This window comes from Notolepis coatsorum (genome assembly GCF_963971535.1).
Source record: "Notolepis coatsorum genome assembly, chromosome: 6".
NCBI lineage: Eukaryota > Metazoa > Chordata > Actinopteri > Aulopiformes > Paralepididae > Notolepis > Notolepis coatsorum.
Genome location: NC_140170.1, coordinates 127,246,605 through 127,318,693, shown reverse-complemented (window position 1 = coordinate 127,318,693; position 72,089 = coordinate 127,246,605). Strand labels below are relative to the sequence as shown.

The window sequence follows — 72,089 nt, the reverse complement described above, 5'->3', positions numbered from 1 at the left end:
CCAAGGGGATCAATAAAGGAATATCTTATCAACCAGAGTCGATAAATTAATTAACGTTACAGAAAAAAAAGAAGTATCTAAGAGATTTGAACCGGGGACCATATGGTCCACAGGCGGGGGACTAACCAGTTGAGCTATACAAGCTGTCATGAATTGTTATTATAAAATACAATATTATAAAATCCTGTCAGGAAGCGTGCCTCAAAGCATGAATGAACCGGCATTTACCAGCATTTCTAAGCACTTTAAACTTACCAGAACTTTAGCGCACATAAAGCCACGCGGAAACAGCTGTTCCTGGAGGCATTACTGTGAAATGCATTTGCATTTCAGCGTCCTGCTACGCTCATAGCGAGGGGGGCGTACTAGCGTAGGTCAGTGGCCAATCAGAGCGCAAAACGGGAACCCGGAAACACATATTTGTTGTGGAAAGTATAGACGCGTCCCTGAAGCCTGTTTTTGGGATTCAAACTTCGTCAGGGTTTTTCGAACGGACGTTCGAACCTTAGTTTTTAACACTTTGGATGCCAACGACGCTATAAGTCGTTAGTTCATGCCACCAGTTGAGTGCCGCCAACGACATATAGCGTTTGTTTGTCGTATTTTTTTTTATTGGCGATTTGAATCAATCGAGCCTCACGCTAGTGTTGCAGAGTCTCTCTGAGCTCAATTGGGAAGATACCGCCCCCTATCGTCTCTCCCTGTGTAACTGCACCCCATTAGTTTAGACTGATGAAGGGGGGGGGGGCCAGTTTCCTCATTTTACTTTTCCGTCAAGCCAACTGAAGAGACCCAAGTTGATCGCCGGCCCGGAAAACGTGTGGAATATATATTTACAGTACCCAACGCTGAATCAATAAACGCGATCGATATTTGGAATGGCGATCAGGAATTGGAATAATCTTTTTGGATAACATCTGATCTGAGGTAAGGAATCTATTTTACCAGTCTTGGGGTAATCAGAGCTTTTTTCACAGATATATCAACGTGTCCCATATGTGTGTGTGTGTGTGTCTGTGTGTGCACGCTGATCAGGAAATGAGAGAATCGATATTTCAGCCCGCTTCTATAGCGTGCATAAGTACACATATACTATCGATAATCTAGCGTTTCTTTGAAAACGATTAATAAATAGGCCGAAAAATTACAATGTTTTTGTGTATGCCAGAATATTCCAGTAAATGCCGTTTATCACGGAATCTATATATTTTCCTGAAAAACAAGGGCTTTTCAAAAAACAATCCGCTTCGACAATGTTGACTGCAAACAAGTCATTGATAAACGACGGGCAGATTAGACACATAATTTAAGACAGAGATTATGTGTTCACAACGCTATCATTGAAGTGGGTGGTGGCATTTAACCACGTTTTACCATGTTCACCAGTGGTAATCAAAGTGTTAATAAAAAAATACAAAAATAAAATTTGATTATTATATATATTTTTTTTATCCTTAAACTAAATCCTCAGTTTGAATAAAGTGATTAATCTGATTAAACGGACGTTAGAACCTTCGTTTTTAATTACAATACTACAAGTATAATTTTTTTTTATTATACTTTTATTTTTAATTTTTGTATATATATATACTCAGTATTGCGGGTGAATGAATGAATTAATGAAAACTTTATTTAACCGATTGCAGAATGGGTACAATACAGTACGGCTCAATACATACAATTGTTAAGGGGATGCAGACCTGAGAAAGACGTTTGTCTTGTTTCCATCAGGGTCCCCCATTTTCAATTCATATAGACATTTATGACATACACAACATACATGACATCTATGGCATAGGGACATATAGGTATTTAGTACTGATACATTTGTGACATAAACGGTATTCAAATATACAGTACTGTTACCCCTAGATCCTGACAGAGTATATACATATGATGGGGAGGGGACTGTACATTAGGAGGGGGTGGGAGAGAAATATACATACGGCGGGGAGGAATATATACATGCGGTGGGGAGGAGAGGAGACTGTCTATTAGGAGGTGGTGGGGGTTTTGGGCATTTACGTTGGCCAGTTTCGAATTGCAGCCTCCCGTAGGTGCTCTTTAAGTGCGGTTTTGAATGTGGGCAGGGATTCACATTTACAGCTTTGGGTAGGGCGTTACACATTGTTGTGGCATAATTGCGAAACGTGTTTAGTCCCTTGTTTGAGCCGAATCTGGGTTTAACATGATTTGTTGAGCTTCCTCTGGTGTAGTGGTTGTGGTATTCACTGACCTTTGGGAAGTATTTTGACATGTACATGGGCACCCCGGTCGTATAGTGTATCTTGTAGACCAGGCCCATTGCAAGTTGCTGTACTCTGTCGTCTACTCTAAGCCATCCTAGGTTGTCAAAGTGGGCAGGGGTGGTGGGTTCTAGGAGTAAGGTCAAGCAGTAGTCTGACCAGTTTGTTTTGAGATGTTTGTAATTTTGTTTTAAGCGCCTTTGAGGTGCTTTGGTACCATGAGGTGCATGCATAGTCATAGTACCCTTGAATGAGTGCTCCTGCCAGAGTCTTCAGGGTATTCTTGTTTACCAGAGAGGAGATCCGGTACAAGAATCTAGTTCGTTGGTTGACTTTTTTTATTACATTGGATGCCATTTTGTCACAGGAAAGATTTGCCTCTAGGATGGAACCCAGGTAGGTAATTTCGTCTTTCCTTGTGACAATATTGTCACCCACTGTAACTGAGAAGCCGTCGGTCTTGCTGAGTTTGTTATTTGAACCGAAGAGAATGGACTCTATTTTGCCCATGTGTAACGATAGTTTGTTATCAGCGAGCCATATGCAGATTTTGCCTAGTTCCGAGCTGAGGGTTTTTTCAACCTGCAACTTGTTCTTGTCAGAGACCAGCAGGGCTGAGTCGTCCGCGAACAGGAACAAGTTGCAGTCACAGGCTGACGACATGCACTATGGACCCAATGTATTTCAATGAGGGCTGAGGCGTCCTTCACTCTCACAATGATTAAAGCAAAACTTAGTAGTCTTAATATGAGCACTTGAAGCACTCTAGTTCTGCCATTCATTCCCTATGGACCGAAATTCTGTCTAAAGACAGAAAGTTTCAAGTTTTCAAGTTTCTTTAATAGTTGTCATACAGAAGTACAGAATACTTTTATACAAAATGCTTCTTACTGTTACGCTCCAGAGACTGTGCTAGAAAAGATAAGTATCAAATAACATATAGCATGTAAATTAGAAGTAGAAAATGAGGTCACAGTGTTCAGTATAGACATATGTACAATGTTCGATGCAGAATAGACGTAACTGAGTTACCATATAATATACAATACTATGCAGTGTACTAATATACAATACTATATAGTGCAAAGCAGAAATGGGATGAGGTACAATTTAGGTACAATTTACAGTAAGGTGTACGAGTTGTAGTGCAATCCTTTATCAATAAATATAAAGTGTGGGGAGTGGGTGCTACAGTGTGTTTGTTTAAAGTGAGTGTGTGCTATAAAGTGTGGGGAGTGGGTGCTACAGTGTGTTTGTTTAAAGTGAGTGTGTGCGTGTGGATGTGTGTGCTATGTGCGTTTGATGGTTGTTGTGTAGTGTTCATTGTTCATTGAGCAGCCTGATGGCCTGGGGATAGAAGCTTCTTCTGAGTCTTTCTGTGCTCGCCTTGAGACTCCGGTATCGCTTGCCTGACCGCAGCAGTTCAAAGAGGCAGTTGTTCGGGTGACTGGAGTCCTTAATGATTCTCTTAGCCTTGCCCCTGCACCGCTTGTTGTAAATGTTCTGGAGGGTGGGGAGCCCACCTCCAATTGTGCGTTCGGCTGAATGTGTCACTCTTTGTAGTCTGCTTCGGTCTTGTGCAGTGCTATTCCCAAACCAGGAGGTGATGTTGCCAGTCAGGATGCTCTCTATTGTACATGAGTAGAAGTTCTTAAGGATCTTCTGACCAGTGATGCCGGTAACGCGTTACTAAGTAACGCGTTATTGTAATCTGATTACTTTTCCCCGAAAATAGTAATCTAACGCGTTAATCTTTAAAAGCCAGTAATCTGATTGCAGTTACTTGCCCAAGTGGCTGTGCGTTACTATTTCGTTACTATCTCATCATAAATTCATAATGCAGGCGGAATGCAGTATTTTATTTCGTTTTCGACAGTCAAAAATACATTTTGAGCTGTTTTTCTTAGGGAGTGACGTGGTGTGGCAGTGAAAGGGTTACACAAGAATGTGTCCCGCGGCGTGACTGGACTCTCTGTCTGTGAGTGACTCTGCTTTGGCCCAATCACATTCCCCATCCACAGTCTGCGAATCAGAGGCAGAGTAGGGCGGGTCTTCACAGCACGTCATGTGACATATGCGCCAATCGTGTGACAGCAGGGCTCCGTTGTCAGCCTCGTCTGCATTCGTCTGAGAATTCCACCCCAAAACGCTTGTCTAAACGAAGTGAAACCGCAAGAAGACTTTTGCGGTTTCTGTTCAGACTTCCACCCCAAAACGCTCGTCTAAACGTAGCCTCAGTCAAAATACTGTCTACCGCTAAAAACAGCACATCCAATTGCATTGAAAGCATCTGGAATCACAACACTAGCCGACGCTTCGACTAGGTACAGGAGGACTCGGAGGCCAGCCAAACAGCAAAAGAGAGAGATTGTTTCTTTCCCTATTGATTAATGTATATTTGATGGTGGCAGAGCAAAAGCTCTTATTTGCCAGATTTACAGTTAATTTACATGTTAAAGAGAGACTGATTGTATGTTTATAGAGAGACATTTATAAAAACAATTTAATAGTTACAGTTGATATAATTGAATAGTTCAGCCTGCATTTGTTAGATGTGAATGGATACACTGGTTTTGTAAAACCACTGGCTGGCTGCTCTAATGCTGTGAGCATCATAGACTGTTGCTTTACCATACTTGATGGTACAGAAGCTGAAGCACTAGTTTAACAATTTACGTTATGTGCAGAGAAACAAGTTAAAAACAATTTATGCACTTTCAATAAAGCGTTTAAAAAAAACTGTTTGGGGAACGACGACGACTTCGTAACCTAGTTACTTTCAAAGTAACTAAGTTACTCTGATAATCAAGTAATCAGTAAAGTAACTTGGATTACTTTTTAAAGGAGTAATCAGTAATCAGTAATCGGATTACTTTTACAAGTAATCTGTGGCATCACTGCTTCTGACTGACTTGGAACTTCCTTAGGCGCCTGAGGAAGTAGAGGCGTTGTCGTGCCTTCTTCACAACACTGTCAATGTGTGTGGTCCATGTCAAGTCCTCGGATATGTAGGCTCCGAGGTACTTAAAGCTGTTCACTCTCTCAACCGGTGCCCCGTCGATGCTGAGGGGGCTGTAGTTCTTGACCCCCGACCTCCTGAAGTCCACAATCATCTCCTTTGTTTTGCTGACGTTCAGGGAGAGGCTGTTTTCCTGGCACCATCCCGCCAGGACCTTGACCTCTTCCAGGTAGGCCCTCTCGTCGTTTGTAGAGATCAGGCCCACCACCACTGTGTCGTCAGCAAATTTGATGATTGTGTTGCTACTCCGCTGAGCCACACAGTCGTGTGTGTACAGGGAGTAGAGGAGAAACAATGAAAGCTTGAACTTGAATGAATCAGACATTTGCAACAGTATAAGCACATAGCTATGGATAAGACAGAAAAACCGAATTAACTTTGAACAGGTTTTTTCAACCTGTAACTTGTTCTTGTCAGAGACCGTGAACAAGAACAAGTTGCAGTTACAAGAGTCTTAAGTATTCAATATTAACATTCAGTATTCAAGTAGTACAGCTAGCTAGCCGTTGTGGACACTCACCTTTCCACAGCTAAACAGTAGGCAAAGCATCTTGTTTGAGAAATGCCGGTTTCAGTCTATGTGTTGTTTAGTTCAGTCCTGTTCCAAGATGCACAATGAGATCTTCTTGAATCTTGAGAATTGTTGAATAAATACACAAATGTTCTAGACTGTTCTATTATGACATCATACTGTGACATCACAAATGTTCTAGAATGATCTATTATGACAATACTGTGTTCTAGAATGGTCTATTATGACATGTGCCATCACAAATGTTCTAGAATGATCTATTATGACATCATACTGTGACATCACAATGGACCATCTTCCATTTTAATAATATAAATAATATGTATGCTAAGGCCCTGTCCACACGAGCGCTGGATTTAATATAACCATGATTGTATGTGCGCAGTTGCACTGTTCGGCCACACACAACCGGGGATTTGCTACACTGCAACCGCGGCCTTGAAAACCGGAGCCCAGGGGGAAGTTTTGCGGTTTTGCAGTTGCGTGTGGGCATAGCAACCGAGGTTATTCCCAGTGTTTACAGCAGAGTTGTCGCAATTATTTCCCATGTTCACGGCAGACTGTCAAACAATAGCAAGTTAGCAACCGAGCGCGGGGTAGAGAGATTAGAGCAGAGCCAGCTACACCAGTGTTTACAGCAGAGCTGTCCCAAGTATATGAAAATGATTGTAACAAACTTTTGTTCGTTTGTTTGTAACAAACGTATCGTCTGTGTTGAAGAGTGTTGTGATCGACTGATGTCTGTTGTCGCATTCCTGACCTGATGCTCAGAGTAAACATGTAGCTGCGGCTAAACTAAACTCATGTGTTGTCAAGTTATTGTTATAAGGAACCCAGTCCAGACTGCATCCCCTTAACAATTGTTTGTATTGAGCCGTATTGTATTGTACCCATTCTGCAATGTGTTAAATAACGTTTGCATCCATTCATAGCGGTAACGTTACCACATTACGTTAGCATTTAAGCTATATACTATACATAGATATAGCCATTCACATTAGCATGTAGCTAACAACACCAGCGGTCTTTTGTGAGACTAAACTATCCGCTCTTGGTGGTAAATTGTGTTGCTGATGGTTTTGTTTCATCAACAAATGAGAGGCAGAACACACAGTGAATGTATCCGTTTGTTTATTGCACTTTTATTGCAGCTTCTTTCTTTGCTGAAAATATATGTTCCGTTGGCAAAATGATGGCTATGGTGTTTCTAAACAGGAAGTTTAGTGAGCGTTCAACCTTTTCTGATTGGTTGAAATGGCCTTCATGTCTGAACATCGCCGCCTACTGTTTTGGCATTGTACTACATGTATCGGTTGCTGGTTTTTCCAGACGCCGTGGGTACGCAATTATATGCGGTTGTTCACCTGTGTGGACAGAGGTTTATTTTTTTCAAACAGACAGGGCCTAAGGCTGTCCCTGAAGCCTGTTTTTGGGATTCAAACTTCGTCAGGGTTTTTCGATTATTCTGATTAAACGGACATTTGAACCTTCGTTTTTAATTGAAAAAAAAATATATTTATATATATATACTCAGTATTGCGGGTGACTATGCACTATGGACCCAATGTATTTCAATGAGGGCTGAGGCGTCCTTCACTCTCACGATGATTAAAGCAAAACGATAAGAGATGAAGCTTAGTGGTTTTAATATGGGCACTTGAAGGGTTATGTGAAGGGTTATGTGCGATATTGTGTAATTCCGTCGACAATTGTGGCCTGGGTGGCGATCGGAAAACAAGGGCAGGAACGGTAAAAAATCAGATTTTAGCTAGAGTGGAGAACTTATTTGTGTCTATGTGGAGCATGACTTTCAAATAAATGGTCATAAGTTGAGATAGAAATGTCCAATTCCATTTATTTTTCATTTGTGAGCGAGGGGACAGTTGTGTCATCATCAGTGTTGGGACTAACGCGTTACAAAGTAACGCGTTACAGAAACGAAGTTACTTTTTGCCGCAACTAGTACTCTAACGCATTACTTTTGAAATTCAGTAACGCTACTTACGTTACTGAATGGTTTGTTAGTTCGTTACTGCGTTCTTTTTATGTAGATTCATAGCGAGCGTCCTTATTTCGCCTGCGTTTGTTTTGTTTACTGTAGACTGAAAGGCGCTATATAAAACGAAGTATTATTATTATTATTATTTCTTTCCGTAGCCTCATTCTGGTTTCGCACTTCTGATTGGCCACTGACGTTCTGAAAGAAATAGGCGCTCTCTACAGTAAACAACAAGAGGACGCTCGCTATGAATCTACATAATAAGAACGCAGTAATAATAACGAACTAACAAACCATTTAGCAACTACTTGGAGAGATAATTAATATACAACATGGAAACGAGATAAAGAACATGTTTGAAGGGCTGCTGGAGTCAACTGGACTAACGTTACATCTCGACCACCGCAGACTGGTGACGGTGAGTGCAATGTGTTCACTGAAACTCAAGATCAACGGATTTTGACTGTACTTAATCTGCCAGGGAATCTCATAATACTAATCAAACAATATAAATATAGTCCTTTCATGCACAATTGATATCCTAACTATTCTAACGTTGCAATGCTTTGATAACAACGCTGCAAAATGGTTATGAATGAATTAATGAATGGATGAATGAATGAATGAATGAAAACTTTATTTAACAGATTGCAGAATGGGTACAATACAGTACGGCTCAATACATACAATTGTTAAGGGGATGCAGACCTGAGAAAGACGTTTGTCTTGTTTCCATCAGGGTCCCCCATTTTCAATTCATATAGACATTTATGACATACACAACATACATGACATTTATGGCATAGGGACATATAGGTATTTAGTACTGATACATTTGTGACATAAGCGGTATTCAAATATACAGTACTGTTACCCCTAGATCCTGACAGAGTATATACATATGATGGGGAGGGGACTGTACATTAGGAGGGGGTGGGTGGGTGGGAGAGAAATATACATACAGCGGGGAGGGAATATATAATGAAACGCTCTAGACCACATTGCTTAGCAGAGTTCGGTGATGTGAATGGAAACTGTCAAGTTGATCAACCGATTTTGAGTATATGGGGCATGGGACTTGAGCAATTTTTTTTTTTTATTTTTTTTTTAAATAACTAAATAGTTACTTTTCACAGTAACTCATTACTTTTGGGTGTAAGTAACTAGTACAGTAACGAAGTTACTTTGAAATGAAGTAACTAGTAAAGTAACTGAGTTACTATTTTTCAGTAACTAGCACAACACTGGTCATCATTTGATGTGTTGTTGTTATAGCTACGTCCAAAATTTAGATCACTGTCGCAATTTACAAAAGGTGATGGTAAAACAAAAAAATGCAGCTTCTACACTCTAGTTCTGCCATTCATTCCCTATGGACCGAAATTCTGTCTAAAGACAGAAACAATGAAAGCTTGAACTTGAATGAATCAGACATTTGCAACAGTATAAGCACATAGCTATGGATAAGACAGAAAAGCCGAATGAACTGTGGACCGCATTGAACTCAATGGACCCCTCCCCCACCACCATCTCCCCTGTCATTCTACCTGGTAAATTGCCATTTTGCTTGCCACAAAATACAATTACAGTAACACCTCCTCTAGTGACCTGACCACGTGGTCATGTTGCTCTTATGTCGTGCTCAGGTTGGGATTCCTTCTGGGGAATACAGGGTGGAAAGGAATCCAACCTGAGCATGACATAAGAATAAAATGGCCGTTGTGTGAATATGGACAATTCTGATGCAATTGAAATTAGGAAGCTGATCTGACTTGCACAATACAAAAAACCTTCCACCCAAATTACATTTATATTCTAGCATTGCTAGGTCTGAGCCAGAATTAAAACCTCATTTGGGCATTAAGAACTGACACAAACAGTAGCTGTTTAGTAGCTGCTGCCATGTGCCATGTTAATAAACAATAAACAAACTTGTATGGCCTCATAAAATCAGAGGCCTGCTCATGGTCTATGGACTAACCTCAGATTACACATCCCAGTTACATCATAGATTCTCTCTTATTTCTAGATTTAGGAGATGGTTGTCTGATGTGTCCTGGGACACAGAAAGAACATAATGTAAATTATTAAAATGGGTGGCATTCCCCTTTAACCACCACTATGCAACACTTGACACTTTGAGTAAGCAGGAGTGCAAAATGGAAAAGGGACACCTCTGTGTGCACCAATGTTTTTGCGGGGGACATGCATGCATGCCATAGCCAGGTTATGCTGCTAGGTGATTCCCGGGGTAACAAAGTGCCTTCACCCTGCCGTTTGCCCCAGGAAATAGACATGACTGGGGTCCAGGTGCATTTTCTCCCGGGAAGAAATTTTTTCAAAACAACATTGAACAATATATGCTTGGGCCTATTTCAGTTAAATGAATGCTTATGGGGGCATATTCAGAAGGAAATGACCAGTGTTGTAGTCGAGACCACCTAAACCGAGATCAGGTCAAGACCAGTGAGCTGGATACAATCCTACCTGGAGGGGAGAGAACAGATGGTGGAGGTAAACGGTACCCTATCCCCCCCCCCCTCACAGTGAACTGTGGTGTTCCACAAGGAAGCATACTAGGACCACTACTGTTCCTAATTTATGCAAATGACATGTCGTCAGCTTGTGACTGCAACTTGTTCCTGTTTGCGGACGACTCAGCCCTGCTGGTCTCTGACAAGAACAAGTTACAGGTTGAAAAAACCCTCAGCTCGGAACTAGGCAAAATCTGCATATGGCTCGCCGACAACAAACTATCATTACACATGGGCAAAACAGAGTCCATTCTCTTCGGTTCAAATAACAAACTTAGCAAGACCGACGGCTTCTCAGTTACAGTGGGTGACAATATTGTCACAAGGAAAGATGAAATTACCTACCTGGGTTCCATCCTAGAGGCTAATCTTTCCTGTGACAAAATGGCATCCAGTGTAATAAAAAAAGTCAATCAACTAACTCGATTCTTGTACCGGATCTCCTCCCTGGTAAACAAGAATACCCTGAAGACTCTGGCAGGAGCACTCATTCAAGGGTACTACGACTATGCTTGCACCTCATGGTACCAAAGCACCTCAAAGGCACTAAAAACCAAATTACAAACATCTCAAAACAAACTAGTCTGACTACTGCTTGACCTGACTCCTAGAACCCACCTCACCCCTGCACACTTTGCCAACCTAGGATGGCTTAGAGTAGACGACAGAGTACAGCAACTTGCAATGGGCCTGGTCTACAAGATACACTACACGACCAAGGTACCCAAAGGTCAGTGAATACCACGATCACAACACCAGAGGGAGCTCCACAAATCATGTAAAACCCAGATTCGGCTCAAACAAGGGACTAAACACGTTTCGCAATTATGCCACAACAATGTGGAACGCCCTACCCAAAGCTGTAAAGGAATGTGAATCACTACCCACCTTCAAAAACAATCTCAAAGAACACCTACGGGAGACTGCAATTCAAAACTGGCCCCTACAAATGTCCTAACCCAGTTGTACAATAAAGACCAAGCATGGCTTTGTCAGTATTCCAATGTACCCAACCCCCCCAATACTTCAGTTGCATAGAAGCAACTGAAGTATTGGTCCACTACAACTACTATGAAAATCCACATTCAAACTATTGCTTACAACTAGCTACGAATGAGTGCAGCTTGCCAGCTGGAACCCGAGTCTCTACCATGCACTGATTGCACACATTTTATTAAATTCATAGTCTAATGGCATTCTGACAGGTAAAGCTTTCTTAACCTTTATTTACCCATGGTAGGTTCTCTGAGCACAAATGCTCTTTCAACAACGCCCTGCTTCACCTTCACACAGTTTGATTCACAACTGCTGCCCAGTACAACCACAGTCTGACCACTGAGCAGCTCCACTGGAGAAGTTGGGCGTTGGGGGGGGGGGGGGGGGGGGTTTAAGTGCCTTGCTCAAGGTCACTTCATCGGTTGGTATTGAGGGACGGGAGAGAGTTATTCATTCACTTCCCCTCCCTGACGTTCGAACCTTCGTTTTTTAATTATAAAAAAAAAAATATATATATATATTTTTTTATATATATATACTCAGTATTGCGGGTGTCTATGCACTATGGACCCAATGTATTTCAATGAGGGCTGAGGCATCCTTCACTCTCACGATGATTAAAGCAAAACGATAAGAGATGAAGCTTAGTCGTCTTAATATGAGCACTTGAAGGGTTATGTGAAGGGTTATGTGCGATATTGTGTAATTCCGTCGACAATTGTGGCCTGGGTGGCGATCGGAAAACAAGGGCAGGAACGGTAAAAAATCTGATTTTAGCTAGAGTGGAGAACCAATTCGTGTCTATGTGGAGCATGACTTTCAAAGAAATTGTCATAAGTTGAGATAGAAATGTCCAATTCCATTTTTTTTCTGAGATCACTGTCGCAATTTACAAAAGGTAAGGTAAAGGTAAAAGGTCAAACAAAAAAAATGCAGCTTCTACACTAGTTCTGCCATTCATTCCCTATGGACCGAAATTCTGTCTAAAGACAGAAACAATGAAAGCTTGAACTTGAATGAATCAGACATTTGCAACAGAATAAGCACATAGCTATGGATAAGACAGAAAAGCCGAATGAACTGTGGACCGCATTGAACTCAATGGACCCCTCCCCCACCACCATCTCCCATCTCCCCTGTCATTCTACCTGGTAAATTGCCATTTTGCTTGCCACAAAATACAATTACAGTAACACCTCCTCTAGTGACCTGACCACGTGGTCATGTTGCTCTTATGTCGTGCTCGGGTTGGGATTCCTTCTGGGGAATACAGGGTGGAAAGGAATCCAACCTGAGCATGACATAAGAATAAAATGGCCGTTGTGTGAATATGGACAATTCTGATGCAATTGAAATTGGGAAGCTGATCTGACTTGCACAATACAAAAAACCTTACACCCAAATTACATTTATATTCTAGCATTGCTAGGTCTGAGCCAGAATTAAAACCTCATTTGGGCATTAAGAACTGACACAAACAGTAGCTGTTTAGTAGCTGCTGCCATGTTAATAAACAATAAACAAACTTGTATGGCCTCATAAAATCAGAGGCCTGCTCATGGTCTATGGACTAACCTCAGATTACACATCCCAGTTACATCATAGATTCTCTCTTATTTCTAGATTTAGGAGATGGTTGTCTGATGTGTCCTGGGACACAGAAAGAACATAATGTAAATTATTAAAATGGGTGGCATTCCCCTTTAACCACCACTATGCAACACTTGACACTTTGAGTAAGCAGGAGTGCAAAATGGAAAAGGGACACCTCTGTGTGCACCAATGTTTTTGCGGGGGACATACATGCATGCCATAGCCAGGTTATGCTGCTAGGTGATTCCCGGGGTAACAAAGTGCCTTCACCCTGCCGTTTGCCCCAGGAAATAGACATGACTGGGGTCCAGGTGCATTTTCTCCCGGGAAGACATTTTTTCAAAACAACATTGAACAATATATGCTTGGGCCTCTTTCAGTTAAATGAATGCTTATGGGGGCATATTCAGAAGGAAATGACCAGTGTTGTAGTCGAGACCACCTAAACCGAGATCAGGTCAAGACCCAGACCAGAGCATATCAAGTCTGAGTCAAAGACCAAGACTGGAGTATATCAAGTCTGAGTCAAGTAGTCATTATACAAAAAAGTGCGATTTCCCATTCTTAATGTTTGATTTTCATAGTTGTTAGGGTTTGTAACCGACCCCAAGCGCAACGGCACAGAGAGAGTTGTTTCAGAGTTAGCCAAAAACAAGGGCGTGTTTATTCTCAGAGTCACAAGATTGAATTAGGTGGAGAACAGAACAAACGGGGAATCTGGCATGTGAAGAATGTTTGCGGCTCTGCAGATTCTCCCAGAAGGTGATGGTGAGGAATTTGCTTGTGACGTCTGAGCCGCTCTGCAGATCCCCCCAGCATACACTCCAAGTGGAAACGGAGGGAGAGAGAGAAATCCCAGTTAGCTCAGCGCACAACAGAAACAGAGAGGTGACTGATCCAAACAAATATCCAAGTTACTTGATCTTCGGTGTGATACACACAGTTAGCAGAGTCCAGAGAAAAAACAATACGGTAATCCAAGGTGTAAATCCAACAACAAAAAATAGGTGAGAACAGTATAACAAAAACGGGATCTCTTCGGTGTTTCACAAACACACACAAAACGAGTGATCCAAAAAGAACTGTTACCAAAAACTCACCAGAGCGCAACGCGTAAAGCGGGCAGATAAACGAGGCGTAGCTTCGTACGGGGAATCAGGTTCTCCAACAGGGATACTTCACGAGAGTCCTGGGGAGCAACAGACAGCGACGGGAAAGAAAGGCAGATGCAGGGAATATTCAAAACGATCCAACATCGATATTAGGGAGATCAGGGTATATAAAGCCACGGGGTGCTAAATGACAAGCTGTGACAGCTGCGGGATGAAATTGATCATTGCTCCAGAAGCATGTGGTGGGGAGAGCACCAATCAACACGGCATCTTACAGGAAAGAAGCGTGAGGCGGGGAATGCAATTAATTAACAAAATACCTTAAAGGAACGGAGCGAGTGGGTGGGGAGCGGACAAAACCTCACAGCCACCCGGCGACCAGGCCGACCCGGCTCGCCCGGATGGGCACGATGGAAGTCGGTGATCAGGCCGGGATCCACGATGAGCTGGCGGGAGACCCAGCTCCACTCCTCCGGACCGTACCCCTCCCAGTCCACCAGGTACTGGAACCCCCGACCCCGCCGTCGAACGCCCATCAACCGGCGGACCTGCCACTGGGAGTGACCGTCCACCATCTTGGGAGGAGGTGGATCCGGAGCAGGAGGCATCAGGGGACTGAGAGAGACAGGCTTAACCCGGGACACATGGAAAACGGGGTGAATGTGCATGGACGCAGGAAGCTTAAGACGCACCGCCGCCGGACTGAGTACCTTCAGAACCTCGAAAGGTCCGACGAACCGGGGGTTAAGTTTCTTGGCCGAGGACCGAAGTGGGAGGTCCCTCGCGGAAAGCCACACCCTCTGCCCAGGGTGGTACGTCGGCGCAGGAACCCGGCGCCGGTCAGCCCCACGACAGGCGCGCTCTGATGACCGGAGCAGCGCGGTTCTGGCGATTTCCAAGACCCGACGGCACCGGTCGAGGTGGTCCTGTACGGAACTGCGTGCACCTGGACACCATGACTGGGGTCCAGGTGCATTTTCTCCCGGGAAGACATTTTTTCAAAACAACATTGAACAATATATGCTTGGGCCTCTTTCAGTTAAATGAATGCTTATGGGGGCATATTCAGAAGGAAATGACCAGTGTTGTAGTCGAGACCACCTAAACCGAGATCAGGTCAAGACCCAGACCAGAGCATATCAAGTCTGAGTCAAAGACCAAGACTGGAGTATATCAAGTCTGAGTCAAGTAGTCATTATACAAAAAAGTGCGATTTCCCATTCTTAATGTTTGATTTTCATAGTTGTTAGGGTTTGTAACCGACCCCAAGCGCAACGGCACAGAGAGAGTTGTTTCAGAGTTAGCCAAAAACAAGGGCGTGTTTATTCTCAGAGTCACAAGATTGAATTAGGTGGAGAACAGAACAAACGGGGAATCTGGCATGTGAAGAATGTTTGCGGCTCTGCAGATTCTCCCAGAAGGTGATGGTGAGGAATTTGCTTGTGACGTCTGAGCCGCTCTGCAGATCCCCCCAGCATACACTCCAAGTGGAAACGGAGGGAGAGAGAGAAATCCCAGTTAGCTCAGCGCACAACAGAAACAGAGAGGTGACTGATCCAAACAAATATCCAAGTGACTTGATCTTCGGTGTGATACACACAGTTAGCAGAGTCCAGAGAAAAAACAATACGGTAATCCAAGGTGTAAATCCAACAACAAAAAATAGGTGAGAACAGTATAACAAAAACGGGATCTCTTCGGTGTTTCACAAACACACACAAAACGAGTGATCCAAAAAGAACTGTTACCAAAAACTCACCAGAGCGCAACGCGTAAAGCGGGCAGATAAACGAGGCGTAGCTTCGTACGGGGAATCAGGTTCTCCAACAGGGATACTTCACGAGAGTCCTGGGGAGCAACAGACAGCGACGGGAAAGAAAGGCAGATGCAGGGAATATTCAAAACGATCCAACATCGATATTAGGGAGATCAGGGTATATAAAGCCACGGGGCGCTAAATGACAAGCTGTGACAGCTGCGGGATGAAATTGATCATTGCTCCAGAAGCATGTGGTGGGGAGAGCACCAATCAACACGGCATCTTACAGGAAAGAAGCGTGAGGCGGGGAATGCAATTAATTAACAAAATACCTTAAAGGAACGGAGCGAGTGGGTGGGGAGCGGACAAAACCTCACAGCCACCCGGCGACCAGGCCGACCCGGCTCGCCCGGATGGGCACGATGGAAGTCGGTGATCAGGCCGGGATCCACGATGAGCTGGCGGGAGACCCAGCTCCGCTCCTCCGGACCGTACCCCTCCCAGTCCACCAGGTACTGGAACCCCCGACCCCGCCGTCGAACGCCCATCAACCGGCGGACCTGCCACTGGGAGTGACCGTCCACCATCTTGGGAGGAGGTGGATCCGGAGCAGGAGGCATCAGGGGACTGAGAGAGACAGGCTTAACCCGGGACACATGGAAAACGGGGTGAATGTGCATGGACGCAGGAAGCTTAAGACGCACCGCCGCCGGACTGAGTACCTTCAGAACCTCGAAAGGTCCGACGAACCGGGGGTTACGTTTCTTGGCCGAGGACCGAAGTGGGAGGTCCCTCGCGGAAAGCCACACCCTCTGCCCAGGGTGGTACGTCGGCGCAGGAACCCGGCGCCGGTCAGCCCCACGACAGGCGCGCTCTGATGACAGGCGCGCTCTGATGACCGGAGCAGCGCGGTTCTGGCGATTTCCAAGACCCGACGGCACCGGTCGAGGTGGTCCTGTACGGAGGGAACTGCCACCTCCGTTTCCTGTGCAGGTAAAAGAGGGGGTTGGTAGCCCAGGGATACCTCAAAGGGTGAGAGGCCGGTGGCGGAACTGACCATGGAGTTGATGGAGTACTCGACCCAGGGAAGGAAACGGCTCCAAGAAGCTGGTCTCTCGGCAGCCACACACCGAAGAGCAGACTCCACGCTCTGGTTCATCCTCTCCGTTTGTCCATTAGTCTGGGGATGATAACCAGAGGAAAGACTGACCGTTGCCCCCAATCCCTTGCAAAAAGCCCGCCATACCTGGGAAGTGAACTGGGGCCCCCGGTCCGAGACGACGTCCTGGGGAAAACCATGGAGGCGAAACACGTGGCGTGTCAGGAGGTCCGCCGTCTCGGCCGCCGAGGGAAGTTTGGGAAGGGACACGAGGTGAACCCCCTTGCTGAACCGATCCACCACGGTCAGAAGGCACGTGTTCCCCTGGGAGGAGGGAAGACCCGTGACGAAGTCCAGTGCCACATGTGACCAAGGACGGCTCGGAATGGGAAGCGGCTGTAATAGCCCGGAGGGTGCCTGGTGGGAGGCCTTGCTGCAGGCGCAGACTGCGCAGGCCAGTACGAACTCCTTGACGTCGTTCCTCATGGTGGGCCACCAGAATCGACGAGCCAGGAAGGAGAACGTGCGATGAACGCCCGGGTGGCAGGCGAACCGGCTGGTATGGCCCCACTGGAGGACCCGGGACCGGACCGAGTCGGGGACGAAGAGACGATGAACCGGTACATTGCCTGGAGCGCGGTGGAAGCGTAGGGCACGCCTTACCACCCCCTCGATGCCCAAGGTGATGACTCCTACCACCCTGGCCTCTGGGAGGATGGGAGTCGGGTCCTCAGTGGTTGGAGCCCCCTTGGAGTGTAACCGGGACAGGGAGTCGGCCTTCGTGTTGCGGGAACCAGGGCGAAACGTCAGCGAGAAGTCGAACCGACTGAGGAAGCTGGCCCCTCTTGCCTGCCGGCCATTGAGGCGCTTGGAAGCACGGATGTACGTCAGGTTCTTGTGGTCCGTCCAAATGGTAAATGGCTCCTCGGCCCCCTCTAGCCAATGACGCCACTCCTCCAAGGCAGCCACAACCGCCAGCAGCTCCCGATTGCCGATGTCATAGTTCCTCTCGGCAGGGAGGAACCGACGCGAGTAGAAGGCGCACGGATGTACCTTCTGGTCCGTTGCCGACCGCTGGGATAAGATAGCTCCCAGTCCAGTATCCGAGGCATCCACCTCAACGATGAACTGTCTCTTGGGGTCTGGATGGAGCAAGATCGGGGCGGAAGTGAACCTCTTCTTGAGGGAGCGGAACGCAGCACACGCCGCTGGGGACCAGTCGAACGGCAGGGCAGGAGAGGTCAGTCTGGTAAGCAGTTCCGCCACTTGACTGTAGTTCCGGATGAACCTTCGGTAGAAGTTGGCGAACCCGAGGAAGCTCTGTAACTCCTTCCGAGAGGTGGGTTCCGGCCATTCCTCCACGGCCTGGATCTTGCGAGGATCAGCTCGGGTCAAGCCCTTCTCCACGATGAAGCCCAGGTAATCGACGGAGTCGGAGTGGAATCGGCACTTCTCCGCCTTGACGAAGAGCCGATTGTGGAGGAGGCGCTCCAGCACACGGCGGACATGCTGGATGTGTTCCTCGAGGGTCTTGGAGAAGATGAGGATGTCGTCTAGGTATACTACCACAAACTCCTCCAGCATGTCACGAAGGACGTCGTTCATGAGCGCCTGGAATACCGCCGGAGCGTTGGTGAGGCCGAACGGCATCACCAGGTACTCGTAGTGGCCCCTGGGAGTCTTGAAGGAGGTCTTCCATTCATCGCCCTCACGGATACGGACTAGATGGTAGGCACTCCGGAGGTCCAGCTTGGTAAAGACGGTAGCCTGGGTGAGAGGCTCGAAGGTGGAGTTCATGAGAGGTAGAGGATACTTGTTCTTAATGGTGATCTCGTTGAGCTGGCGATAGTCGATGCAGGGTCGAAGGTCCCCGTCCTTCTTCCCAACAAAGAAGAAACCGGCCGCCACAGGAGAGGAGGAAGGCCGAATGAGTCCTGCTTCCAAGGACTCAGAGATGTATTGATCCATCGCTGCCTTCTCCGGGACGGTCAGACTGTAGAGGCGGCTGCCGGGAAGGGGAGCCCCTGAGCGGAGGTCGATGGCACAGTCGTAAGGCCGGTGAGGCAGAAGGGCCTGAGCCCTGGACTTACTGAAAACCTCCATGAGGTCGTGGTACTCGGGGGGTATGGTCGAGAGGTCCGGAGGCGGCTCACCAACGGATCTCCGGGGCGGGGGACAGGACGCCGCCTGAAGACAATGGGCATGACAGGAGGAGCTCCAACCCTTGATGGTACCGGAGGACCAGGCGATGTGGGGCTCGTGCAGCGCGAGCCAGGGCCGGCCCAGGACTACTGGGACAAGAGGGGATCTGGTGATAAGGAACTGGAGTCTCTCAACGTGGTTACCAGCAATGGTGAGCAGGACAGGGCAGGTGCGTTGAGTGATGTCAGCCAGGCGGTGTTGGTCCAATGCGAATACCTCCAATGGCCTCACTAGGTCCTCAAGTGGAATGTTGGCCCGGGTAGCAAACTCGCCCAGGCCAGGGTGACGCTCATCAGATGGCCAGGTGGTGCACGGCTCTGGGAACGAGAAAAACGGCTCACCAGGATCTCCCGGGGTCCCGGCGAGCCTGGTCTTTTGGCCGGGTGGGGCAGTTGGCGATACGGTGTCCCTCCTGACCGCAGTAGAGGCAAAGGCCGGACCTGAAAATCGCCTCCCGTTCAGCTTGGCTCAGATGAGAACGTCCCATCTGCATGGGTTCCTCCTCGGGTACCGAACGGGAGGGAAAAAAGCCACCAGTCGTGTTGGGAGCAGGGCGACCAGCAGTACCGTCACGAGTACGGGGGGTCCGGAGTACCTCTGGAGGTCCCTGTCGGGTTCTCTCACGTCTTCTCTCCTGGAGGCGTCCGTCGATGCGAATGGCGAGGCTGAACAGGTCCTCGAGGGACTCAGGTTCCTCACGGGTCGCAAGCTGGTCCCTGACTGCGTCGTTGAGCCCCCTCATGAAGGTAAGACGAAGTGCTTGCTCGTTCCAACCGCTCTCCGTAGCCGCCAGTCTGAACTCCAGCACGTAGTCGGTAACCCCGCTGCTGCCCTGCCGGAAGGTACCCAACCGGGCTCCAGGGACCTGACCACGGGCTGGATGGTGGAAAACCCTGCGGAGCTCAGCCACGAAGTCTGGGTAGGAGAAACAGAAGTCTGCCTCCATTGCCCAGGAGGCAGTGACCCACTGGGCTGCCCGGCCTGAGAGCAAGTTAGTCATGTAGGCCACTCGGGCTCCCCTTGAAGTGAAACGACTGGGTTGATGACGAAAAACCAACTCACATTGCATGATGAATGTGGCACAATCCTCGAAGTTACCGTCGAACAGCCGTGGTTCGGAGAGACGGGGCTCCCGAGGTGCGGGATCGGGAGGCGCGGGCCCAGCCAGGGCTGCGGGTGATGCTTCGGCCAAGGCTCCTGAAGGAAGTGGGGTTACAAGCAAGGTGTTAACGGTCTCACTCAGCGTGTGTAAGTGGAGGAGAATACTAGACTGCTGGCTAGCCAGAGAGCCCAGGGACCCCTGAATAGGCAGGACCTGCTCTCGGAGTTCCTGTACAGCAGCCGCAGCCGCATCTAGCAGTAGGCTGTGGCCCTTGGTTAATTCAATCTGGCCTGCCAATGCTGTTCTGACTCTCTCTGTGTCGGCTGGGGTCGTCATGGTTGGATCGTAATGTTAGGGTTTGTAACCGACCCCAAGCGCAACGGCACAGAGAGAGTTGTTTCAGAGTTAGCCAAAAACAAGGGCGTGTTTATTCTCAGAGTCACAAGATTGAATTAGGTGGAGAACAGAACAAACGGGGAATCTGGCATGTGAAGAATGTTTGCGGCTCTGCAGATTCTCCCAGAAGGTGATGGTGAGGAATTTGCTTGTGACGTCTGAGCCGCTCTGCAGATCCCCCCAGCATACACTCCAAGTGGAAACGGAGGGAGAGAGAGAAATCCCAGTTAGCTCAGCGCACAACAGAAACAGAGAGGTGACTGATCCAAACAAATATCCAAGTGACTTGATCTTCGGTGTGATACACACAGTTAGCAGAGTCCAGAGAAAAAACAATACGGTAATCCAAGGTGTAAATCCAACAACAAAAAATAGGTGAGAACAGTATAACAAAAACGGGATCTCTTCGGTGTTTCACAAACACACAAAAAACGAGTGATCCAAAAAGAACTGTTTCCAAAAACTCACCAGAGCGCAACGCGTAAAGCGGGCAGATAAACGAGGCGTAGCTTCGTACAGGGAATCAGGTTCTCCAACAGGGATACTTCACGAGAGTCCTGGGGAGCAACAGACAGCGACGGGAAAGAAAGGCAGATGCAGGGAATATTCAAAACGATCCAACATCGATATTAGGGAGATCAGGGTATATAAAGCCACGGGGCGCTAAATGACAAGCTGTGACAGCTGCGGGATGAAATTGATCATTGCTCCAGAAGCATGTGGTGGGGAGAGCACCAATCAACACGGCATCTTACAGGAAAGAAGCGTGAGGCGGGGAATGCAATTAATTAACAAAATACCTTAAAGGAACGGAGCGAGTGGGTGGGGAGCGGACAAAACCTCACAATAGTACTGTTTTAAAAGTCTTTAAACCCCTTTTTAGATTAAGTAGATACTTACTTCTTTTTTTGAACATGTATGTGTTTTGTCAAATTGGTTACCATAAGTGAAAAGGTCCAATCCATATTTAGAACAAATCTGATATATTATGAAAGATAAAAAAAAAAACTTGTTTCACTAAGTGTGAATATTGAGGAATTAACTTTTTCCCCATGAATCTGCTCATTTACAATTCACAGCATTTTCTGTTTTAAGAAAAACGTATGGAATGTCTTTGAGTGTATTACTGGTCTTTTTCACTACACATGTAACGGATGGTACCGTGAAGCACAGTCACAAAGGGCTGGGGTGAGCAGCGGTGCTATGGGTTGAACTCACTCTCATCCTCAAAAGACAGATAGACACGTTGCAAAGTAGTGAGTTCACTTCTTGGTATAGCGGTCTGTGCTGTTGCACACGGCGTGGGAGACCGGTGTTCGATGGGGCATAGAACACTGTGTCACAACCGTTACACATATATAATTAGTTTATTTTACATTTGTCTTTAATTTTTTTTAAACGATATTACAATATTATGCAAGTAACATGGTTGACACCTCAGTAACAGGGTTGACAACAGATTATACTGCTTGTTTAAGTTACAGTTATGGGTGTAATGGGGTAATGCCCAAGCATGCACTGCATTCTCCCCTTTTACGAGACCAAGTCAAGACAGAGTAAAATGCAGTCAAGTCCGAGATGAGACCTTCAAAATGTGGTATTGAGACCAATACTGGTCTTGAGTACTTGCATTAACCAAAACCATTAATGGTGGTTTGTACAGATCCATAGGCCTAACCTAACCTCCTTGAAAGCTCAGCAATTAAGTCCTACTATTGTGCATGTCATCAAATGTCTGGCGACTTGCAGAGAGAGAGAGAGAGAGAGAGAGAGAGAGAGAGAGAGAGAGAGAGAGAGAGAGAGAGAGAGAGAGCGAGAGAGAGAGAGCGAGAGAGAGAGAGAGAGAGAGAGAGAGAGAGAGAGAGAGAGAGAGAGAGAGAGAGAGAGAGAGTTTATATTATGCAAACATTAGGCTGGACAAGATATGCCTCCTAAAGTGTCTAAACTGAAGTACAGGAAGTACAGGCTACAGGCGTTTCCGGTTCCAACAAAACAACTATAGAAACGTGTGAAGTGCACAATATTTCCTCATTTAAGCCACTGCAACCATAGATATATATAGAACACTAGATAGCTTACCCGCGCTGCCGGCCAATGGAGAGCGACGTCGTCGTAGGGCCGCCATCTTGCTCGAGTCAGCCTTGAGTGAGGGTGAGTGATCTGCACAGACAAAAATACTCATAACTCGCTGAAATATTGACGGATTTACAAACGGGTTGGTTTGCTATAAACATCAAAGATGTAGTTATGATACTGCATACTTATAAAAATGTTTTTTTTTAAAGATGTTTTTTTTTACAAACCACTTGAATCATAGCCACGTTAATAATGCTTGTAATAAACCAAACCGTTTGTAAATCCGTCAATATTTCAGCGAGTTATGAGTATTTTTGTCTGTGCAGCTCACTCACTCTCACTCAAGGCTGACTCGAGCAAGATGGCGGCGGTTCAGTGACGCTGGTGACTCCGCCTTAAGCTATCTAGTGTTCTATATATATCGATGACTGCAACGGCTTTGCCTGAAGAATTTACTACACGACCGGGACGCGTCTATACTTTCCACAAGCTAGTTTTCCTTCCGCGTTGCTCTGATTGGCCTGCTCTGACCATACGCTAGTTTTTTGCCCCCACGCCGGTATGATCGTAGCGTGTACAGTGGTGCAGTCGTAATATGGGAACTGGTAACACGCCACGCCACGTGCACGCGCGCGCGGGTACGTGCATGCGCACAGAACAGATTTTTTTTTTCTTTTTTTTTTAAATAGAGAAGCTGAAAAAGGTATCAGGATGTAGCCTTCAATATATAAAGAAATTATATTGTCAACAGATATGGTTGAAAAACAAACAATGTTTTAAATGTAATAGTAGTTACAATTTCTTTAATTGAATCAACTTAAACTAGAAACGTAAATACAAACTAAATGTACAATGTAAGTTACATTGTTAATTTAGTTTGTATTTACTTTTAGTTTAAGTTAATTCAATTAAATAAATTGTTTTACACACAAACACAAAAGCAAACTTAAAATAATCAGACAACTTGTGTTTACTTGAATGTGCGTTCTGTCTGCCTCCGCCCCCTTCCCAAAGCACACCAGTCTGACCAAATCCAACCACATCTCAAATTTGCTCTGTTTAACACCCGATCACTAAATAAAGATAAAGCCCCTCTACTCAATGAATTCATTATTGACAATAACCTGGACTTTCTTTGCTTAACGGAAACATGGCAAAAACCCCTGGATTATTATTTTCTTAATCAGACCACCCCTGGCGGCTACTCCTACATGGTCAAACCACGCCTCCACAGGCGTGGAGGTGGAATAGCCACATTCCACAAAAGAAGCATTGACACAAGCAATATTACCATCCCGGCTGCCTCCTCATTTGAACACCTTGCTTTTAAACTGTCTGGTCCCAAACCCCTAGTCACTGCAGTCATTTACCGGCCCCCCAAACCAAACCCAACCTTCCCCTCTGACCTGTCTGAATTCCTGACACAACTCTGTGCTATCTCTCCATCCATCCTTTTAATCAGTGATTTCAACATTCATGTTGATACTTCGGACTCCAAAACCTCCATAGAATTCCTGGACATTTTAAACTTTTTTAATCTCACCCAGCATGTTGATTTTCCCACTCATAAGAAAGGTCACACACTGGATCTGGTCTGCACATCTGGCATCTCCATCAGTAATCTCACCTGCTCCGACCTCACCATCTCTGATCATCTGGCTATCACCATGGACATTCTCATCCCTACTCCCCCAATCAAGCAGATGCGTTCCATAACATTCCGTAATCTCAAATCCATCCACCCCTCCTCTCTCTCCTCCCTACTGACTGACTCCATCCCTGATGCCTCCCTCTTACAGCATGGCTCCCCTACAGACCTGGTCAACATCTACAACAACACTCTCTCCTCCTGTCTCAATCAGCTCGCCCCAATCAAAACCAAGTCTGTCTCCTTCACTCACTCCGCCCCCTGGTACACCGATCACCTACACCACCTTAAATCCAAGGGCCGCCAGCTCGAACGGCTATCCAATAAAACCGGTCTCACTGTCCATAAAGAGGCCTACAGACAACATCAACAGCTCTACAAAGACGCCCTCAACTCTGCACGCTCCTCCCACTACTCCGCTATCATACAGTCTGGCAGCAACAACCCCAGGACTCTGTTTTCCACCATCAACACACTTCTTAAACCCTCTGACACAATCTCCTGTTCCTTCACTGTCAGTAAATGTGTCTCCTATCTGTCACATCTCCAAACATAAATTGACAAAATCCACACCCAACTAACAATTGCCTCCGCCAACACTATCTCCCCTCCGGATTCAACCCCCCCTCCACCGCCCAACCCCCCTTTTACATCCTTCACTGAAATCACTGCATCGGACCTATCCTCCATTCTCTCTACAATGAAAACTTCAACCTGCATCCTGGACCCTATCCCCTCCATCCTAGTCAAGGCTTGTCTCCCTGCCCTTTCTCCCCTAATCACCTCCATCGTAAACTCCTCTCTGACCATTGGCCTATTTCCCCCCGCCCTCAAAATTGCTTCTGTCACCCCCTTACTAAAAAAAACCCGTCTCAACCCTGAAACCCTTGATAATTTCCGCCCCATTTCCAACCTCCCCTTCCTCTCAAAAATAATTGAACGAGCCATTGCCTCCCAATTAAAATCCTACCTCGACAACAATAACCTTTATGATACATTTCAATCCGGATTCCGCACCAAACACAGCACTGAAACTGCTCTTCTAAAGGTCACCAACGACATACTCCTCTCTGCCGACTCTGGTTCCCTCTCCATCCTCATTCTCCTAGACCTCAGCGCTGCTTTTGACACCATCAGTCACCCCACGTCACCCCACAGGCACCAATTCATCTCTATCAACAACTGCAAATCCCCCACTGCCCCCATCACTCATGGTGTCCCCCAAGGCTCAGTACTTGGTCCCCTGCTCTTCATCCTCTACATCCTTCCACTTGGTCTGATTCTCCGCCAACATGGCCTGCGTTTTCACTGTTATGCAGACGACACTCAGCTCTACCTCTCCACCAAGACTATCACTCCAGCCACTCTCTCCACCCTCAGCACCTGCCTCACAGACATCAAAACATGGATGCAAAATAACTTCCTCAAATTAAACTGCAATAAATCAGAAATCATCATTATCGGTCCAAAATCCCTCACCAGCCACACCCAGGATTTCACCCTAAATATTGATGGTACCATTGTCACCCCCTCCACTCACGTCTGTAACCTTGGCATCATCCTGGACTCCACCCTTTCTTTCCTCCCCCATGTGAACCACATAACCAAATCGGCCTTCTATCACCTCCGGAACATTGCTCGTCTTCGCCCCTCCCTATCACTCTCCGCTGCTGAAACACTGGTTCATGCATTCATATCATCAAGACTAGATTACTGCAACAGCATCCTCTACGGCTCACCAAACACTATTCTCAATAAACTCCAATATGTCCAAAACTCTGCTGCCCGCATGCTCACCTCCACCCGTTGCTCTGATCACATCACCCCTGTCCTCCACGACCTCCACTGGCTTCCAATCAAATACAGGATACATTTGAAAATACTACTCATCACATTTAAAGCCCTCAACAACCTTGCCCCTCCCTACCTGTCCGACCTCCTCCACCGTCACACGCCCACCCGTCGCCTTAGGTCTGCAGATGCCAACCTCCTAACACCTCCCACGACCAAGCTCCGGACCTGGGGCGACAGGGCCTTTGCTGCTGCTGCCCCCTCCCTCTGGAATGCCCTCCCCAGCCATATCCGTGATGCAAACACCCCGACATCTTTTAAATCAGCCCTCAAAACTCACCTTTTCAATCTTGCTTTTGACCTCTAATTCTGTCGGTTTTATTTTATTTTATTTTGTCATGTATTATTTTGTTGTTTTGTTCTGTTTTTTGCCATAGTTTGTCTCTCCTGCCCATGTAAAGCGTCTTTGAGCACCTGGAAAAGCGCTATATAAAATAGATGTATTATTATTATTATTATTATTATTATTATTATTATTATTATTATTATTATTATTATTATTATTATTATTATTATTATTATTATTATTATTATTATTATTATTATTGTGTGTGCATGACTCCTAGTGCACAGCAAGGGAGGTTTGGTGATGAACCTTGTGGTGCGCTCACACCCACTCGCGCGCGCAGTTATACACACACACACACACACACGCACGCACGCACGCACACACACACGCACACACACACACAAGCGCATATACGCAAGTGCAATCTTTCTATCATACACGCTCTTGCTCTCTATTTGTGTGAATGTGCGCGCGCGAGAGCAATTGGAAAGCTGGCGCGCAGCACGGCAGACGCTTGATTCAATCATAAGCAGGTAGACCCCATCACGAATTCCGAGCCACAATAGTATTCACCTCCACTGCCGTCACACAGAATGAAGGGGGAGATGCATTCAGATAGCCAACACCAAGACACCTAGTCTACAGTGGCGGCCGGTGGGTACTTCGCCACTAGGGGCGCTATACCAAATATTTTGTACAGTACAGTACTGTACCACGCAAGACTCATGGCAAGACGTGAGCGATTCGACTCACGCTCACGGCAATGAATCGGCTCTTATGAACGAGTCGCTCAGCTGTTACTACAACAACACACAACCAGTCAAATAAAGTATAGTCTAGACTCTAATTCACAACTTGAAACACAATATAAATAGAAAAGTTAGAAACAAAACTCGCCCGTCTCCAAACACAGGCAGATCTCTCCCTCTCTCCTTCTCTCTCTCACACACAGCGCGACGTGGAATCGATTCGTTACACAATCAGACCTATTATATACCAAGAATAACTTCAGTATGAGTACAGGGCTGTACACATATTTTGCATATTGTTAAACGAGCCAAGGCTAGCTATTAAACTATCGATATGAATCGAAAATCTGGGACCCTGATGTAAACAAGACAAACGTCTTTCTCTGGCCTGCATCCCCTTAACAATTGTGTGTATTGAGCCGTACTGTATTGTACCCATTCTGCAATCTGTTAATAAAGTTCTCATTCATTCATTCATTCAAACATAGACGATATTGAACAAGCCATAATCCACGTATTTTCAATCCGAGAGAGCTGCAGTAGTTAAATCAATGAGCCATCGACATAGTCAGTGTGGTAAGTAACGTTATTATTGCATCCAAGATTGATACACGGCTGGCTAGGCAGTTGGTAGTCATAGTCTTGTGTTATAAAATAAATAAACAATCAGCAATGTCTCGCTTCATGAATGGCCAGCAGTAGTACTGCTCCTAAAAAAAACTATTTACAAATGTTAACGTTAAGCACAGAGAGAGAGAGAGAGAGAGAGAGAGAGAGAGAGAGAGAGAGAGAGAGAGAGAGAGAGAGAGAGAGACTCACTGTTTAGTTGAAACGTCCAGGGCAGGAGAGCTTGATAAACGTGTATAATCCGCCATATAGCTTGTTAGCCAAGTGTTAGCTCAGCTGAGCTCGTTAGCACAACACTCAACAAGTACATTCCTTTGTCCATTTCCGCTCGAACAGACTGCAAACTACCTGGCGTTCTATCGCCATGCTCTAAGACAAACTCTAACCTTAACCAACTTTGAAAGAGTGCCTAAGCTTAACAGTCTAAAGAACTTGCAGTCACGGCACGGCACGCTCTAAGACAAACAACCGTCCTAGACCAACCTAGGAACCAAGCTAGAAGCTAGAATTGGAACATTAGAAATTGGATTCGGCCAATCAGAGATCGTCTCTGTGAAATTCTGCCATGGAAAAAAATACTGGCGTCGGCCAATCAGAGAGCGTCTCCGCGAAATGCGGCTATGGAAATTCTTCACGGAAGTTCACGCTGCTGCCTAGACCGCTTCAAATCGCGCTTGGATTCCAACATAATAGTCATATTTCAACGCACAACGCCGTATGCACTGATTGGCTGTGACGGAGACAGCGATCAAACTGTGACGCGCACTCAGAGCGCTATCGCTTCTAGCCCGGGCGAGAAATACGAAAAAATAAAAAAAAACATCACTTCCTGCTCATGAAAACGATGTTTTTTTAATTTAGATAATAACGTTATATTGTGCATTGGAAATACAAACATACTTAAAATGAGTAAATATTATTAATTTTAAACATGTTTATATTATTTATAGGGCTATAAAACACAAAAACGAAAAAGTTTTATTGTCTTCTTCTCTGATTTAACAGCAGCTGGCCAGCAGGTGGGTCGGCGCCCTAGCGCCCCTAGTGGTAGAGCCGCCACTGCTAGTCTACCTGCGCTTTTTGTTATGTAAAACGGTGGTGGCCGGCCGGGTACTTAGTCACAACGAATGGATACAGCGCATTGTTGTGTGCGCGTACACGCGAGTACACATCCGTGCGCGATCGCACGTACTTAGTTCTGCCTCAGTGATCTAATAACACGGCGTGTAACCGCGTGTGTGCACGACTGCACCCCTGTATATAATAATAATCCTCGCACACACGCACGCTGAAATGGGTATCGTAGAACATGACAGACATCTGATTTATTAATACCTATGCGCATCAATACTACTAACTATCAACTAATTCTAACTATCAACTAACATGCTACCGCTGTGCATCAATATACGCCGTGCATCAATATACTGCTACCGCCTGAGCTTGTCGGTGGCTTTGAAGGGATCATCCCTATGTTCCCCGGGTCCTATGTTCCCCGGGTTCTATGTTCCCCGGGTTCTATGTTCCCCGCTTTGATTGATTAATAGATTGAACATTTTATAAGTTTTTATTATTTTATTAATTATTAATGTCCGCCTTGTTTCGAACGGTTAAGCTTAGGCCCTCGAACTGGTTAAGGTTAGAGTTTGGAATCAGGGCTGGTGGTCTAAAATTTTCAATCTATCAATCAATCAAAGCGGGGAACATAGAACCCGGGGAACATAGGACCCGGGGAACATAGACATGCTCCCGCTTTGAACACTAGTGGGTCAAAAAAACATTGAAGCTCATAGTTCTGTATCATTAGTGGATCCGCTCGGCATCACTCATGCACTGTCCTCGCACGTGCACGCGCACTGAATAAAATTCCACAAATGTACCTTTAATCCCAGTATTCGTCTGACCACACCCCTCGTTAGCTTACCTTCATAAGCAGGTGTGTGGTCACCTGCTCTCCTCCTTCTCGCTTTCACCACAAGGAAGTGCCTCGGTAGTACCCCACTTGACGTGTTGTTAGTTGAAAAGAGTTGTGACGAGTTTACATTGTGCTTAGTTTTTTCTTCTCTCATAACTGTTCAAAGGAAAAAGCTAAGTCATAATGTCTACTTCGGAGAGTAGACCCACTCTTCACCAGCGGTTCTCCATTCCCGCCTCCGTCGTGCGTTCTGGTGCGGGGCTGCTGCCACTTTCGTGGTTGCCGACCCAGCCCAGGAGGCAGCCGATGGGTAGTTTGCCTCTCCGAGGAGCCGAGACATCGGTGCCGTTGCTCCGGCGATGGCATGATCTCGACTCTGGTTCCTCTGTTTCCAGGGAATCGTCCGTTGTTGAACGGTTGGTTCTTTTGGGTCCGGAGGATTTGCGACGCAAACTTTTCGCGTCTGCCCGTTCACGTCGCAAGATGGTGGCATGCAGGCGCGAACGGCCTGGGCTTGGGGAATTGCTGGAGACCAGCGAGGATGCGTCGGGCTCTGCATGTCCGATGGAAACTGAGGGTTTCATGGAAGAGTCGGACGGATTCTTGTTTGAAGGTCCTGTGGAGGCGAGTATCCCTCCTATCCAGGAAACACCGGAGGGGGGAGAAATGGCTCCTTGGGACGCCTTGTTCGAGGATGTCGAGGAACCACCTCGGCCTCATCAGCAGGATGCCCTGCTATCAGCCACATCAGACTGTGGCTCCTCAATGGGTCGAAGCCTGCTGCATGTGAGGGATGCGGGTTCGGTGGAGGAAGGTCAGCAGGGGGAACTGCAGGCTTTGTTTCCCGAGCTCATGGCGGTAGCTGCCGCTGCAAACGGCGTGCCGCTGCCATTGCCTGCTCCTGTCCCCGACGATCTCATAGGTCATCTCTGGCAGCATCGCCCGGTGAGAGGGGTGGATGTTGTCTACCCATTTTCCCCTCAATGGGGGCCTATGTTCGTCAGGGTCAGGCGGTTTCTAACATCATGGGACTTACCCCCGCCTACGTACCAGTTACGCGGGTGTCGGGGTTGGTCAAAGGTATGAGAGAGGGCGTGCCACGGCTTAATAGGCCGATGGCCGCTCTCCTCTGTCCGGATATGGTGTGGGAACCATTATGCAAGCCGGTTCTCCATGGAAGATCGGCTAGGCGATTGGCATATTGGGGTGACCAGTCATTTATCGCTGGTACACAATCGCTGGCTGCGGCTTCTAACATCGCCCACCTGGCTAGATTTGTATCGGGGATATTGACGGGCGGCATGGATCTGACCGAGGTCAAATGCGATCAGATCACCCAGGCAGCAGGAGCTGTCCTGCATCTTACCCAGGTGCTGGCCATAGCCTCGGGGAAGACGCGCGCCCTGGCCACCCTGACCCAGCGCCACCTTTGGCTGGAGCAGGCTCGAGTGCCGGAGAAGAAGAGAACCCCTCTTCTGACGGCCAGCCTCTCCGATGCTGGACTATTCGGGAAGGCCCTGCAGCTGATGACCTCAACGTGCAGAGAGATGGCAGAGGAGAGATCCGTTCTCCAACCCCATTTTCCGCCTCCCGTCCTTGCCGGTGGAGTCAGAAGGCTTCCACGACGTCGAGCTCCCTCCGCCGTGCCTACCACTGCCTCCGCCGCCGCTGCTGGCCCCTCCAAGAAGGCCAGGAGGAGAGACGGCGCTTCTGCTGCCGCCGGCCCATCCACGACCGGAGGAGACGGTAGGGAACGTCGAGACCAGCAGACAGTTACCTACCGTCCCTCCGGGGCTCCTCGGGTGGCAAGACTCGAGCGGCGCGAGGTGGCAGACGCCGCTAAAAGTGACTTTTCCCTCTGTGTCCCCTCTCCTCTACACCCTCCCCGGCCCCTCATGATTGTGTTTTTTGTGCCATGGAAATAAAGAGTTCCCCGATATAAGGGGAACTGTATTATTGGCCAAACAAACTGTGTGTTTCTTCAACAAATCATATGATGGGGTTGCGTAAATGTGAATCTGCACTATTACATTGAGGGATGAGTCATGTTATGTTACGAGATTAGGCAAGGTCTGCAAGCATACACTCAGTCGTAGGAGGTTCTATTAGCCTGACGCTCCACATGCAGGTAGAAACTGGTGGTATTTCCATTGCTTGAACAAAGTAAATGTGTCCCACAACGCTGTTGTGTTAGTTGCAGTAATACTCGTACACACACGTTCCACGGCCTGGCCGTTACTCTCTGTCAGCGTTTGCTATGTATGACATAGAAAGCGGGTGTAGGATTCACACACATACGACTTGTTTTGTTATAAATCCTGTTCACATTTGTGGGTAGCGGGCATTGTATTAGCTTACGCTATACATTGGCATTCTACCGAAGGTTTCAAAATGCTACAGTTGTTATTGTGTGTAGGGAAAAAGGTTTTTTTCCGAATAAACCCCTCCTTTCCACTTGGTTGGTTTAGGAGATTTTTTCTCATTCTGCTGAGCCAATCAGGGCCGAGCCGTTCGAACGTCTTGGCAGGGAGGGGGGGGGGGGGGGGGAGGGTTGTCCTGACGTGACTCCTATTACAAACAGGAGCCGTGTACAGGGTTTCCCCCCGTCATAGCAATGTTGCTATGGCGACGGCTTCCGTGAGTTAAGATCTTTACGTAAGGTTGTGGTGTTAAGGTGTCGAGTTAGAGCGTAGGGCTTGCGGGTCTGCTACGCTCGATTTATGTGTAAACTTGAGTTAGTTGGTCACGTGACTCACAGTTGGCATGTCTTTTTCATAACTACGACTCATGTGGGAAGGCTTCTGGGAAAGTTCGGTCTGTACTCTCTGACAAAAGGAGTGACTGGATGTAAAAAATAAACAGTTTTTTACTCCCAGCTGTGCTGTTGGGTTCATACGGTTGATGCTTCTTCTTTATTATTATAAAGAGTTGGATGAATCTATATGAATTGGAAATGGGGGACCCTGATGGAAACAAGACTAACGTCTTTCTCAGGTCTGCTCCCCTTAACAATTGTATGTATTGAGCCGTACTGTATTGTACCCATTCTGCAATCTGTTAAATGAAGTTTTCATTCATTCATTCATGGAGTTGGTTGCATCCCGCCCCTCTTGTCGTTCCCCTGGGCGCCTTGGGGATTCAATAAGATGGTCTACATAGCCTATTATTGATGTGGATGTGCCCGACGCACACATAGTGCTAGCTCGGGATGTTCTGCTGGACATTAAGCAACTGACTGGCGCGCCTTGGTTGCTTGGGGTTAAAACAGCGTTTTTATAAAGCAATTGGGATGGGGGTTTCCTCTTCCGACGACCTGTGTGGTTGTCGACGGGTTCTCGTTCATATCAGGGGATGATAACGGAATGGATCTGGACATATGTAGAAGGGTCTCACGCCCTGGGGGTGGGCCACCGGGCGCGGTTTGCACCGAACGTCTGGGTGGCGCCTTCTTTTCATGTTTAAGATCAACACGCATATCTGCCCCTTCTCCTGGAGTTGGCATGTCGGCGTGGTTAGGGCACGGGACTGGTTCTGGTCACGCTGGTCCGGATCAGTTAAACCCGTTGTCCGCCGGGGATGCAGATCTGCTGTTCTGGTACCCTGAGGGACTTGGGCTTTTTTCAGGGGAAAAAATGCTAGGTCGGTCCGGGTGTCACAGGGTTAAGCGCTATGGAACCCTTGTTGGGTGCATTGTATTCTACACTGTCGTAATGGCTTACGGCCGTGCCAGCCTGTACACGCCCGATCTCGTCGGATCTCGGCTGTCACGCAGGTTGGTCTTGGTTAGTACTTGGTTGGGTGACCTCCTGGGAATACCAAGTACGGGGTGTTGGGGCTGGTTTTCCATTCTTGCACTCTTCTCTTACGCATGGCGAAGAGGGGCCTGTTGGAGTGGTCTTTGACCTCCTCAGGGGACCCTGTGCTCCCCGTATCACCGGGCCCGGTCCGAAGTAATGTTTTCGTTGACCCGTAGGCCCGGGATAACCCTGTTGGAAACTGGAACACAGGTACTGCGGCAGTGCCGCAGGTATGTTTTGGAGTTTTTTTCCTGAGGGTTATGGGACCAACCACCGCATAGGGTAACGACTGGGTGGTTGGTTCTCTGGTGTGTTGGAGCAGTGTCAACTCCCGGGTTCACCGGTTGAGGGTGCCCCTGCACGTTCATGACGTCTGCCAATCGTGTCAGCCTTCTCTGCCTCAACCCCTCTGGGTGGGGGTTTTAAATGGAGGCTTGGTCATGCAACAACGCCAGCATGCGCCCCTTCCGCCGGTGCGGCTGTGTTCAGCTGTCCCCTCTGGCGCCTGTCTCGTCCGCTGTCTCCAGGCTCGGGTTAACAGCCTGTTGCCTGGTTTTCCCTGGTGCGCTGCCTGCTTCCGTTGGTTAACCTTTTTTGTGTGCTTACGGCCATGCTGACTGCCTGTTCTGCAGGGTCAGTGTGCCAGGCGGTGTACTATTGGGGGGACAGGGCCCGCTCGGCTGAGGGGCCTTTGTCCGAATACGCTGGCGATGTGGGGGGCGGGGTCACTAAGTGCCCACCTGGTGGGGTCTTGATGCTGGCATCATGGACTTCTCCGGGCCCCCGTTCCAGGGGGTCCAGTCCCTTTGGTGGGTCTGGGCCTTCCTTCGCGCTCCGCTGCTACGGCCTTGCTACGGGGTTGGGTTTGCCCTTGACCCCGTGTTTCTGGGGGCAGTAACGAGGTTGTTCCCTCCGTTCGTTCCCGGGTGGCATGCGGGTTGTGCGTGTGTGTAGTCGTGGGGTCAGGCCACGGTCTGCTCACCCTGTGCGTTGAGTTGCTTGAGTGCCTCTTCGCACGGTCGGGTCCGTCGCCCTCCCGGGAAACCTCTAATAGGGGGAGTGCCCTCCATTAGGGGGGGTCGGGGGGGCTCGGCCCTCCCTGTTCTGATGGTCGTGGGGGGCTTTCAGCGGGGTGTATTTGTCGGCCGGTGGCTCCGCTCGGCCTCCCTATGTGCATGAGTGATGCCGAGCAGAGCCACTAATGATACAGAACGTTAGGTTATGACTATAACCAAGTTCTGTTAATTAGTGGTGACGCTCGGCATCCGACGCCGCTGCAGCCCTTGACCTCACCTTGTGGTGAAAGCTTGGGAAGGAGGAGAGCAGGTGACCACACACCTGCTTATGAAGGTAAGCTAACGAGGGGTGTGGTCAGACGAATACTGGGATTAAAGGTACATTTGTGGAATTTTATTCAGTGCGCGTGCACGTGCGAGGACAGTGCATGAGTGATGCCGAGCGTCACCACTAATTAACAGAACTTGGTTATAGTCATAACCTAACGTTTTTCATTGTTCAAGAGTGGATATATGTTGCAGAACATGCCTGTTAATTACCTTTTAAATATCTGTTATGTGGTTAGGGTATGTATGTTTTTTAAATAAATGCCCAGTTGTATGCTTTGTCACCACCTGTCAATCTGTTGTTATTGGTCCATGATGGCAATAAGTTGATATAGACTTTATTCTGTCAACCTTGACAATGTATGGTTAATGCTATTGATGTAGACTCATCAAAGTATTTTTAAATGCTTTGTCTAATAAACTAGACTAAATAGCCTATAGAACAGATTTTTACAGCCTAATCTAAAACAGATTTTTTACACATTGGTTCAAACATGATCACGGAAGGTGACAACCCTAACATGTCATGTTGTGTCACAACAGAATGAGTAGGTGAGTGTTAGGCCTACAGAAAGTGTAATCTATTGATTGACTTGCGCAACCTAGTCAATTCGGTAGAAGAGTCTGGTGGGTGAGATTATGCATGATCAGCCTGTGATCTAAAAACTCCTGCCTGTGGCTGAATAATGAAGCCCAAAGTCACGTCAAGCGCAAGAGCATATTACCTACTTATGCTGTGCGCAATATTAAAACTCACTGCTCGTCCACCCATAACCCAGAGATAAGCAATAATGAAGTCGTGTTTTGAACATTTATGTTGTGTTGATGGAATCACGTTAATATAGAGAGATGAAAACAATACAATACGTTATTTCAATTGAAAAAATGTAACTAAGAGTGATTTGAACTTGTGACCATAGGCTCCACAGCCAGCTGAGTTCTGAGAATCTGCATATGGCTCGCTGATAACAAACTATCATTACACATGGGCAAAACAGAGTCCATTCTCTTCGGTTCAAATAACAAACTCAGCAAGACCGACGGCTTCTCAGTTACAGTGGGTGACAATATTGTCACAAGGAAAGATGAAATTACCTACCTGGGGTCCATCCTAGAGGCTAATCTCTCCTGTGACAAAATGGCATCCAATGTAATAAAAAAAGTCAACCAACGAACTCGATTCTTGTACCGGATCTCCTCTCTGGTAAACAAGAACACCCTGAAGACTCTGGCAGGAGCACTCATTCAGGGGTACTACGACTATGCTTGCACCTCATGGTACCAAAGCACCTCAAAGGCGCTAAAAACAAAATTACAAACATCTCAAAACAAACTGGTCAGACTACTGCTTGACCTTACTCCTAGAACCCACCTCACCCCTGCCCACTTCGACAACCTAGGATGGCTTAGAGTAGACGACAGAGTACAACAACTTGCAATGGGCCTGGTCTACAAGATACACTACACGACCAAGGTACCCATGTACATGTCAAAATACTTCCCAAAGGTCAGTGAATACCACGATCACAACACCAGAGGGAGCTCCACAAATCATGTCAAACCCAGATTCGGCTCAAATAAGGGACTAAACACGTTTCGCAATTATGCCACATCAATGTGGAACGCCCTACCCAAAGCTGTAAAGGAATGTGGATCACTACCCACTTTCAAAACCTCTCTCAAGGGACACCTACGGGAGACTGCAATTCAACACTGGCCCCTGTAAATATCCTAACCCAATCATTCCAACCCCCTCCAATGTACAGTCATTTACCGAGTATGGTTTTGTCAATAGTTCAATGTACAATTGTGTTTGTTTGTACAGTGTCTCCTCCCCCCCCCCCCTCAATGTACAGTGTTACTTGTTTATACAGTGAGCCCCCTGCCCCCCCCCCCCCCCAACCACCTCCAATGTAAATTACCCAGTATGGTTGTCAATATCCCAATGTACCCAACCCCCCCCACCCAACCTCCAATGTACAGTTTCTACGTCAAATGTATATACTCCCTTTTCTTGACTCCTTCTGTATCACAAACAGTACTGTATTTGCAAATCTGGTATGTCATAAATGTATAGATGTAGCAGTACTGACTATCTGTATGTCATGTATGTCATATATGTCTATATGAATTGAAAATGGGGGACCCTGATGGAAACAAGACAAACGTCTTTCTCAGGTCTGCATCCCCTTAACAATTGTATGTATTGAGCCGTACTGTATTGTACCCATTCTGCAATCTGTTAAATAAAGTTTTCATTCATTCATTCATTCAGTTGAGCTACGCGAGCCGATGTCAAAACTGAGTGACTAATCCATGATTTACACTTGTGCCAATTGCGTGCGTTTGTCCCTAATCTTTAGTATTGGCATTATAAATCAGATGTCATGCTAATATGCCATGATGTTCTACGATACCCATTTCAGCGTGCGTGTGTGCTGCTCATCAAAACCCATTGTGCGTGTGGGCGAGGCTCGCTCTCACATTATTATTATTATTATTACGCTCATCAAAACTAGCATAGGCAGGGGCGGTCAGTGGCCAATCAGAGCAACGCGGAAAGACAACTAGCTTGTGGAAAGTATAGACGCGACCGGTGTGTTCTAGCTTGTTTGCCGACAGGATTCGGCAAATTTGTTGCTCCATTCGGAGGCAGCTTCCAGGGGAAGTACATACACCGGAAATTCTACCCCATACCCATAGACACTTTCGGCAGTAGTTCTTTACCAGGCTTTATCAACTGGGAACGAGGTTACATTGTTTAAGTACGAACTGGCTCTAACCCAATCAAAATGCGCCAACTGGACGGTGCTCCCGGAATGCCCTTTGTCCAATCAGGGGGATATGCGTGGTAAACTACAGGAAAGGTCTCCGATGTGGACCAATGAAATGCCAGCCTAGTACGACGTGTTAGGAGGAAGCTTTTTACAAGCAGGAACACTGCGTGTCCACTTTACCGGCATCTGTTCTCTAACTCATGTGTGCGATCATATCGTCGTAGATTTCTTCAGCGGAATAGACCTTTTCCAAGTCACTTATTCGTTTTGAAATGTTGTGTTTAAGTGGCTTGTCTGTGGCCATCGCACTCAGCCTGGTGCCAAGTAGTAGCGGAGCTCTGAAGGATGGAGACTGTGAAGGTGGGTGTCTCTCTGCAAGCTAGCCATGTTAGCTACATCATCTGTTTTCCGGCCAACACGGCCCAATTAACTTTTGATTTCGCTTTACTGTAACAGTTTTTAAAGTTGTTCTCCCAGATGCTAGCTAAGGGGATGTAGAATAAGGATGATTGTATCCATGGAAACGACGACAACGTTTTAGTTTTGTGTGTTAATGCCTAACGTTATGCCTAATGGATCCGTTTCACAAAGAATGAACCCATTTAATTATTTAATGTTATCCTTCTTACATCATATGACGTTTATTGTACCTCTTTCAAAAGTTAATATAAACGAATAACTATGAAAACTGCCAAATGTGATAGTAGTTGGAGTGTCTATACCTAACTACTATGATCCTGAGTCCTGACCCAGTAAGCACATAGCTCCTTTCGTGACTGATGCAAAAAAAAATCAGTCACGAAAGGGGCTAGTAAGCACATAGAACTGTAGTCTGTCTGTAGGTACCTCATATGATAAAAATTGGAGGGTATTGCAGTGACTAGGCTTGATGGTGGCGACCTACTATGGGCCCGTTTCTTTTGGGTCCAGAGACGAAACCCGTCTTAAAAAAAGAAAAAGAAAATGTATTTATACTAGTAAACACACTATACCTGGCTAAACACCTCAAGCCCCTGGTGCGTGACTCCTTCGACTCCCTGCAGTTGTCATATTGGGCAAACATGGGGGTGAAGGATGCCATCATCTACATGTTCCACAGAGCCTACATGCACCTGGAGAGGTCACACAGTTCAGTGAGAATCATATTCTTCTCCAGTGGCTAGTGGAGAAGCTCACGGTGATGAGGCTAGTGGAGAAGCTCACGGTGATGAGACTAGTGGAGAAGCTCACGTGATGAGGCTAGTGGAGAAGCTCACGGTGATGAGGCTAGTGGAGAAGCTCACGGTGATGAGGCTAGTGGAGAAGCTCACGTGATGAGGCTAGTGGAGAAGCTCACGGTGATGAGGCTAGTGGAGAAGCTAACGGTGATGAGGCTAGTGGAGAAGCTCACGTGATGAGGCTAGTGGAGAAGCTCACGGTGATGAGGCTAGTGGAGAAGCTAACGGTGATGAGGCTAGTGGAGAAGCTCACGTGATGAGGCTAGTGGAGAAGCTAACGGTGATGAGGCTAGTGGAGAAGCTCACGTGATGAGGCTGGAGCGTGGCCTGGATCACTGCCCCACCACAGTACGTCAGACTTTAGGGCAGGAACATTGGCGCCCCCCAAGGAACTGTGTGGTCACCTTTCCTGCTCACCCTCTACACCTCCCGATTTATGCCATAACTTGAGTGGGTGCCACCTACTGAAGTTCTCAGATGACTCCTCCATTGTAAGTTACATCACAGAATGACAACAGAATGACAACAGGAATGAGTACAGAGAGCCCTGGTGGAGAGCTTTGTAGGGTGGAGTGACAGCAACCACCTGCAACTCAACATCAGCAAGACCAAGGAGCTGGTGGTAGATTACTGTAGAGGCTAGTTTTAAATAATTTGACTGCCTATATTTGTGTCTTTCATCCATTTCCCTGCCCATGCCTGTACCGACCCTCCCCATGATGCTATGACACCCAAATTTCCCCCAAGGGAATCCGTGAAGGAATATCTTATAAGCGCTCAATTGAAGAAACACACTCCCATTGCCAAAATAAAGTTAGCCTTGTCCCCACTAGCCAGGGTTTAGCTGTGCTGTAGCCTGTCTGGCACACAGTGAGTGTCTCCATTGTCTTTAGACCCTGGCTGAGATAAGACCAACCTTGTAAAAGCTGGCGGGGACTGATGTATCATCGTATGTTTAGCTTGTGTACCACAGTTGGTGGTGTGTTTAGGCTACTCCTGTCTAGCCCCAGCCAGGCTGAACATAGCTAATGGATACAAGGGAAGGGACCCTAGGAGGGAAAAGTACATGGCTTCCTTGATGGATGTATCTTAACAAGATGGTGATATTTAGAAATGTATTCTGCTGTTGTACTTAACACACATGCACATAACAAACATAACCATGCTTTCTTACATACACACATATAGTTTGCTTATGGTCGAAGAATACACATGGTGACACACACACCTATAAGTTAAACAAAAGTGTTTGTACTGTAGTTGACTGCTCCTCATATGAGGACATAAGACCTGATGAGTGAATGAGAGTTAAATGTTATACTACAGTAAAATATTGCTTTAACAGTTTGTTAATGATGCTAATGGCAACCAGCACCTAGGCAAAACATAGTTATGTATTTTCTCCTTTGTTTCAGTGTGTGTGACCTTCCTCGGGAACTTTTACCAGTCGTTACACGACAATGATGTGAAGTTCACCAGTGCAGATATCGAGAAGGCCTTGATGAAGACCTGCAAAGATGCCAAGGGCAAAGAAAACCGGTTTGTAAGTGAATAAGGAAATGCAAGAGAGACACGACTAGTCGTAACCGCTTCTCAATCTTTTTGGTTTCATATTCCATACTATTGTGATTTTCATTCATTCATTCTACTAAAAAGGCCTACTTAGTATTTGGTTATTCCTGTGTGCTATAAAGTAGGGTGAGTACTAGTCTAGATGTCAAAAGAATTGGCCTGGGAGTAGTCTGTGTGGGGTAGTATTTCTCAGGCAGGTAACACTCAGTCAGCAATGTGCCTAGGTTTGAGAAATGTTTGTCTAAATGATGCTTAGTAAATCTTTGATTTGAGTTTGTCCTCAAGTGCCCAAAAGGCTTGCATCACTTGCATCAAAAGGGTATTTCTAGAGCTGGTACTACCCAGTTATCCAAATAACAGTGAAACAGAATTAAGCCTAGGCTCTACGTAGGCCAATTCTTGATATTTTTAATCTGTCAGATTTAAATTTGGGACATATATTATTTAAAAGTCGAGTTAGACCACGCTCACAATGTCTGACACTGGGTGCTGAAATCCCGAAGATTAAGTAGAAGAAAGCAGGAAGCCGGACCAGCACTCTCAGATTAAAAGTTTTAATTGCAGCCTGAAACATATTAGCCTGGACATATTATTTACAAATGTCTTGCAGCCATGTCATGTTTTCCAGCCATCTCTTAACAAATATAGTGAAGTTATTATTATTATAAAAATTTAAATAAATCCTCTAACCAATATCCTCCTGCCTCTTGAGATGCAGCCCAGATCTTGAGTTGTTATCACATGTCATCACTGTAGCTGCCTGTTGCTCCCAGCCAGTCTTGCGTGTCTGTGTATCTCTGTGTCTGTGTGCAACGTTTTTGTGTATGCGCTTTTCGTGTGTGTATCTCGGCATGTGTCTGTTTATCTTTATGTATGCATGTATCTGTTCTTTGGATGTCTGATATTATGATGTCTTCTCTGTTCAAATGCTGAATCAAAGCATTTGGGTGAAATCAATGTCAATCAGGGATGGAATTTAATTTAAATGTAACCCCCCCCCCTGCTCCCTAGTGTTACTACATTGGAGGGACCATTGACGCAGCCACCAAGATTGTCAACGAGGTGTCCAAGCCTCTGAGCTCCCATGTCCCCGTGGAGAAGATCTGTGAGAAACTCAAGAAGAAAGATGGTCAGATCTGTGAACTTAAATACGGTACGTCCCCTGGTTCCACTACATGTGATTTAGCCCACTGTTAGAGCTGTCGGGACGCATTTAAAAAGTAAAATCTTATTTGAATTAAAATGCAAAATGTACCATTTGAATGTATGATAACAGTGGTATATTTTCATGACCACGTTCTGAAACGCTGCTCTTGAACACAACTCTGGCTCCCGTTCCCGTTCACTGATTCAGTCACACAAATCTCACGGTGCAGTTTATCTGCTAGCTAGTGTTGTCGGCATGCTAACTAGTAACTACATCCTGTCCCCAGCCAGTCCCTGGCTGAATATAGTCAGGAATAAATCCATCCATCCATAGGTCCAGATAATGAAGATGCGTTGCAACCTAGGTGCGTTAGGTCTCCGGATGCTCGTGGTTATGAAATGACCCGTGCAGATGATTGAAAATTAATTTCTTCACTTTTATTCACTCGCCTATTGACTTTTGAGTAAGGCTGTAGACTACGGCTCCTTGTCAATATGACACAGGTGTGTTGATTATTTAGCATGTGACAGTGCCCCTGCTCTTCAGAATCCAAGTCCCAAGTGCACACGGCCTTCAATCTCTAGACCTAAATATTTCCTTATGGATATATTCCTGACTGTATTTGGTCAGCGACTGGCAATATACAGTCAATATACAGTCTTATCGGCTAGGCTACTACTAACATTACTCCTCAACATCTGAGAAGCACTGTTTGGAAAATATTTGGATTCCGTCATTTACATGGCAAGATTCGGCGGACGGACACTGTTTGCCTGTAGACTTTGCATAGAAGCAAAGTTCTGAAGTATTGGTCCACTACAACTACTATGAAAATCCACATTCAAACTATTGCTTACAACTAGCTACGAATGAGTGCAGCTTGCCAGCTGGAACCCGAGTCCCTACCATGCACTGATTGCACACATTTTATTAAATTCATAGTCTAATGGCATTCTGACAGGTAAAGCTTTCTTAACCTTTATTTACCCATGGTAGGTTCTCTGAGCACAAATGCTCTTTTTCAACAACGCCCTGCTTCACCTTCACACAGTTTGATTCACAACTGCTGCCCAGTACAACCACAGTCTGACCACTGAGCAGCTCCACTGGAGAAGTTGGGCGTTGGGGGGGGGGGGGGGGTTTAAGTGCCTTGCTCAAGGTCACTTCATCGGTTGGTATTGAGGGACGGGAGAGAGTTATTCATTCACTTCCCCTCCCTGACGTTCGAACCTTCGTTTTTTAATTATAAAAAAAAAAAAAATATATATATTTTTTTATATATATATACTCAGTATTGCGGGTGTCTATGCACTATGGACCCAATGTATTTCAATGAGGGCTGAGGCATCCTTCACTCTCACGATGATTAAAGCAAAACGATAAGAGATGAAGCTTAGTCGTCTTAATATGAGCACTTGAAGGGTTATGTGAAGGGTTATGTGCGATATTGTGTAATTCCGTCGACAATTGTGGCCTGGGTGGCGATCGGAAAACAAGGGCAGGAACGGTAAAAAATCTGATTTTAGCTAGAGTGGAGAACCAATTCGTGTCTATGTGGAGCATGACTTTCAAAGAAATTGTCATAAGTTGAGATAGAAATGTCCAATTCCATTTTTTTTCTGAGATCACTGTCGCAATTTACAAAAGGTAAGGTAAAGGTAAAAGGTCAAACAAAAAAAATGCAGCTTCTACACTAGTTCTGCCATTCATTCCCTATGGACCGAAATTCTGTCTAAAGACAGAAACAATGAAAGCTTGAACTTGAATGAATCAGACATTTGCAACAGAATAAGCACATAGCTATGGATAAGACAGAAAAGCCGAATGAACTGTGGACCGCATTGAACTCAATGGACCCCTCCCCCACCACCATCTCCCCTGTCATTCTACCTGGTAAATTGCCATTTTGCTTGCCACAAAATACAATTACAGTAACACCTCCTCTAGTGACCTGACCACGTGGTCATGTTGCTCTTATGTCGTGCTCGGGTTGGGATTCCTTCTGGGGAATACAGGGTGGAAAGGAATCCAACCTGAGCATGACATAAGAATAAAATGGCCGTTGTGTGAATATGGACAATTCTGATGCAATTGAAATTGGGAAGCTGATCTGACTTGCACAATACAAAAAACCTTACACCCAAATTACATTTATATTCTAGCATTGCTAGGTCTGAGCCAGAATTAAAACCTCATTTGGGCATTAAGAACTGACACAAACAGTAGCTGTTTAGTAGCTGCTGCCATGTTAATAAACAATAAACAAACTTGTATGGCCTCATAAAATCAGAGGCCTGCTCATGGTCTATGGACTAACCTCAGATTACACATCCCAGTTACATCATAGATTCTCTCTTATTTCTAGATTTAGGAGATGGTTGTCTGATGTGTCCTGGGACACAGAAAGAACATAATGTAAATTATTAAAATGGGTGGCATTCCCCTTTAACCACCACTATGCAACACTTGACACTTTGAGTAAGCAGGAGTGCAAAATGGAAAAGGGACACCTCTGTGTGCACCAATGTTTTTGCGGGGGACATGCATGCATGCCATAGCCAGGTTATGCTGCTAGGTGATTCCCGGGGTAACAAAGTGCCTTCACCCTGCCGTTTGCCCCAGGAAATAGACATGACTGGGGTCCAGGTGCATTTTCTCCCGGGAAGAAATTTTTTCAAAACAACATTGAACAATATATGCTTGGGCCTATTTCAGTTAAATGAATGCTTATGGGGGCATATTCAGAAGGAAATGACCAGTGTTGTAGTCGAGACCACCTAAACCGAGATCAGGTCAAGACCAGTGAGCTGGATACAATCCTACCTGGAGGGGAGAGAACAGATGGTAGAGGTAAACGGTACCCTATCCCCCCCCCCCTCACAGTGAACTGTGGTGTTCCACAAGGAAGCATACTAGGACCACTACTGTTCCTAATTTATGCAAATGACATGTCGTCAGCTTGTGACTGCAACTTGTTCCTGTTTGCGGACGACTCAGCCCTGCTGGTCTCTGACAAGAACAAGTTACAGGTTGAAAAAACCCTCAGCTCGGAACTAGGCAAAATCTGCATATGGCTCGCCGACAACAAACTATCATTACACATGGGCAAAACAGAGTCCATTCTCTTCGGTTCAAATAACAAACTTGGCAAGACCGACGGCTTCTCAGTTACAGTGGGTGACAATATTGTCACAAGGAAAGATGAAATTACCTACCTGGGTTCCATCCTAGAGGCTAATCTTTCCTGTGACAAAATGGCATCCAGTGTAATAAAAAAAGTCAATCAACTAACTCGATTCTTGTACCGGATCTCCTCCCTGGTAAACAAGAATACCCTGAAGACTCTGGCAGGAGCACTCATTCAAGGGTACTACGACTATGCTTGCACCTCATGGTACCAAAGCACCTCAAAGGCACTAAAAACCAAATTACAAACATCTCAAAACAAACTAGTCTGACTACTGCTTGACCTGACTCCTAGAACCCACCTCACCCCTGCACACTTTGCCAACCTAGGATGGCTTAGAGTAGACGACAGAGTACAGCAACTTGCAATGGGCCTGGTCTACAAGATACACTACACGACCAAGGTACCCAAAGGTCAGTGAATACCACGATCACAACACCAGAGGGAGCTCCACAAATCATGTAAAACCCAGATTCGGCTCAAACGAGGGACTAAACACGTTTCGCAATTATGCCACAACAATGTGGAACGCCCTACCCAAAGCTGTAAAGGAATGTGAATCACTACCCACCTTCAAAAACAATCTCAAAGAACACCTACGGGAGACTGCAATTCAAAACTGGCCCCTACAAATGTCCTAACCCAGTTGTACAATAAAGACCAAGCATGGCTTTGTCAGTATTCCAATGTACCCAACCCCCCCAATACTTCAGTTGCATAGAAGCAACTGAAGTATTGGTCCACTACAACTACTATGAAAATCCACATTCAAACTATTGCTTACAACTAGCTACGAATGAGTGCAGCTTGCCAGCTGGAACCCGAGTCTCTACCATGCACTGATTGCACACATTTTATTAAATTCATAGTCTAATGGCATTCTGACAGGTAAAGCTTTCTTAACCTTTATTTACCCATGGTAGGTTCTCTGAGCACAAATGCTCTTTCAACAACGCCCTGCTTCACCTTCACACAGTTTGATTCACAACTGCTGCCCAGTACAACCACAGTCTGACCACTGAGCAGCTCCACTGGAGAAGTTGGGCGTTGGGGGGGTTAAGTGCCTTGCTCAAGGTCACTTCATCGGTTGGTATTGAGGGACGGGAGAGAGTTATTCATTCACTTCCCCTCCCTGATTTTTCCTGAACCGTCGACCATCCAGTCAAACCTTTTTCTCTAAGCTTTAGGCCACCACTGCCCCCTAAATAGTTGTATGTCTACCTACCTATCAGCCATCAGAAAAAAATCTAACTCATTCCCCACCAACAACAAGTTTACTCGTTATTGGGCGCCATGTGTTGAACGCCAACGAGTTACACTCGTTATTTGGTCTGTTTTTCTTTTTTTCGATTTTTAATATTCTATTCAATGTCACGGATCTGTATATTGCCGTTAAAAGGCATACTGGGACCCCGAGGGGCGCAGTACCGGCCAGATCCTGCCTATTTGGCAGTGTCGCCCACCCTTTGAAACCTTATATCTCACCCTGTGTTACACTCAAATCCCTCCGGGTGCTAAATTTAGACAGAGCAGAGTAAATCGCTTCATCCGACCACTTCGAAACGCATCTGTCACACTCGATCCGTAAGTTGTGCCAAATTATATCCGGGACCAGATGGACACCAATACTGGAAATTGTGATCAGACAATTGGAATATTATTTTTGGAATACCCCCGATCAAAGGTAAGGACTATCTGACATCAATTTAAGCTTGATCCAACAATGTTTTCATATCGATCCAGCTGATCAGCGTCTGTAGTGTTCAACACGAATGCCGTTACTGGCGATCAAAGCATAAAAAAACGACACCCCCCCCCCCCCCCCCCCCCTTTCATGCATTCATGATGAAACATAATACCCATTATACATTTGATTTGGAAATGGTAGTCAAGTCAAGAGTTTTATTTGTCACGGCATACAAGCATACAGTGAAATGTGGGAGGTCATGGCCGTGGCGATTGTGCAATAATACAAGTAATAAGAATAGGAATGAGAATAAGACATTTGTGCAATAATACAAGTAATAAGAATAAGACATAACGGGTATAATGTACATAAAGTTTAAAAAAAAAAGCATGGTAAGACATGCTAAGGTCCTGCGATAGTGCAATACAATGTTGGCTACGGATGAGGCACTGTCTTATGTACACTACTATACAATGCTATACTATACAATCTACAGTTATACTATATATCCTTATGCTATCTTGCTATATCCATCTCTTTACTATACAAGAACCACTCCTGTTATTTTTTTTATTTTTTAAAGTGACTGTGCCAGGGTTAGAAATTAATTGGGGCAAAATGCCTGTGAAAATGGACAAAATGCCCTCGAATCAGTTAAGGGGGTCACAAAATGCCCCCGACAGTTTACTAAGGGTTTCCGTTGTCCGGTAATTACAGTTTTTTTTACCGGGGAAATCTGTTGAAGTCCGATATATTTAAATATCTCTGGTCTTAATGTCCTGTGAAAATAATTCCCTCACGACCTGTGCTGGATTATGCCTGTGCTGGATGCATGCAACTGCAGAGCCGCAGAGCTCACAGTTGTGCCTGCACAGTGCAATACTCCAATTCAGCCATTGGGTGGGTGGCGCTGCTAAGCGGTCCCCAGACCGCACCTGATAGCGCCGCTGGCTCTGCAGTTGCAATAATGACTTCTACTGGTGTGTCATTTGTACACTAGGCTTGGGCGGTATGACGGTATTGCGGTATACCAGGGTATTTCGAGATCCCGCCGGTATGATTCTCAATACCGTGACGTCACAGACTGCTATTACAGACACGGAGTTGATTGTACAGCACTCGCCAGTAGAACTGCCGCGATTACCGCATTACCGCGGTATCGCTGTTACATCACGGCCACCGCAGAGTAGGCTGAATACCGCGTCACCGCTGTTTTTTATAATAATAATAATAAATTACCCTCTCGTTGGGCTTGCGGCTCTGCAGATATACCCTACTCCTCTATCGAGGTTCCAAGCGACCCTATTGGGTACCAGAAAAGTCACGTGAAACATTGCAGACCACTGATTGGTCAGAAGATAGACGCGTCACACGTTGTAGCGTCATGCAGTGTGTTACCACCAATCGGCAAGCGCGTATTAGGTTTTTACTTCCTGAATGTCAGCTCATCACAACACGGCTAATAACGTTAGCTTTAACTCTCCGCCGGAGTGGACTACCATCGCTCCTAAGGAGTACTAAACGAGACATAATGATTTTACTGTCTGCAACGAATGTTATAATAAAAGCCCTTCGTTCTATACACTTGTCTGATTGAAAACTTTATTAACAGACCGCAGAATGGGACAACTCAGCACGCTCTGAGCAAAGAAAGGAACTGAGATATGAATAGAGTATTGCTTGCCTTGCTATGGCCCGGTAAATACGCTGATGTTATTGAACGTATAACTATATAATGTTAATGCCACAAAACGAATGCCTTTATTATAAAGTAGTAACTTTATAGTAATAATAATAAGAAAGGGTCGGGGGGGTTAGGGGTAACCACCCCTGCCCGCGACACCGAGTGAACTGCGCACGACCAGAGGGGAAACTTCGAATCCGTGTTTCACTTTCAATAACTAATGCGTGCTTGCCGAATCCCAAACAATATTCATGCTGCAAAGTCATCCTCTAAAGATAGACATTTAGACTAGAGGCAGGCTATATGCTATAAAGAGTAGACTACTACTACTAAAAAAAAAATGCATTCAAACTTTTTTTTTTAAATTTTTTGTAATAACCGCGGCGGTAGGAAATATTTTGCAAATCTGTGCGGTAAGGAAAACATCAATACCGCGGCAGCTCTACTCGCCAGCAGAGGGTTACATGGCTAATCGTTCCGGGAGCTAACGTCGGTACCTGGCTGGTTGCTGGCTAACTAACGTGGCTAGTCGTTCTGGGAGCTAATGTCTGTACCTGGCTGGTTGCTGGCTAACTAACGTGTGCACTTTTAGGTTGAAAGAACGGCCCTAATGTCAACGTGTTTCAATATAAGCGTTATGTATGGTGATGACGAGTATATTGTTAGCTCGCTGCGCTCATCAACAACCCTCCGTGCTCCGGCTTTCAACAGCGGGGAGAGTATTATGGGGCTTATGCGCTCGGCCAATCAGAGCGCAAAACGGCAACGCGGAAACCGAACAGCGTTGTAGAAGGCATAGACGCGTCCAGGCTGCAGCTGATGTAGTTTATAAGGTTTATTGTCCAAAGAAAATGATGGTTGAGAACAGAAGTTTGCATCTTCAGTGAAAAAACATTCTCTCTCAGCAGGTGCATAATACTTGTCCAATCGGTGGCAGTGAACGTATTTGTAGTGATCAGTCATGCAGTAATGTCGGGAAGAATGAGGATGTTGTATTCGTATATATGGTGGTTTAATTCCAGCTCTATGGGTTTTACAGGTTAATATTCCCTCGTAAAACACAACACAGTACTAAATACCTGTATGTCCCTATGCCATAAATGTCATGTATGTTGTGTATGTCATAAATGTCTATGAATTGAAAATGGGGGACCCTGATGTAAACAAGACAAACGTCTTTCTCTGGTCTGCATCCCCTTAACACTTTGGATGCCCAACCCGAGTTTTCTCGGGTTTACCCCCCGCGGGTTGAATGCCCATAATGAGAATATTCGTTTTTTCTCTTTTTTTAAATTAGCGATCTGAATTCATATTTCATCAACAGAGTCTACGTTGGTAAATCAGCCACTCCAGGCGCTTGGATGTGAAAAAAGCGCCCCCTATCGTCTCCCAGATGGTAATTCACCATTTTGGATTGGACTCAATGAAAAGGCATGAGAAAAAAATACCCGGGTTGCACATTTTACTTCTCACGCATGTGACCGGAGTCTATCAGCTTCATTCTGGACCCTCAGAGCAGCGGGGATTATGTGTTGTACAGCGGTGGATCAATAAAAGGATCGATTTTTGGAATGGCGATCAGGAATTGGAATAATCCATTTGGATACCATCTGATCTCAGGTAAGCAGGTAAGCAGGTAAGCAATCTATTTGACCAGTATTAGGATAATCAGACCCCGTTTTCACGGAGATATACGCTTTTAAATTTTTTTGTGATATGGCTGTTTGACTCTAAGAGCGATCAGGAACTGAGAGAATCGATTTTCAGCGTGCGGCACTAGCGTGCACACATACACATATACTATAGATTAGGCCTGCCGCGATAAGCAATAAATCGATTAATTGCCGCGATAATTAAAATTAATGCAATGATTTTGACGGGCGCGATTAATTGCTATTTGCGCGTTTGTTTTAATGAGGCGGAACCAGTACCCCTCGTCAGTCACTCCGTGTGGGGGGCCGCTGGCCTTACTACAGAGCACAGCACGGGAGCTCCGTGGGGCACTAGCAACGCCACATATAGCTTAACTACATTTCTCAATAGTGTTGCTCCTTTTAACCAAATAGCGTTCTTTGTAGTGTAACGTTAGCTATTTTTAGACCCAAGTAGTTACTCGCTACTGCCCGGAGAAACTGGACTGCTAAATAAAGATTAAAGATCTAGTGTTGATGCTCATTCAATGCCAACAACATTAGCTAAATAGCTAACAAACGAAATACAACGTATAGCATAGCTACAACACAGAATAACGTTAATACAATTACATGCATCATTGTTTACAATGAACGGGTGGGACTAGTCAAAGGACTGGACACAGGGACAAGTTAAACATGAATTAATTTATTATAACAGGTAATCGAGTTGCGCTCCCGTGCCTACGCACCACAGGGCTATTCTATTCTATACGGCTTTGAAGCTTCCTCCTCATCGTTGATTGCCTGTAGTAGCTGCATCTAACGTTAGTAGCTAACGTTAAAACTAACCTAAAGTTAGTTGCTCACCAACAATCTCTACATTTGTTTTATCATTAGCTCAAAAACACAGAACCGGACGAGACAAGTTGGCCGCTCATAGATGCTGCTAGGATAATAACGACAATACTTCCGCTCCGGTCGGTGGGCTTCAAAATAAAAGTCTAAAACACCGGAAAAGACGGAGCGGTGGGCTTCAAAATAAAAGTTTTGGGAAATAAATTTCTCAAAAAAAAATTCTCTAACCGGTCGCAATAATATCGCTTATCGCGATATTCTCGGGGGCAATTAATCGCCCAGCAAAATGTGTTATCGTGGCAGGCCTACTATAGATAATCTAGCGTTTATTTGAAAACGATTCATAAATAGGCCGACAAATGACAACGTTCTAGAATATTACAGTACGGGGCGATTATCATGGAATCCTCTTTTTTTTCGTGAAAACGAGGGGTTTTCTAAATGCTATGAAACGGAAATGAAGCGATGGGGCTGGTTTCCCAACGAGAGACTCGGTTGATGAAATATGAATTCAGATCGCTAATAAAAAAAATAACACGCTAATTGTCGTGGTGGGCATTCAGGGGGCGGGCTGATAACACGTGTTATGTCCTCCCAATGATGTTTTTAATCAAAGGTAGACGGCCAGCCAAACTCTTCAATAAGCAACACAAGAGTCAAAACGTAGCTTCCTTGCTTCTTGTTTTAACACTAAGTGCCCAGCAGGGGGCACACATTTAGTGCTTGAATGCCCACCATCCACTGCAATGTTAGCATTAATATCGCCTAATCTATGTTTTAAATTATGGCTATGTGTCTAATCTGCCCGTCGCATTATCAATGACTCATTTCCAGTCAACATTGTCGAAACGGATTGTTTTTTTATCGGTTCATTTCCGTTTTATAGCATTTTGAAAAGCCCTCGTTTTCACGGAAAAGAGATTCCATGATAATCGCCCTGTACTGTAATATTCTAGAACGTTGTCATTTTTCGGCCTATTTATGAATCGTTTTCAAATAAACGCTAGATTATCGATAGTATATGTGTACGTGTGCACGCTGGTGCCGCGCGCTGAAAATCGATTCTCTCAGTTCCTGATCGCTCTTACAGTCAAACAGCCATATCACATTATAGGGGAAAAGCTTATATCTCCGTGAAAACGGGTCTGATTATCCTAAGACTGGTAAAATAGATTCCTTACCTGAGATCAGATGGTATCCAAATGGATTATTCCAATTCCTGATAGCCATTCCAAAAATCGATCCTTTTATTGATCCCACGCATATACTGTAAAACACAGTAACCACGCTGTGCTGAGGGTCCAGCATGAAGCTGATCGGCTCCGGTTACATGCGTGAGAAGTAAAATGTGGAGTTTGGTTTTTTTTTTCTCATGCATTTTCATTGAGTCCAATCCAAAAGGGTGAATTACCATCTGGGAGACGATAGGGGGCGCTTTTTTCACATCTGAGCGCCTGGGGTGGCTGATTTACCAACGGTAGACTTGGTTGATGAAATATGAATTCAGATCGCTAATAAATAAAAAAAGAGAAAAAATGAAAATTCTCGTTATGGGCATTCAAAGTGTTAATGTAGTTCTTGTTGACATGTTGCTAGGATAGGAATAAAACTGAAACAGAATGACGTGCATAGTGTTACCAGTGCACGTAGAAAGTATAGGTATACAGTAAGATTACTAAATGATTAAATGTAAACATGTTGTACTAAACATTCCAAGTATTATGAACATCTACTGTATCGGCCATTAGCGTGTATCATAGGTAATAGGATACGAACATAACAACGTCCCATTGATGACAAATATACTCCAAAAATGAAAGATAGCCTTACAAACATTACGGATTACTTACAGACAATGCTTACGAAGGAGCAAATCGAATGGATTATAAGTTATAACCGATGAAAACGGTGTGATGTTCATAATGTGATCTCTCTTCTAGGGAGCTTGCAGGTACCACTTCCTGTTTATCTGTGAGGTACCACTTCCTGTTTGTCCATGAGGTCCTACTTCCTGTATATACCACATTCGACCAACAGGTGGTGCCAGAGCAAATCAAAACCATATACAATGTGGTTAGAAGTGGTGGAGAGAATAAAAGCCAGCATATAATGGTAGTGTCTGGTTAGGAACAAATTATAATGGTTGGATTATCCAATGGGGGGTCCGGGAGAGGGGGGTACGAGCTGGAGCATATGTGTATTTGTATATCCTATTGTGTGTTGTCATGTTTGTTTATGTGTTTGTTTAAAAAATAATAAAAAAAAAAAATACAAAAAAAAAAAAACCATATACACTGCCTGAGGAGGCAGAACGGTGACCTTTTCATTGTGTAAAGTGACCGTTGAGTGAGCGTGTGCAGCATGTGTGTGTGTGTGTTCGTGCTAAAGTGACTGTTAGTGTGTGAGCGTATACAGTGTGTGTGTGTATGTGTGGAGAGTTCAGTGTTCAAGACTGATGGCCTGGGGGAAGAAGCTGAGACGAAGTCTCTCTGTCCTAGTTGCTGGTGTGCGCAGGCACACCAACAGGCTGTTGTTTGGGTGGTGAGGGTCTTTCATTATTCTGCAGGCTCTGCACCCCCTGTTATATAAGACCTGCAGGGGTGGTAGTGCAATACCCGTAGTACGCTCAGCTGAGCGCACCACTCTCTGTAGGGCCTTCTTGTCCTGTGCCTTGCTGTTTCCATACCAGGCAGTGATGTTTCCAGTCAAGATGCTCTCTACAGCTCCGGAGTAGAAGGACTAGAGTATCTTCCCCGATACTCTGAACTTCCTTAACTGTCTCAGGTGGTAGAGGTGCTGCTTCGCCTTCTTTACGACGGAGTCTATGTGTGTTGTCCATGTCAGGTCTTCTGACATGTGGACCCCCAGTTACTTAAAGCTGCTCACCCTGTCCACGGTAGCCCCGTTTATCCACAGTGGTGTGTTCTCCCCTGCTGTGTAGCGTGTGCAGGCAAGAAACGCCAACGCCTATAGTAGAATACACGTAGCGCCCTATAACTAAAGCTTTTCAGGAATTATCCCGGATCACTCCTAAACTATACTTATATATTCACCACGGGATAATGCGTGAACATATGCATGAAAAAAAGTATCTTTTTTGCATGTTCGAAGGAAGAAAGTCACTGTCGATTGACTATAGTATTGTCTCCATTAGGGATGTCCGATATTATCGGCCGATATCTGCATTCAAATGTAATATCGGTATCTGTTATTTTATTTTAATTTTTTTTTTTTAACATTTCTATAACCTTTATTTACCCAGGCAAGCAAGTAAGAACAAATTCTGATTTTATTTGTTGTCAAAAGTATGCATAATGTTGTGTTAATTCCACAACAAGAGATATGTAATGTTAATTACCTGAAATTATTCCATTTTTTGGGGGGGGGGGGAAACCCTGCATATATCGGTATCGGAAATTAAGAGTTGGACAATATCGGTATATCGGTATCTGTAAAAAAGCCAATATCGAGCATCCCTAGTCTCCATAGCTATAATATAGATATACAGGGTTCCCACGGTACCTGGAAAACATGGAATTAATTTGTTCATTTTCCAGGTATGGAAAAGTCATGGAAACTGAGCAAAAGTGAACACTTACATGGAAATAGAAACAGTTGTCCTGGAAAATTTTATTTGATGAGTTTATAAAAACCCTTTACATGTGAACAGCGTTTACTGTAGATAGAAATGGATGATCCCATGTTGTAGAGCATGCTCTTGGCATCCTATATGGTATGTTGGAATTTGATGCAGTTGGTGATATGGACTTTAAAAAGTATAGTTTCGGACTGGTGGACTTCGGGAATAATAATGTTACTCGCAATCTCAATAGAAGGGTCAAATACATGCATTTCCCAGCCAACACGGGAGCCTTGACATCTACAGTGAAACTTCTTATGCTTCTTAGGTCGCTTTCACACAGGGGCTGTTTGGTCCGGACTTTCGGACCAGAATTCGATAGTCCGGTTTTTCGGTCTGTGTGAATGCGCGTCGAACTCGGTTCGCGGACCAAACAGTCGAACTCTGGTCCGCCTGAAAACGTCGGTCTCGGTTCGGCTTCAGCGGACCAAACGCGAACCAAATATAGGAAGTGATTATTATTACCACTGCTCGCAGCACTCGCTGCAAAACAAGCACACTGCATCTAATCTATCTATCTATCTATCTATCTAACTGTGCATCTTGGGAAGAAGGAAGAAAAAACGCGGCTTATTATTATTACCGAGGCGCACTGCATTAATAATGGATCAATGCCACGTCAATACTATTATTATTGGTCTACAAGTTGTTTAGCGAGAGGATGGTGGTAATGTGCTTCAATAGAACAATGGATCAATGCCATGTCAAAACTCGCTCCGCTGATCTGGAGGGCTCGCAGACAGTCCACACACAGACTCACACACGCGCGCGCGCACACACGGCTTGCAGCCACACACACATTTCCACTGTCCAATAGACAAGCGCCCTTTTCGACCGCGTGACATTGTTCAGAAGGTCTCGGTCCGCCTATGTGAACGCAGGCGAACCAAATGAAGAATGCAACAATGTTGCAACTTCACCCCCAGAACCGCACCGAGTCCACCAAAACTATATGTGAAAGCGACCTTATACTGTAGCTGTGTTTTAACTGTGTGGTAAACCTGGGTTTATCAACGTTAGTTAGTAAGCAGTGCAATCTTGCTAACTAGCTAGCAACTTTAGTTTGAGTTTGTTTTGGATTTTGTTAATGATGCAAGCACATGGAGTGCAATCTAGCTAGCAAACATTCAGTTTGCTAACTAACTAGCTACTAGCTAGTGTTGGCTAGCTTGCATTGCTAACTAACTACAAATACATTTTCAAATTAGGCTGGGACATTACTTCTATACTAGTTGACATTAATAGTCTAGTCTTGATACATTTTGTAACATTCATTCTTATATCTACTTTTAGCTATTTTGTGATCTTTTGTTTTTTTCTTAAAAAAGATTATACTACTAGGAACATTTGGGGTGAGCATTTTTTTTAAAATCATTGATCATGCCTAGACCAGTGCATGTGAGCGGATCGGAGCGTGAGCGGCGCAGGGAGCGGAGCGGGCGGTTTTGACGTGAGCGAGGAGTGGGTTTTAAAATGTGTCGGCGCGACGTCCGGAGCGAGAGTTCTCCTCCGCTCCAATCCACTCCAGGCCGCTCACAGTGGTTTAACACTGATGTTAATATACATGTAGTACAATGCCAAAGCAACAGATGGCGATGTACAAACATGAAGGCCATTTTCAACCAATGAGGAGGGTGAACCTGTGATATCCTGTTCAGGCTTTGTCACTCACTCCTGTTAGAAAAAGTATCGACGCCATTGTTGTTGTCGTTAGCTTACATGCTAACGTTAATGGCAGCGACTATAGCATTGTGGCTCGGCTAGCTATCATCGCTTAATAGAGCTAGTGAATGGATAAACAACGTTATTTAACATTGCAGAATTGGTACAATTACAATGCGGCTCAATACAAACAATTGTTAAGGGGCCCAGGGGGTGTAGACTGTTGTAGTTTGAGCTCATTTACACCATGCTCCAAAAAAAATAAAAAATCTGCCGAGCGATCTGGTGCGGGGAGCGCTCGATTCAAGGTGAGTGGTGAGCGAGCAGAGAGCGACTTGGGGGCGGGGTCAACATGAGCGATTAGTGGAGCGGACCAAGCTTTAAAGAGCGAAGAGCGGATTTCTCGGCCGCGCCGATCCGCTCACGTGGCCTGGCCTAGACTGATTCTATACATCTATACTGTTAACACTTTCTTCGCCAAGCTTATGTACATCATTATACCATTAGGGATGGGTACCGAATTCGGTACTTTTGAGGTACCGAACCGAAACACGTCGGTCAGGGCCGCCTGGGAGAAATGCGAGGCCCTGTGCGAGATTTAAACGCGAGGCCCCCCCCCCCTGACTGAGAGCTCCCGTTCTACAGTCAATATACAGTGTACAGAGAGAGAGACACATTGGAAAGAAATTGAAATGCTATTTGGCCCTAAACAGAGAGTACACAGTGGCAGAATACCTGAGCACTGTGACTGAAGATCCTTGACTAGGTACAGACTTAGCGAGCACAGCCTAGCCATCGAGAAAGGCCGCCATAGGCAGACTGTGTGTGTGTTAGAAAGAGAGAGAGAGAGAGAGCATGTGTGTTAGAGAGAGAGCATGTATGAGAGAGATAAGCAAAGATGACCCCCTAAAGGATATTCAACTTTTAATGAAAGAACAAAACGGAAGGAAAAGATAACTTCACAAAGGCAACATGAATATACATAGATCCAAAAGGACAAAGATCAACACTTAAATCCAAAGAGAAGAGGGTCTATACCAGAGAAAACAAAGCAGCAAGGAGCCAATGGCCGACAGCTAAAGGCTAGCCAGGTAGGCTACTGACACCAGGCCACACACAGCTTTGGCCAACGGCCCAACGCTACCCAAGCTACACAAACGACCAAGACAATGAATTCACACACAGCACATGTCGTATCTCCAAATGTTGTGAAGTAACATATGTTTTGCCTGGAAAAAAACATTGTTATTAACAAAACATTCGGGAGGGGAAGGAAGGAAGAGTGGGGTAATGTCATGATTTTCATTAATCTTACCTGCACCAAGGAACGCAGGGCGAAAGGCCGCAACACATGTCTCCACGTTGACGAAAGGCCTCTCGCTGGCGGGACAAAAATAACCCCCTGCTATTCTCACGGCTAATGTCAATGGTCGTAGCACAAGCTAACAGCTAACTCAAGGCTAACTGATAGCATCAAACGAACGTTCCCAGCCGAGCGCAGCCGGCAGCTAACGTCGTAGCTAAACAGCTAACTGGCTAACAGTTAGCTCAACCAGGCTATGGCTAACCATTAGCTAACGCAGAAGCAAGCTATGCGGCTACATACAGGTGCTGACACCAGGCCACACACCGTTAGCTACTAGTAGTACTACAACAGCTAGTCGGCCAGTTTGGCTCCAGAGAGAGAGAGAGAGAGAGAGAGATGTCCACGGCGGGAATAGAATAGAGTTAATAGAATAGGTTAAAAACTCACCAAACGTCCAAGAGGATGGAGACAACCGCGTGGAGTTGACGAAGTTCATCTGCCAAACGACCATCCTCTTCATCTTGGCTGTCTCTAGGTTAGCTAACGCTAGTTAGCCTTTAGCTAAGCTAGCTACTAGCCGACATCATCATGGCTATACCATGACAAGGCTCCGGCCATTTGTCCCGCTAGCGAGAGGCCTTTCGTCAACGTTCCTTGGTGACCGACCGACTGATAATGACCGACCTCTTTCTTCGTCTTGGCTGGCATAACTAAGCATAATAGTCAAAAGCTGCACGCGCGAAATAGTCAAACACAGCTGACTCACGCCGGCGTACTACACATGATGTAAGTAAAACCACTCCCTTCGTTGAAACCAATAGTATGTCTGCTGCAGAACCCCAGAGGCTGAGCTCCAATAGTGAGTGTCTGCAGACCCAGGAACAAGTCAGACACATTCTACAAACGTGTCTAATGTGAAATATATAAGCATATAAGCTAAACTAGATTTTAGGTCTGTGATGAAAAAGGGCCTCGCGGGAAGGGGGGCCTCGCAAAAAAATAAATAAAAATAAAATAAAAATAAAAAAAATGATAAATAATTTTTTTTTTTTTTTTTTTTTTTTTTTTTGCGAGACCCCCCTTCCCGCGAGGCCCTGTGCGACCGCACTGCTCGCACACCCCCTGAGGCAGCCCTGACGTCGGTACTACCGAGTATCGAATCAAGTGAGATACAGAAAAAAAAGAAATCTTTCCTTTCTTTTTTTTTTTTACTTTTTTCTTTTCATGTCAACGTTCACACGCACAATATATGCTTACCTAGGATTTGACTTGATTCAACAACAAAGCAGTCGGAGCAATGGCAAGCCGAAAACTGTCAATTGTAGTTATTTGAAGTTTGGATAATTTTTTTTCACGACTGGGGTAGGTAAATAAAATTTCTTGCGCCTAAAGTACCGGAAAAAGGTACCGTTGGGTACCGGTATCGATTCACAGGTACCGGTATCGGTTCAAATGTGAAAGGTACCCATCCCTATATACCATCCTCTGCCAGCTCTATTTGTCTATGGAGAAGTTCCCCTTCTTTGCAGGGCTATAACTTTTTAAATTGTATTGCTAAATTGACATTACTATGGCCCATTCGACATCAAGTATCTATTGTTCAGGGTGTAGCAACGTTATACTTTTTCATTCACATATTCATACTAAAATACGGTCTAAAGTATAAGTGTTTTTATCGTTTTCTGCAGCTTTCTGCAGAACGTGATTTATAGCCCTAAATGCATTATATTGATGATTGTATACAGTTTGATAGCGATCGGCGTGAGATAAAAAAATTCAAATGGACATGCTTCTAGAAGTTACTACTTATCATCTGATGTTGACCGGATGGGGGGGGGGGTCGTTTATAATTCCGTGGCCAACGTTGGATGATTCATCTAGTGTGGGTGATATGATCATTAGAGCAGTTTGTATCGAACATAGTAAAAAAAAACGCTGAAACTCACCGCAGCTTCCTCGTAGCGTTGGGCGATGAGCGTGGAGCAAAAATATTCCTATTATGGGATGTTGAAATATGCGATCCATCTCCAGGTTGTATAATAGTATATACGTCCAAATCATGTTGTTTGAGTTATTGGTAACGGATCGCTATCCATTGTGTCTAGCTCGAGTCCCGGGACTATTAGCGAGTGATCGGACCGAATTGGAATGAGCACCAGTTTCTGTTTCCGGTTTGGGCGATCCGCCGATCCGCCACCAGATGGCGCTCTTGAACCGTTGGAGAGTTGAGAGGGGATCAACAGTAGATCTCAAGTCTCCGGGGGAGAAATATGATTGCGATCACAGATTTTTGAAATATTGATCTCAATGACGTGTTACGGCGTCATTGGCAGAATGAGCATGGCGGGGAATGACGAGTTTAGGCGTCCTTGGCAGAGAAAGTGTAAAGCTAAGCTTACTAGTGGGGTTGCTGTACTGAGGAACCACAGGGGAACCAGCCTTATGTTTTCCCTTTTAGGTTCATTAGTTTGATTTACAAAAGACTGTACAGAGTAAGAGTAGGCATATTACCCCTTCTACGTAAGACTCATAATCTAATAAGACTAATAATAAAGGAAAGAGGGAGGAGGAAGAGAAGGGTGAAGATGAAAGGGGAGGAGGAGAAGAGGAGGATAAGAGAGTAGAGGATGACAGAGGAAAAGGGAGAAGAGTGGAGAGGAGTTGAGAAGAGTAGGAAGAGAAGACGGGAGCTGACACGAGGGGAGGTGTAGAGAGAAGAGGACAGGATGAGATAGGAGTGGAAGAGAGAACATATATCAATCCCAGTGCTCATGTGTTTCAAAGTTCCAGTTCAATAAATTGTTGTTCATCTACAGCTTGTTGCATTATTTCATGCATTGATATTATCAATAAGATAATAATCTCTAAGAATTTACAATGTAGACTTGACTGGCTATCAAGTAAGTAGTCAGGTGTCCTAGGGGGTTGTGTGTGTGTGTGAGGGGAGGGGGGCGCGGATGGGGGCGGAAAACTTCAGGGGCCTGTAGATCATCACTTAATATGGTACCTGGAAAATCAGGAGGTAGCATGGAAAAAAAATTCAAGGCAAGCGTGGGAACCCTGATATAGCTCTACAAACAAGGTGACGCACCCCCTATCTTTAAAGTGTGGCATAGCTAGAACGGGACAAGGCTAATCCCTGGCGGTGAATGAGTTGAATGAATGAGAACTTTATTTAACAGATTGCAGAATGGGTACAATACAGTACGGCTCAATACACACAATTGTTAAGGGGATGCAGACCTGAGAAAGACGTTAGTCTTGTTTCCATCAGGGTCCCCCATTTTCAATTCATATAGACATTTATGACATACACAACATACATGACATTTATGGCATAGGGACATATAGGTATTTAGTACTGATGCATTTGTGACTTAAACGGTATTCAAATATACAGTACTGTTACCCCTAGATCCTGACAGAGTATATACATATGATGGGGAGGGGACTGTACATTAGGAGGGGGTGGGTGGGTGGGTGGGAGAGAAATATACATACGGCGGGGAGGGAATATATACATGCGGTGGGGAGGAGACTGTCTATTAGGAGGTGGTGGGGGTTTTGGGCATTTACGGTGGCCAGTTTCGAATTGCAGCCTCCCGTAGGTGCTCTTTAAGAGCGGTTTTGAATGTGGGCAGGGATTCACATTCCTTTACAGCTTTGGGTAGGGTGTTCCACATTGATAAGAGATGGGAGCTCTGTTACTGTCTCTTTCCTGGATACTTCTCTGCCAATATTGGCGTTCTACACTGCTACTAACATCAGAGCTACTGTTGGCTACCAAATGTTACATCTAATGATCTACTAACATCAGAGCTATTGTTGGCTATCAAATCTTACTTTACTGAATACTTATTTTATTCTCATAATGGACAGAATGTTTTCGTCTGTGGATAGAAAGTTACTTTGCCTCTATACAAAGGGCGATGTGACTGTAGCTGCAGGTGTTCTAATCAACATGATGGTGTGACATCAATTGATCAATAAACAAATCAAAAGTATTCTAATTAGGGATGTCCGATATTATCGGCCTACCGATGTTATCGGCCGATATTGGCATAAAAATGTGATATAGGAAGATATCTGTATCCAAAAAAAATTAGATTTTTTTTTCACATTTATTTACCCAGGCAAGTAAGAACAAATTATTATTTTATTTATTGTCAAAGTATGCATAATGTTGTGTTAATTACACGACAAGAGATATGTAATGTTAATTACCTGAAATTATTCAGTTTCTGGGGGCGGGACCCTGCATATATCGGTATCGGTTGATATCGGTATCGGAAATTAAGAGTTGGACAATATCGGTATCTGTAAAAAAGCCAATATCGAGCATCCCTAATTCTAATATATCAAGATAACAATTTAACAAAGATTCAAAATACCATATGAATTTACATACAGTTCCGATACAACTTATTCCGACACCTAGAACCCCTTGTGTGATTTTGCCGGAATTATGTATTCTACAACATTAATACAACGTTTTTCTCTCCCTCCTCCCATCATCCTCATCATTCTGTAGACAAGCAGCTGGACCTGAGCACAGTGGACCTGAAGAAGCTGAAAGTAAAGGACCTGAAGAAGATCCTGGAGGAGTGGGGAGAGTCGTGTAAAGGCTGCGCTGAGAAGTCCGACTTCATACGTAAAATCACTGAGCTCATGCCCAAGTACGCACCCAACGCAGCCAAAGCACGGACAGACTTGTAATGGGGGATTATTAGAAAAAAATAAGTAACAAAACAACTTTGGATTTGATGTGGACCAATATCCAGAGAGGTTAGGGGGGGGGGGGGGGGGTTGTCCATTATATGTGTATCTGTCTTGAGGTGGAACACTCGCCCACTATCTTACACAGATTGGGAAAAGTATAGGGATTAGTGCAAATATATATTTGTGTTGTTGTTACTCTAATCCAATGCTTTGAAATTAAGTGTAAGGGGAGGGGTGTTCACAACGAGGGGGGGGGGGGGGGGGATTCATAGCAAGGAGCGATTAAGACGGAGATGCCAGTGTCACAGGATTTACGACTTTGGGAACGCAACAGTACAGTTGGCCCTGAAATGTTTCTCCAATCCAGGTCAATGAGGGAAATTGCCTCAGTCCCATGAAGCTTTTCCATCTGGTATTCAGGGATGTTATGAGGGCAACAAAAACGGCTTTAAATAAAGAACAAGCCAAAACAAAAACGGCAACCGGCATTAGAAATTAAGAGGAGTTGTGTGTCTAAAACGTTTAAGGGAAAAACAACTGAGTTACTCCCTGTGTATATTCCTGTCATTCATCTCACTTATCACATCTTAAGGTGGGCAGCACTGATTTCTGTGGGGGTTAACAAAGTTGAAACCAATGTGGATGAAGCCTTGGATTCAGTTTTGTTTTTGAAATCCAAGATATTTATCACTTTATCATTGGTTGTGTGTTTATCAACGGAGCTGCGTTTTATGGTCCTTGCCCTCTGGATGGGTAGAATCTTCAGACCGGAGAAATTTTCACATAGGCTATGTGCTTTGTTGGGCATCGCAGGGTAACAAAGTTCCTCTTTTGGAATCTTGTCATCGAACATCTCACACTAAACTATTACTTGATAACTGTGGACCGATGCCAAAAATTCTTTAATTACTAGAATTTGAGTCAGGCGTGATTTGATATTTGGCCGTATGGCCATGAATGCCACAATTGTTCTTCTGAAAAATAGTCGGCCTTTAGTCTTGTCTTGTCTGGGCTAAGTTCTGAAATCGCACAGGCCAGCCTAAGACCACAAACCACGGAACAAATGTATATGAAAAAGCAGTGGTTGGTGTAATTTAACTAAATGTGCATCGTCTTACAATGTTTCATGGACGTAATAGATTTGTCTGGGTGTAAATAACTGAAGAGAATCTACACACATGGTTTTAGATGTGGCTGTGGTGGGGGGTGTATGATCAACAGTGTTTCTGGGCTGGTAATGTTCCCTGTGCATTATAGGTACCATCTTACTACTGAAATATGACAAGACATTGTCAGGAGTAGAATTGGCCCATATCCTATTATTTATGCTGGCAAGTCAGGTTCTGCATTTATAAAGTAGTTTATATCTTTGGTCAGTGGCGCTCCTATTCTTAGACTATTTAGAACTACAGGAGGATATTTCAAAAAGCAGTATTACCCAGATATCTGTGGATATCTAAACTTGGCCTTTAATGTTTTGAATGATTTCATCAAATTCTATTTGGATGTGTGTTGATGCCATTCAAATCATTATGAACAGGTCTTAAGGTGTTATGTCTGGCTAATGGAGTACTCCTAATCCTGCTTCTTTAAATACCCTCCTTGGTACTCATGAGTAATTCCACTGCACTGGTAATTCACAGTACAAGCCAACATGTGTAATTCCCTTAAGTCTCTTCAGGATGATAAAAATGTAAAAAATTATATTTGGATGAAGACCAACTATACATACTAAATGTTTTTATGTATGTACACAGTTGAGATCAAATCTTCAAAATGGTTTAATTTACGTCTGGATTTGGCTGAACATGTCGGCCTCTGGGCCTGACGCAGTGGAATAGTTCCCTGAACTGGGCTTTTTAACATCAGCCCAGATGTTGCAGTGAAAAGACAATCAAAAGCATCTGTTTTGTAAAAACCTAACTCACCATCACTGTAAAATTAAACATTTTAAAGTAACAAACGCTCCAAGCATTGAATGAAATCAGCCGTTCCTGTTTGATCAGGTTCTGCTGGTACAGTACTGGTCTTGACTGAGCATTCGAAAGAATATCTGGGTCACTGATGATCAGATTCAAACCAAGAGTATCTCAAGAAGTAGGATTACTCAGTTAGACAGAAAATCTAAATAGAATTACATGTAACTGATATTTTCAATGCATTTTTCTCTAAAACTTTTATATGGGTTTATGGATTGATGTCATGCCACCTTACCAACCGATGATCTGGCACTATGAACAATGCTTTGAAGTTATTTCATTGTCATCTTGGCAACTGAGTAATCCCCCTTTTCAAAAGAGAAACCACACATTTGTGAGATATATATAGGCTTATCTTTCAGTACCGGTACATCATCTCAAGACTACTGTTGTGGACATTTCCATCTGCCCCCCTTCCCCGATTCCACTGGATTTGGTGATCAATTCATTTTCATTTCAGGAAGGTGGGTTTTGTCTGAAACTAGGTGACTGCTGGAATCCTTTTTCAAATGGTCACTGAAATTATTCAAATGTACAAAAGCTTAACCTTTTCATTTTAACAGTGAAAAATTATTTCCATCGAAATATCTTAACTATTATGAAGTGGTTGCGAATGGATGTTTTATCATCAATTGATCACACTGAGAACTGGTGGAATTTTTTTGTATCCACTTTTTCTCCCATTTTTCTATATTTTCTCCCATCCCAATTTCGCCTGCGCAGCTCGATCTCTCAGTGGCGGGGAGTAACGCGTGGGAGGCTCACGCTGCCCCCGACACTTCCTGATTCTACTGCGCAGGCGCACCAACCTGTCCACAACGCCCGATCCCCACCCATCAGTTTCCCACCCCCTAATACGGCCAATGTGTATTAGTATGAACGACCAGCTAAACTGAAAGCAATGTGGAGCGCTGGGCTCAAACTGGCGAGCCCAGCGTCTCTGCATTCGTGGCGAGCGCCTTGCCCACTACGCCACGTAGCCGCCCAGAACTGGTGGAATTTAAAGTGAATTGATCGCCAACGATGACCTCCATCCTTAACCGCTGAATCTCTCTGAAGGGATGGATATTTAATTGTTTGATGTAAACAAACAAATGGTGTTTTCTTAAAAATGCTGAAAAAAATGGTTCTATGTGGCACTTAAAGACTTGATAAAGAAAAACATAGAATATGCTGTTCTTTTACTTCATACTTTCATGTAAGGCCTGATTGTTTATTACAACTGTGCTACTACTATACTTTTTCATTAAAATATGAAAACCTTTCATCTGAGTTTTGGGACATTTAAATGATCATAACCTATTGATTGATTATCATCACTTCATCATCATTCAGCAACATGAAAGTGTTTCTTATAAAAACAAATTAAAAGAAATACCTCCCATTGCCCATATTCACACAGCAGCCATTATTTTGTTGTGGTCAGGTTGGATTCCTTTGCACCCTGTTCACACCTTGGGAACACCTTGGAGCATGAGAGCAAAATAACAACCATGTGATTATGGTCAATTTGCACAGTAGATTTGGGGGTCAGTCCACATTTGGCCTAAACAACCTACAACGGGCTTTCCAAACCTTGGAGAGTAAAGAAAAGAAAATTGGGTCAAACTAAAATGATAATAATGGTCATATGTGATTGTCTTTTTCAAATGGAAGGAGCCTACCCTACTGCTACTGTAGCCGTAGACTGCACAGAAGACATTCACTGTTTGTCTTACACAGGTACACAGAAAACTGCCTTATTGCTTTTGAAATTTTAGAAAGTGTACTTTTACTTTTGATGCTTAAAGTAGAAAATCCAACCTAAAACCGAATTTACATTGTGCTATTTCAATGATCTTGGATAGTTAATTCAATATCGATAAGCACAGACCGCTTGTCTCCCTAGCCTGAACAGCTTTGGTTTGGTAAAAAAAAAAATCATCAGCAATGCATCGTTTTTCCTCAATTTTCAAAACACAAATCTCATTTTGTTATGTGCAACTCTGCTCCATCAAATTTCAGAGCAATAAGTGGCTGTATAAACCCAATTTGAGAAAATCCATCTAGTGGAGAGCAAGCATAGGCTAAGAAACAGGTGGGTCCTAGAATGATCATGTGACTCCCAGGTCCGTATAGCGACTACTGCTGGCCCTGTTGTCCACTGTCACCACCATCATTCCTCCCAGCTGTTAGGCTCATTATTTTCCATTCATTTTGGATACCTAGTCTAAATATCATTCTTCGGAAGTTTTAAACAAACTACAGCAATATGATTCTGTGTAATATTTAGTCTGTCAATGGTAGGCTACCTGTTTTTATGAGCTATTGTTGCCATTTTCAAAATACTCTGTAAAGGAACTCTCATTTAAAGTATGGTTTGAGCAACATAATGTTTGGAATCTTTCTTCCAGGCGCATAATCAAATCATTCATACCAAACATTCAAGGCAAATCTACAGAGCAGTGGTGGAAGAAGTATTTAAGTAAAAGTAGATACGTATTTGCTATTGAATTTACTTAAGTATCTAAAGTAAAGGTTGGGAGCATTCAATCCTCTATCTATCCATTGACCTCTCAAGGTTATGTTAAAGTGGTATGTGGTCCAGTTATGCTGCTCTGATTATGTCCTCTTGAAGTTGACAGGCTTCAAATTTGAAAGTACATAATCTTCATACATTTTTGCCATGTTTTGTGCAGGATCTGCTTTTATTTTTCAAAGATAATACATCTGTAAAGCTGTGTTAAATGTCACAACAAAAACATACATTTTCCTCAGAACTGCCTGTTTTATTGAAATCTGCATAGCAGTTGTTTGTTTATAGGCTACTTCAGAAGTATGATATTTACTAGGACCCCAAAATTAATGGAATTGCATGGGGAGCCTGACAACTGGGAGGAATGGTGGTGTTGACAGTGGACAACAGGGACAGCAGTGGTCATAATTAAAGGTAGAATCTGTAATGCCATCAAACAAAAGAGCCTTGCATGGTATTGCACATTTTATTGTTTTGGTCTGATGTGTGGGTTCGATTTGAGTAGGGGAGATGTTGCTATTTCTGGCCACACCTCAGGCTTTGCTTGGAGAGGTCTGGAGAAATTCACAGTATCGTTAAGTTCTACTGAACTCCAACCCACACATAAGACCAAAGCAAAACATAGTTTTGTGCAATAGACCTTGAGGTCGCTGTTTGACTGAATTAGAGATGTTACGCTTAAACTTGTAGATTGCTGAATTTTGACACATACTAAAGTGAAGAGTGAAGAGAATTAATGTTAATATTCACAAACTGAAATTGAGATGTATGGAATTATAGAAATAGCATAGTGAATGCAAAGTGATGCTGCATTTAATAGCTTATAAAATAGTTTTCTACTTCTTTTTTTATTTTTTTAATTAATTATTATTTTATTGGAGGACTTTTACTTTGACCAGTAGCTTAGTATTTTTATTTCTAATTGTATTCAAGTAAAGGAATTGGGTACTTCTTCCACCACTGATTTGACATAATAATGTTTAGTCTTATTTCGAATAATTCCCTGTTGTTCCTGTTTGCGGACGACTCAGCCCTGCTGGTCTCTGACAAGAACAAGTTACCGGTTGAAAAAACCCTCAGCTCAGAACTAGGCAAATCTGCATATGGCTCGCTGATAACAAACTATCATTACACATGGGCAAAACAGAGTCCATTCTCTTCGGTTCAAATAACAAACTCAGCAAGACCGACGGCTTCTCAGTTACAGTGGGTGACAATATTGTCACAAGGAAAGAAGATATTACCTACCTGGGTTCCATCCTAGAGGCAAATCTTTCCTGTGACAAAATGGCATCCAATGTAATAAAAAAAAGTCAACCAACGAACTCGATTCTTGTACCGGATCTCCTCACTGGTAAACAAGAATACCCTGAAGACTCTGGCAGGAGCACTCATTCAAGGGTACTACGACTATGCTTGCACCTCATGGTACCAAAGCACCTCAAAGGCGCTAAAAACAAAATTACAAACATCTCAAAACAAACTGGTCAGACTACTGCTTGACCTTACTCTTATAACCCACCTCACCCCTGCCCACTTTGACAACCTAGGATGGCTTAGAGTAGACGACAGAGTACAGCAACTTGCAATGGGCCTGGTCTACAAGATACACTACACGACCAAGGTAGGCCTACCCATGTACATGTCAAAATACTTCCCAAAGGTCAGTGAATACCACGATCACAACACCAGAGGGAGCTCCACACAAATCATGTTAAACCCAGATTCGGCTCAAACAAGGGACGAAACACGTTTCGCAATTATGCCACATCAATGTGGAACGCCCTACCCAAAGCTGTAAAGGAATGTGAATCACTACCCACTTTCAAAAACACTCTAAAAAAACACCTACGGGAGACTGCAATTTGAAACTGGCCCCTGCAAATGTCCTAACACAACCCCCTCAAATGTACAGTAAATTACCAAGTATGGTCTTGTCAATATTCCAATGTACAGTTTTGCTAGTACAGTTGTACAGTGTCCCCCCCCACCCCTCCTACCCAACCCCCCCCCCCACCCCCCACCCACCCAACCACCTCCAATGTACAGCCCCCATCTACCCAACCTCCTCCAATGTACAGTTTCTACGTCAAATGTATATACTCTCTTTTCTGGACTCTTTTCGTATCACAAACAGTACTGTATTTGCAAATCTGGTATGTCATAAATGTATAGATGTAGTCAGTACTGTCTATCTGTATGTCATGTATGTCATATATGTTATGATGAATTGAAAATGTGGGACCCTGATGTAAACAAGACGAAAGTCTTTCTCTGGTCTGCATCCCCTTAACAATTGTATGTATTGAGCTGTACTGTACCCATTCTGCAATCTGTTAATAAAGTTTTCAATCAATCAATCAATCCCAATGTCGTTTGGGAATTCGGGAGCGCGTGAAGCGTCACGTAACGTCCTCACAAACCCCTCCCATTGGAGAACGCGCACATTCCTATTGTATTGTCCAAGATGGCGGCGCTGGTGCAGATCCTCTGACATGTTTTTAAACGTTTTTATCATTTTATTTAAGAATATATGCAGTTATTCGGCGTCTCAATCGCTTGCAGTCGTTTGCCGAAACCTTCGTTTGCGTGCTTATTTTCGCTAACACCACAGGAATTGGCTCCCCGGCCGGATTCCCTGTAGACAGACACTGAAAAGTTTGGGCTCCATCACCATCATTTGAAAATGAAGAGGCAGGCCGGGAGAGAGACGAGTCCGTCCAGGGCTTTAGCCAAACGAATACGAGAAAGGGAACGGGAGCGCGAGGGCGCGCGGAGAGAGGAGCTGCCGCCGCCCCCGCTTGCCCTGCTGCTGGCCGACAGCAGGTATCACAAGCGGAGCCGCAGCAGGGAGAAGCCCCGGAGGGAGGAGCGCGCGGAGCGGGCGGAGCGGGAGCGGGCGGCCGCCCTGGAGCTCCACCACCGACACGAGCTCGGTCTCTTGGGTCGCCCTCCCCTGCGGACCACAGCAGCGGACCTCCCGGGTCCGAGGCCCGGCACGTTGGAATACAAAACACTGCTCATTAGCAACATGGGGTCGCAGGTTTCGGACGAAGACGTCGAGGACTCGCTGTTTCACGAGTTCAAAAAGTTTGGGGACGTTAGCGTTAAACTATCGCACACGCCGGAGCAGGGGCGGATAGCGTACGTGAATTTTAGGCACCCGGAGGACGCCAAGGAAGCCCGGCATGCCAAGTCCACCAGGTTAGTTATGTATGAGCGCATCCTCAAGGTAGAGCCCATGTATGTCAGGAAGCGAAGCGTCACGCCGCCAGATGCTGGTTATTTACCTCTGGCCCACGCACCGCCATACCCCCCGTATCGACAACGGTCCCCCTCTCCCCCGGCGCCGGGGGGGAGTAACATTAGAGACATTAGGGCCCGGCATTACGCTTTGGAGAGTCTGGGTCTGAGCAGAGAGAGGGAGAGGCTCTTGGATTATTATGGTATGTTGGATGAGAGGGGTCGGCCCTATGGCCTTCCTGCCCCCATGCCTGTGGTCGAGGACTTGAAACCAGAGGATGATCAGCGAGCGACTAGTAACTTGTTCATTGGTAACTTGGATCATAATGTTACAGAGGTGGAGCTGAGGAGGGGCTTTGACAAATATGGAATAATTGAGGATGTTGTGATAAAAAAGCCTGCACGTGGCCAGGGTGGGGCGTATGCTTTTTTGAAATTCCAAAACCTGGATATGGCACACCGGGCCAAAGTAGCCATGCAGGGCCGGATGATCGGTGGGAACCCAGTCAAAATCGGCTATGGCAAAGCCAACCCCACCACTCGCCTCTGGGTGGGTGGGTTGGGGCCAGGCAACTCTCTGGCAGCACTGGCTCGTGAATTTGATCGCTTCGGAAGCATTCGGAACATAGACTATGCCAAAGGGGACGGCTTTGCTTACATTCAGTATGAAAGTTTAGATGCTGCCCAGGCTGCCTGTACCCAGATGAGGGGATTTCCTCTGGGAGGTCCTGAGCGACGTCTGAGGGTGGACTTTGCTAAAGTTGAAGAAAGTGCATCCCGGGTCTTCCCTCCGGGTTTCCAGCCCCCCGTCATTGTCCCCCCCCACTATGATGTACTGCCAGAGAGCTATGGTGGCCAGCGCGGCCTGGAGAGAGAGTTGAGATGGGCAAGGGAACGCTCCTCGCCTCCCCCCCATGCTGCCCCCCCCCAAAGGGAGAGAGAGAGGCCTGTGCTGGAGAGAGACTACCCTAACAGCCCCACACGCAGCCTGGAGAGACCAGTGGGAGGCGTGTCAGCGTTTGGGAGAGGAGGAAGAACGGCGAGGAGCCGCAGCCGGAGCAGGGAGCGCTGGCTGAAGGAGAGGGAGGAGAGGAGGAGCAGGAGGAAGAGCAGGAGTCTCTCGCCCGATCGACAGACGGAGGAGAGGGATAGAGAGAGGGAGAGGGGGAGGTCTAAAGTTCGTGGTCAAGTCGGACCGGCGTCTCCTGAGGCCAGTCCAGACCGAGCACGGGTCCGGGCCCCTGACTCCACCACAGAACCACGGGACCACTCGCCAGACAGCGGCGGTGGGGGGAGACACTCCTCAGCCGCCATTGCAGAAGACCCAACTCCTCCCTCTGGTCGTCATCACAATAAAAGACCCTCTGGTGACAACATTAACAACCATCACCATAGAAACAGCGAGAACACCAACACAGCCACCTCCCCTCCAACCTACACAGACACACACACACCACTATCCCCGACCACTCTGTCTGAGTTTGCCCAAAGCACCCTCTCAAAGTCATGGCATGGGTTCTTTGCATTGAAAAACAGCAGCTTCCCCACAGAGTTGTATCTTCTCGAGGGTGGGTCGGCTTTCTTTAACTCCGTCATGAAAGACAGCTTGAAGTTGCAGAGCCAAAACCAGCCCAGCCAGATGAAGATTGCCCAGAGGCTGCGCATGGACCAGACCAGACTCGACGAGGTGACGCGGCGCATCAAACAAGGCCGACCGGACGGGTTCGCCATCCTACTGGCTCTCCAGGGCCCCGTCGACCGCCAGGCGCCGCCCCCCGAGCCGGGACTTCAGGTGCGCCTGCTTCGCCACCTGGTGACCTACCTGCGGACCAAGGAGGCGGCTGGGGTTATAAGTATGCCTGCGGCGAGAGAGGGAGGAGCCGGGTCCATGTTGTACGCCTTCCCCCCCGGGGACTTCTCTCAGAAGTACCTCCAGGCTGCCAAGAGGACTGTGGGGAGTCTGGACGAGGAGCACATGGTCGTTGTGATTGTCAGTGACACTAACTGATCACGAGTGCACTGCAAACACACAATCGCATACACCCACAGACATGGATGCTTACGTGAGTGAACACACACACACACACACACACACACACACACAGACTGCTCTTGCTAGAGGACAGAGGATACTACCATGGGAACTGCCATATAGACACTACAATGTTGGTTTTTCACAGGAAAAGATGAAGACTAACCATTTTATTGTTTTATTGAGTTGTCTTATAATTGAAACACAACCAGTTACACTACACCTCTCTCTCTCTCTCTCTCTCTCTCTCTCTCTCTCTCTCTCTCTCTCTCTCTCTCTCTCTCTCTCTCTCTCTCTCTCTCTCTCTCTCTCTCTCATGTTCGCTGGACTGTCATTTTCACTGTAAAAA

At 45.4% G+C, this 72,089-nt stretch overlaps 2 protein-coding genes across 2 annotated transcripts in view; both read left to right on the top strand.

The window, feature by feature from the left end:
• Positions 1-37,792: 37,792 nt before the first annotated feature.
• manf (mesencephalic astrocyte-derived neurotrophic factor) lies at positions 37,793-62,032 on the top strand. Its single transcript, XM_084316912.1, has 4 exons — positions 37,793-38,021; positions 40,294-40,421; positions 41,462-41,603; positions 61,784-62,032. The coding sequence occupies exons 1-4, from the start codon at positions 37,934-37,936 to the stop codon at positions 61,966-61,968; spliced, it is 543 nt and encodes a 180-aa protein (XP_084173038.1). The 5' UTR covers positions 37,793-37,933; the 3' UTR covers positions 61,969-62,032.
• A 6,919-nt stretch (positions 62,033-68,951) lies between these two features.
• The window catches only part of rbm15b (RNA binding motif protein 15B), a 4,020-nt gene continuing 882 nt past the window's right edge, over positions 68,952-72,089 (top strand). Inside the window, exon 1 of the mRNA XM_084316518.1 lies at positions 68,952-72,089. This exon is cut by the window's right edge and continues 882 nt beyond it. Coding sequence (XP_084172644.1) covers positions 69,152-71,716 — 2,565 coding nt within the window. The 5' untranslated portion in view covers positions 68,952-69,151 and the 3' untranslated portion in view covers positions 71,717-72,089.

Bases quoted from the DNA above. Each gene is read 5' to 3' on its own strand.
- manf (XM_084316912.1), top strand. From the start codon at position 37,934: ATGTTGTGTTTAAGTGGCTTGTCTGTGGCCATCGCACTCAGCCTGGTG. The intron at 38,022-40,293 runs GTGGGTGTCTCT...CCTTTGTTTCAG, and splicing joins GAAGGATGGAGACTGTGAAG to TGTGTGTGACCTTCCTCGGG. The intron at 41,604-61,783 runs GTACGTCCCCTG...ATCATTCTGTAG, and splicing joins GATCTGTGAACTTAAATACG to ACAAGCAGCTGGACCTGAGC.